Below are 72,089 nucleotides of genomic sequence, written 5' to 3'. Positions count from 1 at the left end.
TGAGGTTGACGGAATCACTAGAATATTTTGGTTGACTACATATTTGGATTTGAGAACATAGGTGTTAACTCAAAAAAAATATAATGCTACCTAAAAAATTACGGTGGTTTTATTTGTAGACAGCCAGCGTGGTATTTCATCCCGTGGTATTACTGAATAAGTGAGAGGATACTGTAATTGGAGGGGTTAAGTGAACAACCTCAGAATTCACATGAAGTTGGAATAACTCCCAGTCAGCTGCACAAAGGCCTCTCCACGATCTCCGTTCATTCTCCATTTCCTCTTCTTGATACTGTTCTTAAGGTCCTTGTTTGCTCCCGAGCCCAAAGTCAGAAGTGTGAGGGATGGCATCAGAAGACCAAGTGAGCAGCTTTGTGTCAATTTTCTATTCCAATGACAAGGGTATGTCTGACGTGAAGCTAAAGGGACCAGTCTGATATCTATGAACGGGCTGGGTAGTTTTATGCTAACTTGACATAAGCTAAACTCATCAGAGAGGAGGAAACTTCACTGAAGAAAATGCCCTCCATAAGATCTGGCTGTAGGCAAGCCTGCATTTTGGCTTAACTAGTGATTGCTGGGAGAGGGCTTTGTCCATTGTAGGTGGTGCTATTCCTAGGCTGGTGGTCCTGAGTTCTATAAGGAAGCAGGCTGAACAAGCTATGGCAGGCAAGCCGGTAAGCAGCACCCCTCCATGGCCTCTGCATCAGCTCTTGCCTCCAGGTTCCTGCCCTGTTTGAGTTCCTGTCCTGGCATCCTTTGATGATGATGTGGAATCCTAAGCTAAATAAAAGTTTATTTTTATTTATTTATTTATTTATTTATTTATTTACTTATTTATTTATTTATTTATTTTAAAAAAAGATTTATTTATTATTTATACAATGTTGTGTCTGCATGCCAGAAGAGGGCACCAGATCTCATTATAGATGGTTGTGAGCCACCTTGTGGTTGACTGGGAATTGAATTCCTGACCTCTGGAAGAGAGAACAGGTGTTCTTAACCTCTGAGCCATCATTCCAGCCTTTACTTTTATTTTTATTTCCTTTACTCCCCAAGTTGCTTTGGTCATGGTGTTTTACCATAGCAATAGTAACCTTAACTAAGACAATGACCTGCTACAAATGAGAGAGGAAGATGAAATGGGTACAGTTGCTTTTGCCAAGAGTTCAGAAACTGAGTGGGCTTGTTTTCTCTTTTGGAAGCTGACTTTACATGTGATGAAGTCTGGAAGGATCAGTTTAGACGCTAAAATACTGGCATATTTGTGACATGTACCTGATGGCCACTGCTTTATTCTTATGATTTGCTTTATTTGGGTGTGAACATGGGTGCTCACAGAGGCCAGAAGAGGGCGTCGGATGGAGCTGGAGTTACAGGCGATTGTGAGCTGCTGAGAAGGGTGCTAGGAACCTGTGGTGATTTAATGGCTCACAGGAGTGGCACTGTTAGGAGGTGTGGCCTTGTTGGAGGAAGGGCTTTGAGGTTTTTTTTTTTTTTTTTTAATCTTTTATTTATTTTTTATTAATTACACTTTATTCATTTTGTATCCCCCTATAAGCCCCTCCCTCCTCCCCTGCCAATCCCACCCTCCCTCCCCTTTCTGCATGCATGCCACTCCCCAAGTCCACTGATAGGGGAGGTCCTCCTCTCCTTCTTTCTGATCTTAGTCTATCAGTTCTCATCAGGCTCAAGCTGACCCAAGTGGCTCACTGTTCCTTCCTGCTTCTTGCCAGTGCAGATAGAGTGCTCTTGGTTCCTTTTCTAGCCCCATGTCTGCCTGTGCACTGCCATGCTTCCTGTCATGACAATGATGGACTAAAGCTCTGAACCTGTAAGCCAGCCCCAATGAAAGGTTTCCTTTATAAAGGTTGCTGTGGTCAAAGTGCCTCTTCACAGCACTAAAAATCCTAAGAAATGAACTCTGGTCCTTTGGAAGAGCAGCAAATGCTCTTGGCCACTGAACCATCTTTCTCCAGGCCCTGCTTGTAATAAGTTAGAGTCTCCCCCTTCTCCTTAGGGGCTGAGCCTCACTATGTGGACCGGGCTGACCTTGAACTACAGAGATCTCCCTGCCTCTGCCTTATGAGTTCTGTGATTAAAGACATTCATCGTTCAGCATACCTGGCTAGAATGTTTTGTTTTTTTTGTTTTTTTTTTTAAATAAGTATGATGAATTATATCTAAGATGTGAGAGGAATATCCAGGATTTTTTATTCTCTTTATTTTCCTGCCCCCCCCCCATCTCATAAAAACACAATGTTAAGGACAACAAAAAAAAAATTTAGAAGCTCTATCTTTTTTAAGTTATCAACTTTTACAGTTTTCTTTTTCCCTTCAATAAGATGGGAGTTGGTTAGGTAGGGAATCCTTACTGCTGGATTGTAGGCTACCACTATGATTTGGGAAACAAGCTACCAAGGCTGAGATATGACCCACACAGGAACTTTGAGACACCAGAGGAGGATCTCATAGAAAAGTTTAGCCTATGTTCCTCAGTAGCTGGCCTGGAACTTTATTTGAACCTCCCCCCTCCATTTCTGGTAAAGTAATCCTATTTAAATATTTTGAAGTGAAATTCTCCATTTTCTGTCTTGGTGTCTTCTGGGTTTTGCAGAGAGTTCTATGATCACTGTATGTGGCAGTAATCTCATGTGCTGCTCACCAGACAACACAGCACTCGTAATGTGGTTTTACTTTAACGTGACTGCTTTGAGGTATACACTGATGTTTGGAAATGTTTGCGATCGGATGTATTTTTTTCTAAATGGGTTCTGTCATTTTGCTGCAGTAAACAGTGAGCTATATGTCCTTGTGTTTTAGGATGCCTTCTTCAGGCCCCTGGGAGAGAACCTTCAAGAAGAGAGGGAGCCGGGGTGAGAGAAGACAGCTCAGTTCTGGTGGAGATGGTAGGAGAAAGGACTCAGGAGGTCTGCCCAGTGACATCAGTTTGAGGGTGACCACATCTGTGAGGTGTCCTGATGTTCTGTCCCATTTCAGGAAGATGCCTCTAACATTCTCATTATTTGTATTAAAATGAAAGTGATGATAAAGATTTTGGGCATCTTGGAAAGTATTGTTATCAGTTCTTTGTTGAACTTCTACCCATCAAATCAAACTCCCAATAACACCTTTGCTGTGGAGATAAAGTCTTCTGGAACCACCTGTGTTATGTCTTCCCCCTGCCCCAAATGCTTAGTTCAAGAACACACTATTTAAAAAGAATAGGTACATTCAGTTATAGGCTGTGCTCTAAATTTTCTCTGAAGTGAGTTGCAGCTTTGTGACTGTTAACCTATGAAGTGCTAGCAGAAATAGTCACACTAGATTATGTCACCAGTGGATAGAAAAAAAAAAAACACAACACCTTCCTTTGTCCTTAGGCTTGAAATGGTTCCAAGTGAGACCAGCTTAGAAGGTCTGCTTGGGGAGAAGTATTTTTCTAGCCAGGATTCTCAGAAAGTCTTGTGGCGCGGAGGCTATGAACTTACCTATCCCACCTCTATTTGGTCCTCTGTAAGCGATCTGTACTGACTGTCTCTTCTCATCACTTTTAAAATAATCTAACATATCACCCCAAACTGCTGAGCCAGAGGTTCAGAAAAAAGACTCAGCCACAAAATCATGTACTTTTTGCATTTGAAAATTGTGTGTTGTGTGTGTGTATGCACACACATGTTCTTGTGTGTAGAGGCAAGTATGCATGCCATATCACATGTGGGGGAATGACAACCTCAGGTGCCAGTCCTTTGTTAAAATTTATTTATTGTATAGTTACATATAGTTGTATATGTATAGGCATAGGATCCCCTGGAGCTGGAGTTACAGGTAGTCGGGAGCCATTTGGTAGGAGTTCTGGGAACTGAACTGCCATCCTTTCCAAGAGCAGCAAGTGCTGTTAATAGCTGGGTTGACTCCCAAATGCCCATGTTTTAAGACAGGGTGGTTTCCTGTTCACAGCTGCATATGCTAGGCTAGTTGGCCCATGAACTTCCAAGGATTTTCATGTCTCCACCTTCTTGTAGAAGGAATGCTGGGCTTATATACATGCTCTGTCGTGTCTGGACTTCGGTGGGGTCTAGGGATTCAAACTCAGACCCACACACTTCTGTGGCAAGTGCTCTACCCACTGAGCCATATCCTCAGTCCCACTTCTTACTTTTTAAGCAGTAGTCTTATTTGGTAGTTCTAGACATCAGGTCCCTTATCTCACCTGTATTAGGTTCTCTAGAGAAACAGAACTTATAGAATATATATGAGTTTGTTGGAATATTTACAGTCTGTGGTTCAGATAGTCCAACATTGGCTGTCTACCAACAGAAGGTCCAAGAATCCAGTAGTTGTTCAATCTATGAGGCTGGATGTCTCAGCTGGTCTTCAGTATGTGCCAGAATCCTGAAGAACTAGGTTCTAATGCTAGTAAAGGAATGGGCTTGCTAGCAAGATTGAGAATAAGCAGGCAAGGAGAACAAGCTTCTGTCTTCCGTGTTCTTTATATAACACATATATAGCAGCCTATATAAAGAACATGGAAGATAGAAGTTTGTTCTCCCCTTACTCAATGACCACTGGGTCAGGGAAGAAAAAAAGGAACGAAATTAAAGACTTTGTAGTATTCAATAAAAAGGCACAACATACCCAAACTTATGGGACACAATGAAAGCAGTGCTTAGAGGAAACTCCATAGTGCTAAGTGCCTTCATAAAGAAAGTGGAGGGAGCTCATCCTAGAAACTTAACAGCTCAACTGAAAGCTCTAGAAAAAAGGGAAGCAAACACACCCATGAGGAGTCAGCATCAGGAAATAAACTCAGGGCTGAAATTAATAATAACCTAGAAACAGAACAATACAGAGAATCAACAAAATCAAGAGCTGTTTTTTTTTTTTTTTAAATCAACAAGACAACCATTAACTAAACTAACTAAAAGACACAGGGAGAGTATCCAAATTTATAAAATCACAAATGAAGGGAGATGTAACAACAGACACTGAGGCAACCCAAAGAATAATTAGGTCATACTTTAAAAACCTGTACGCCACAAAATTGGATAACCTAAATGAAATGGATGATTGTCTTGATAGATACCACTTACGGAAGTTAAATCAAGATCAGGTTAACAATTTAAATAAATCTATACCCCTTAAGGAAATAGAAGCAGTCATTAAAAGCCCCCCCAACCAAAAAGACCCCTGGGCCAGAGGATTTTAGCACAGAAATGTACCACACTTCCAAAGAAGAGCTAACACCAATACTCCTCAAACTATTCCACAAAACAGAAATAGAAGGAACATTGTCAAACTCATTCTATAAGGCCACAGTCACCCTGATACCTAAATCACACAAAGACCCATCAAAGAAAGAGAATTTCAGACCAATTTCCCTTATGAACACTGATGCAAAAATACTCAATAAAATACCTGCAAACTGAATCCAGGAACACATCAAAAATATCATCCACCATCTTCAAGTAGGCTTCACTCCAGGAATGCAGGGGTGGTTCAATATATGAAAATCCATCAACGTAATTCACCATATAAACAGACCATTTTATTTGTGTAACAATAAAACACATTATTATCTCATTAGATGCGGAAAGGCCTTTGACACAACCCAACACCCCTTCATGTTTAAAGTCTTGGGGATATCAGAGATACAAGCCACATACCTAAACAGAAGAAAGGCAATATATAGCATGTCAATAGCCAACATCAAGTTAAATGGAGAGAAACTGAAAGCATTTTTGCTATCAGGGACAAGGCTGCCCACTCTCACCATATCTCTTCAATATAGTGCTTGAAGTTCTAGCTAGAGCAATAAGACAAGAAGATCAAAGAGATACAAATTGGAGAGAAGTCAAAGTATCACCATTCACAGATGATATGATAGTATACATAAGTGACCCCCAAGATTCTACCAGAGAACTCCTATGGCTGATAAACACCTTTAGCAAAGTGTCTGGATACAAAATTAGCTCAAAAGAGTCAGTAGTCCTCCTTTATACAAGCGACAAAAGGGCTGAGAAAGAAATTAGGGAAACAACACCCTTCATAATAGCCACAAATGTAAAATATCTTGGTATAACTCAAACCAATCAAGTGGAAGACCTGTATGACAAGAACTTCAAGTCTTTGAAGAGAGAAATTGAAGAAAATTTTAGAAGATGTAAAAATCTCACATGCTCATGGATCAGTAGGATTAACATAGTAAAAATGGCCATCCTGCCAAAAGCCATCTACAGATTCAATGCAATTCCCATAAAAATTCCAACACAATTCTTTACAGACCTGGAAAAAGCAACCATTAACTTCATATGAAAAAATAAAAGACCCAGAAACTTCTGGTGGGACAACACCCCTGATTTCAAGCTATACTACAGAGCAACAGTAATAAAAACTGCATAATATTGGCATAGAAACAGACAGGTTGATCAATGGAACCAAATTGAAGACCCAGAAATAAACCCACACTCCTACATGCACTTGGTTTTCAACAAAGAATCCAAAACCATACAATGGAAAAAAATAGCATCTTTAACAAATGGTGCTGGTCTAACTGGATGTCTGCATGTAGAAAAATGCAAATAGACCAGTATTTATCACCCAGCACAAAACTAGAAACTCTAAATCTATTAAAAGACAAAGTGGGGAAAAGTTGGAATTCATTGGCATAGGAGACAACCTTCTGAATAGAACACCAACAGCACAGGTTCTGAGACCAATTAATAAATGGGATCTCATGAAACTGAGAAGCTTCTAAGTCAAAGGACACTGTCAATAAAACAAAATGGCAGCTGACAGCAGAGCATTAATAACCAAAATATACAAAAGAACTTAAGAAATTAAACATCAGCAAACCAATTAAAATTGGGGTACAGAGCTAAATTGAGAATTCACAACTGAGGAATCTTGAATGGCTGAGAAGCACTTAAAGAAATGCTCAATGTCCTTAGCCACCAGAGAAATGCAAATCAAAATGACTCTAAGATTCCATCTTACACCAGCCAGAATTGCTAAGATCAAAAACTTAAGTGACAAGGATGTGCAGAAAGGGGAACCCTCCTCCATTGCTGGTGGGGATGTAAAATTATACAACCTCTCTGGAAATCAATTTGGTACTTTCTCAGAAAATTAGAAATAGTTCTACCTCAAGACTCAGCTATACCACTCCTGGGCATATACCCAAAAGATACTCCACCATACAACAAGGATATTTACGCAACTATATTTATAGTGGCTTTATTTGTAGTCCAGTCCAACCTAGATGTCCCTCAACCAAAGAAATTGTAGCACATTTACACAATGGAATACTACTCAGCTATTAAAAACCAGGACATCATGAAATTTTTGGGCAAATGGATGGAACTAGAAAAGATTATCCTGGGCGAGGTAACCCAGACCCAGAAAAACACACATGGTATGTGCTCACTTATAAATGGATATTAGACTATAGTACAGGATAACCATACTAAAATCCACAGAACCAAAGAAGCTAAGTAACAAGGAGGGCCCAAGAGAGGGTGCTGGGATGTGACTCAGAAGGGGAAATAGGATAGACAGCAGAAGTGGATGAAGAGAGGGAACTGGGCAGGGGATGGAATGGGGAGGGAAACAAGGGTGAGGTTCAGATGTAGGGAGAAGAGGGGTGGGAGGTGAGAGGGCTGGGAACAAGAAGGGAAACTGGTGAGTGGAGCTGGGAGCTGTTTCTAACATGGACTCTGTTGCCTGCTTTTAGATTACTTCCCCCTGGTAGGGCTGCCTGGCAAGGCCTCAGGGGATGAGGGTGTGCTCACTCCTGATGTGACCTGATGCGCTGCGGAGGGTTGATATGGGGAGAGGGAGCTTCCTTATTTTCTGGGGAGAAATGGAGAGGGAGAGGAGGAAAGAGGGGGGAGGGGGACAGGGAGGCGAGAAGGTTGGGCACCCTTGGGATGTAAAGTAAATAAACTGAAAAAAAAAAAAAAGATGGAATACTGATAAGATAACCTTATCAGTAAGGAAGGATATGTGTGTGAGCACTGGATTTCCTAGGCCACAGGTCTGCATTCCACCTCACCCACCAGCGGTCCTTCTTGGCTTACACTGTAATATGGCATTTTGCATGTTTCACTCGTCAAATTGTCTGCATTTCAGACTAGGTTCTTGCTGATAAACTTGGAGACCTTTCTGAACCTCGTATCTGTTTCAGTTCCTAAAAGTGAGAATTATAATCGTGCCTACATCATAGGGTTACTGACCTTTATGCAAAGCGGAGTAGACAAAAGATTTGGGAACGGGACTGTAGCAGTTTGAATGGGAGACAGATTTGGACACCTGCTCCTCAGCTGGTGGCGCCGTTTGGGGCTGGGGGTGTTAAGAGACGTGACCCCGGTGGACGCAGTTAAGGATGGCGAGGGGTGGTGGTGGGAGGCAGGGGGCCAGGCTTTGAGAACTGAAAGTCTTACACCAACTCCCAACTCTCTCTCTTCCTGCTTCCTGCTTGTGGCTGAGGATATGAGCTCCCAGCTTCCTGTTCGGGGGCGCCTTGCCTGCTCAAGCAAACCCTTCCTTCTGTGAGCTGCCTTGGTCGTGGTGCTGGTCACAGCCACAGAGACATAGCGAATACGAGGACTTTCCACATAATAGTTAGGAAGATTTGGCACTCAGGTTAGAAGAAAGCGTGGGTTTTCTCACGAAGTGATACGGTCTAGGTCCTTGTTACTGCTTTCTTGTTTTCAAACAAAATCGTATTTCCAGACTCAATATTGTGAGAGAAAGTGTTTAGATTTTGAAGTAATCGATAGTACCAAGCGTTCCCAGCACGTCTCACGCCACTACCTCTAGTTTTAACGTTTTACAGAACCATGCTACGTTTCTCAAAGGAAAGTAGCACAGGTATAATATCATCCCAAGCTCTGGATAGGTTCTTTTCACCTCTGCTTTCCTTGGAGTCTTTATCCATTCTCAGGTGTTCTCGGTTTAAATCACCTTTCCTAGGGCTATAGATTTGTGTCATGTATATTTTGATAAAAAAAAAAAAAGCCCGATATTTAGAAGTTGAACACCAGTTGCCTAATGAATTAATAAATTGTTCTGCTAGAAACAATCACGGCACATTTGCTCATACTTAGCACGTTACACCTTCGCATAAAAATGCCAGTAGGGGTCATGCTCTGTTCTATCAGCTGCACGCTGCAGGAGGAGCTCAGGCACCTCTGACACTCCTTTAAGTTAGAAAGCTTCCAAATACCTCCCTCAAATATGTATGTTTCTGTGTCCTCAATCTTAAGATATAAATGAGCAATGGAAAACCTTAGACAGTTGCTGAGACTTGAAAGTCTTACTGTGTAATAATTTGTACCTTTTCAATAAAACAATCACGTTTGAAAGATGAAGAGTTATTTTGGCAAGTTTATAAGGTTGGGTAAAAAAAAAAAAAAATTGAGAAATGTTCGTAATTGGATGTGGCTTGTAGGGTGAGCCTTAGAGGAAGCTGGAGAATGAAGACACAGAACTTCCACATTCTACAAATCTCGAGGTCACACTAAAGTGTGTGAGTCATACACACACACACACACACACAGAGAGAGAGAGAGAGAGAGAGAGAGAGCAAGAGAGAGAGCCGATGTGCTTATTTGTAAGTGTGTTCTTAGCAGCTGGCATAGGGCATCAGAGCTGCTTCATGGATCCTGGTTAAATAAATACTTCATAACAAACTGAAGTAATTAAACACACTTTTGAAACAGTTGAGTTTTTGCTGTATTTGTTCTTAGAAAACATCTCTTTGCAGGGGAAAGATAAAGACCCTGCTTCCCAGTCGGTCCCACACCAAGCTAAAGCCGTCATAGCTTGGGGATATAGCTCATCCATAACCTTGTCTGCCTTTGCTCTTTGAACTGTTTGCTGATCTTAAAACTGCAGATCCCGGGGAAGAAGGCCCTGTTTCCCTTCTCTCTGTACTCCAGAGGCCGAGTCCTAGTGTGTCTTAGTTTGCTTCTGTTACTGTGGTAAACCCAGTGATGAAAAGCTAACTGGGGAGGAAAGGGTTTACTCCATGTTAGAACTCCCAGGTCAGAAACTATCATTTAGGGAAACCACAAAATGAGCTGGAAGCAGGAACCTGCGTGCAAGAACTGAAGCAGAGGCCGTGGAGAAAAGCTGCCTACTGGCTTGTTCTCAATGGCTTTCTCAGCTTGCTTTCTTATGTTATTACAGATGCAGGCTAACAGGTGCCTCCCACTGTTGTCAGAGCTGTGGAACCTCTTTCTGGTAGACAGCTTCCACCTTTGGCCAACACCAGGATTCCAGTCTTTTCCTTCTCTCGCTATGAGATCCCTGTGGAAATTTTGATTTCTTTAGATCCGTTGTTTAAATATTCTGAGAGCTAAGAGGAGACACACACACACACACACACACACACACACACACACACACACAGAGAGAGAGAGAGAGAGAGAGAGAGAGAGAAATACGGTGTATGTTTTTTGTCTTAATCCCAGCTGTGTAGTTAGAGGCTGCTTCACCAAACCTGACTATGATTTGCCTTGTGTTCTCACAAAGGCATGGTTTTGCCAACTGCAGATAGTTTCTGCGACTGTGTGACAACTTGGAATTCTGGGAACTTTTCAGAGGATTGTATAAATGCTGCAGCCCAAATGGATTGTTGCAGGTTGGTGTTTGGATGCTATTGGTTGCGGTTTGTCAGGTAGTTGTGTGCAAAGGAAAAACAGTAATAAGAAGAAATTAGATATCATGATGGTAAAGATCAAACTTGCCCAAACAAACAAATGCCTAAGATGGAAGCAGGCTGGTTCATCAATACATGCTGGTGAAATGTCCATATATATGGAAAATTTAAAATACACAGTGTTTGCATCAAAGATTAAACTGAAACCATGGAAAGCATTGTCTGCCACCCAAACACTCAGGAACAGTCACTGAGTTTCTCATCCAGATCTTCTTGTTTTCCTGACTTTGTGTCCTCCCAGACACCTTATCTTCACATCTTCATCCTTTCTCTGTTGGCTACTAGCCATTTTCTCTTCTTTCGGAATTCAACCTGCTTCTGCAAGCTCCAGGAATTTTTCAGTTTCTAAAACATTTCTTTGTATTTCCATTATTACTGAATAATATTTATCCTGATCTGCCATTACATGTATTTTGACCATACTACCCATCTCTCTCAAGTGGTACAGCGAAGTCAGGCCAAATCCCTTCTCATGTATATGCCAAGAGTTTTGAGGTATTATCAACTCAGAAGCCAAAACAGATCTAGTCACTAGAGGTGAGAAGACAATGACATGGAGTTAGCTGTGGCAAGAAGGGGAAGTCACCCCAAAGCTGAGGCTGTTTTTGCCTTTTTTTCTTCTTAATGGTGTTAGAATATGAATATCAGAGGATGTTAAAGAATCTTTCAGAAAAAAAAGAAAGAAATCTTACAGACCAAAGAGAAGGATGGACTGTCTTGAACTTTCAATTTATCTCCCCCAGTTTACAGTTTTGAATTTTTGTTCCATAATTTTCATCTTTTAGTAAAAGTAATTTTGTAAGACACACATTGGACCACTAGACTTTTTTTCAGTAGCAAACATGTGATAATCAGCCTCTGTTAAAGTGATCAAGGGAATAGCCCAGAAGCTTGATTTTTCTATGAAAAGTTTTGAAAATATCAAGATGGGAAAGTGCCAGCAGTGGAGAAGGGTTCCCCTTTCTCCATACCCTCTCCAGCATGTGTTGTCACTTGAGTTTTTGATCTTAGCTATTCTGATGGGTGTAAGGTGAAATCTCAGGGTTGTTTTGACTTACATTTCCCTGATGATTAAGGACATTGAGTAAGTGGAAGTGAATCTGGTGCTATCTCTGACAATTAGGAATAGTGCTACCTCAAAATCCAGCTATACCACTCCAAGGCATATATCCAAAATATGCTCAAGTATACAAGAACATTTGCTCAACCATGCTCGTAGCAGCTTTATTCGTAATAGCCAAAATCTGGAAACAACCGAGATGTTTTTCAATTGTGGAATGGATACAAAAATTGTGGTATATTTACACAATGAATACTACTCAGCAATTTAAAACAAGGAAATCATGAAATTTGCAGGCAAATGGTGGGAACTAAGAAAAGATCATCCTGAGTGAGGTATCCAAGAAGCAGAAAGACACACGGTATATACTCACTTATAAGTGAATATTAGAATATAATATAGGATAATCATACTAAAATCTGTACACCTAAAGAAGTTAAACAAGAAGGAAGACCCTGGGTAAGATGCTCAATCCTTCTCCAGAAAGGCAAACAGGATAGATATCGGAAGAGGGAGAAAACAGGAAACAGGACAGGAGCCTACCACAGAGAGACTCTGAAAGACTCTGCCCAGCAGGGCATCAAAGCAGATACTGAGACTCACAGCCAAACTTTGGGCAGAGTGCAGGGAATCTTATGAAAGAAGGGGGAGAGAGAAAGACCTGGAGGGGACAGGAGCTCTACAAGAAGAGCAACAGAACCAAAATCAAAAAGCCCAGGGGTCTTTTCTGAGACTGATACTCCAAACAAGGACCATGCATGGAGATTACCTAGAACCCCTGAACAGATGTAGCCCATAGCAGCTCAGTATCCAAGTGGGTTCCCTAGTAAGGGAAACAGGGACTGTCTCTGACATGAACTCAGTGATTGGCTATTTGACCACTCCCTCTGAGGGAGGAGCAGCCTTTCCAGGCCACAGAGGAGGACATTGCACCCAGTCCCATAAGACCTGATAGGCTAGGGTCAGATGGAAGGGGAGGAGGACCTCCTCTATCAGTGGACTAGGGAAGGGGCATAGGAGAAGAAGAGGGAAGGAGGGTGGGATTGGGAGGGGATGAAGGAGGGGATGAGGGAGAGGGCAAGGGAGGGGACTACAGCTGGGATACAAAATGAATAAATTGCAATAAATTTAAAAACAAAATGTAAAAAAATCACAAAAAAAAGTTACCCATGAGAGGGCTGAAAAGCTACAGAAATAGAAAAAAAAAAAAAAAAAAAAAAAAAAAAAAAAAAAAAAAAAAAAAAAAGAAAAGAAAAGAAAAAGAAGAAAAAGAAATAGGGTCCAGATAAGCATGTTCCATGTTTATGGCTTCCATAAGAGTCTTTGTAAATGAATGTTTAAAAATGACTTATTGTTATTTATGTGTGTGTGTGTGTGTGCAGTTTCTCATGGAAGCAAGAAGATTCCTTAGAATTGGAGTTATAGGCATATGTGGGCCATCGCATGGAGGGCTGGGAAGAACTGGCATTGTTTAAATATCCACACTGTTCCAAAGGGACTTCAGATAGCAAAAGCAGCTGGAAATGTAGCGTGGCGGTGGAAGGCTCGCTAAGCATACACAAAGCAACACACACACGAACAAGAAGAAAGTTGGCAGTCATAATCAAAGCATTACGGTGCTGTTGTGAGTCTAGAAACATTGGCCAATAGAATGGGGAATAGAACCCGAGAAAGAAAATATTTATGGCCAATCGATTTTTGACAAAGGCACCAAGAATAGACACGTGGTGGAGAGAAAAAAAATTAATTAATATTGGAAAAACTAGGCATTCGTAAACTGAAGGGTCAGGATCAAAATTTGACTCAAATGGAGAAAGAATTTAGATGTAAAATTTCAGGTCACAAAACTAAGAGAAGAAAGCAAAGCAGGAATGCCTCATGATATTGACAGAGGCAATGATTTCTTTTAAAGACTTTACTTTTAATCATATGTTTATGTGTGTGTCTATGTGTGGATACGCACATGTCTCTCTATGTGTACACACACATGTGTGTGTCCGTGTCCAGGAAGGCCAGAAGAGGCATTGGATCTACAGGATCCCCTGGAGTTTTAGTTCCAGGTACTTGTGTGATGCTCAAAGTGGGTGTTTGGAAACTGACCCTGGTCCTCTGCAAGAACAGTACTTGCTCCCAACTGCTGAGCTATCTCTCCCACCCATAGACAAAGGATGTGACTTCAAAATCATGGTCCACAAAACCAGAATAAATGAAGGGAGAATGCCAACCTACAAAGATTCTACGCAGAAAGAAAAATAACAGAACAAATATATTTGTGACAAAATAAAACTGGGAAAGTTATTTGTGAAATGCATATCTGATAATACTCGAAATACATAAGATCCTAAAAACCCCTCAATACAAGAAAATAAAAACTAATAAAAAATAAAGGTAACTTCATATAGAGTGAGCAGGTTGCATTTATGTATTTAGAAACACACATGTAACAACAAAGAAATACAGCTCATGAATTTGAGAGAGAGCAAGGAGGGCTACATGGGAAGGTTTAGAGGGAGGGTGGGGAAGAGGGAAATGATATAATTATATTTTAATTTTAAAAATAAACATATTAAAAAAAAAGCAAACAAACCAAAGGAAAACAGGTGTTGGTAAAGGTCGGGAATGACCTGTTCCGGAGAATGTAAATCAGCGCAGCTCTTATGAAGCTTCCTCAGAGCCTCCAAATGGCTCTTCTACCTCCCAATTCCCCTTCTGATTTAGTATGACAAAGGGATAGCTACACACCCATTGTCCTGGCAGCATTACAACAACCGAGATACAGAAGAAATGTAAACATTTATTGTCACCTGATTGGGTTTAAAAATAAAAGTAGTATTTATTCACAGTGCAACACAGTTCATCAGTCTTCAAAAGGAGTGGGGTCTTTTCACTTGTAACATGGATGGTTCTGAGAAAATGGCATAGTAAATGAAATAAACCTGGCAAGGAAAAACAGCACCTCAAACGCAGTCCCATGCAAATGTAGAATGCGAAAATATTGAATTCTGAATGAAGAAGAATGATGGTTACGAGGGTCTTTAAGATGTGTTAGGACATGTCCTACTTAGGGTTACTATTGCTGTGTTGAAACACCATGACTGAAAGCAAGTTGGAGAGGAAAGGGTTTGTTTGGGCTTACACTTCCACATCACTGTTCATCACTGAAATTAAGTCAGGACAGGAACTCGAACACAGCAGGAACCCGGAGGCAGGAGCTGATGCAGAGACCATGGAGGGGTGCTGCTTATTGGCTGCTTACATGGCTTGCTCAGCCTGCTTCCTTATAGGATCCAGGACCACCAGCCTAGAGACAGACCCATCTCTAATTGGTGGGGGCCTTCCTCCATCAAGCACTAATTAGGAAAATGCCCTGCAGCTGGATCTTATGGAGGCATTTTCTCAACTGAGGTTCTCTCAGATAAACTCTAGCTTGTATCAAGTTGATATAAACCTAGCCAGAACAGGCTGTTAGCAAAAAGTTACAGCATTTCAGTCAGGTAAGAGGAATAAATTCAACAAATACATTGTTTAACATGTGGCTGTGATTTGTAACAATTTATCCAGGTCTTGAAAATAGCTGAGAAGTAGGTTTTAACAGGTTCTTGCAAAGTAATGTCTACTAATTAGCCTGCTAGAGCCATCTCATTACATATGACTATTTAAAAACATATTTTCATGATAAATATATGTTTCTAATTTTAAATGTAAGTAATTTGAAAATAAGTTGCAGAAAAGACTGGAGTATTGAACAAGTTTATAGACGCTAAGCTTAATATTGAATTGAGTGACATAATGTTGTCTTTATGTTAAAATTTATCATTATATTTATGTTAATATAGTTTTCATAACATGAGTTTATTTGATTAGGTATATTTTATAGAAACCTCATTGTTTAGCATGGTTTTAGCTTCCATGATACTTTCCTGAGGACCAAATAACTAAACTACTGAATCTTTTTCTTTACCAAGCACTTTTATGCATTTCATTTCAGTGAGCAGAATTATACCAACAAAAAGGATTGGCAGTAGTTGAGCTTGCTTTACACTCTTTTTTATAGGTTACATTTTGGGACATCTCGTATTTGGAGAAGATGCATTGTGATCACATGAGTCCTCTACTGTCCTCTTGTCCCCCTCCCACTTCCTCTTCTCAACTAGTCCCCACTCCTACACTCATGTCCCTCTCCTTTCCTCCATTTTCATTCCTTTCAAATTTCTTTTTTTTTTTAATTTTATTTTTTTCTTATCAGTTACATTTTATTAACTCTGTATCCCAGCCGTGTCCCGATCCCTCATTCCCTCCCAGTCCCTCCCTCCCTCATCTCCACCGTGCCCCTTGCCAAGTCCACTGATAGGGGGGACCTCCTCCCCATTCATCTGATCCTGTTTTATCAGGTATCTTCAGGACTGGCTGCAAAGCTCTCCTCTGTGGCCTAACAGGACTGCTCCTCCCTTGGGGGGTGGGGAGGCCAAAGAGCCAGTCATTGAGTTCCTGTTAGAAATAGTCCTTGTTCCCCTCACTATGGGAAACCAATTGGTTACTGAGCTACCACAGGCTACATCTGAGCAGAGGTTCTAGGTTATATCCATACATGGTCCTTGGTTGAATGTCAGTCTCAGAAAAGACCCTGTACCCAGATATATTTTTGAAGGCCCATACATGCAGTCACAGCTGCTGTGTGATCACAATGACCATACTCCTTTATTAAAAAAATCCAAAGTGAAAATGAACTCATTTAATTTGGTTACAAGGGAATTATTACTTAAACTCAACTAAAAGAAAGTGTATACTATTTGAAAATTAGCATGCCAAATGAAAAGACATCATAGTATATTCATGAAACCCTAAAAAAAAAAGTCAGAAAAACTCAAACAGAAATTTGTAAAACCAAGACAAAAAAGGTTAAACCAGGTTCTGGTGGTACAAGTCTTTAATCCCAGCACTTGGGAAGAGTGACAAGGAGATGTCTGTGAATTCTAGGCTTGCCTGGCTTATATAACCAGCTTCAGGACAGCCAGGGCTACATAGTGAGACCCTGTCTCAAACAAGCAAACAAAAACAAACAAGTAAAGTTAAATCAGTAACAATATTGTTTATTTAATCCCCTCAAAAATCTCTCATCTTTATTAGGTGGTCACATTCACAAATACGGTTTCTGCAGGTTCAGTAGAGTACCAGGAAACAAAGGACGGTGTGAAGATGCGGTTGTGGTCATCTGTGCATGGGCTGGGCTCTTGTTCCATTTATCTGTCTGCCATGCCAAGGTTGCTTAATTGCCAACCTAACCCATAAGCAGAAAAAGGTCATTTCTATCTTTACATAGAGGAACGCATCATTATCATTCCATATATGTCCAAACACATTTGTATGAGAAAACACACTCTCCTTGCTGAGCAGAGAATTAAATGCAAATAGTTTTCAACACTGTTGTGTGTGTGAAAACTGCTTTTGTCCCATGGGGTGACAGTAAGATCAAGAAATTACATTCAAAAAGTCAGGCGCGGCGGCGCTCACCTCTCACAAGGCTGAGACCAGAGGGTTGCTCTGAATTTGAAACCAGCCTGGTCTACATAGCGAGTGTGATGCTCGCCTAGGCTACAAGCAAGACCTCCTCGCCTCAAACAAAATGAAACAAAGCAAAAACAAACCCAGCAAAGAAAAAAATGCCATTTCCACAGCGGCTGTCACACAGTGGATGCTGTCTCAGGAGGTGAGCTGTCACCTCAGGACATTAACATGTCCCCAGTGTAGTTCAAACTGTAACAATTTCTACCTATACAGAGATGCATTCAGTCCATGATGCAAACATTTTATTTAATGTTACAGATAACATGATCCATATGAGCAGAATCATGTTAACATTTGTGAGTTAAACCAGAGGCCTTCCAGCCATTGTACTGCCTGTTGACATTGACTTTATTATTTGTTTATTTATTGTCCCTTAGTGACAAACAACAATGTGAAGTAGCCTCTGACAAAGGTCTTTGCATGAGTGACTTCATCTGTGTGGACAGAACCCTCACAGGTTCATAGGGTGAGTCAAAGGACTTATGAAGCTCTTTGTTATCTTACTGTTCTCTAGAGGCCATGGTGCCTGTCCAAGCAGCAGTCATTTAGACTGTCCCTTTCTCTTAATCCTTGTCAGTACGTCTTGATGCTGTTTTAAACGTTTGTTAGTCTGATTTCTATGAAGACCTCGCTGCAAACCATAATTTGAATTCTCTAGACATACTGTTGAATTTGAACATTAAAAATTTTCTACTGATTGTGTTTATCTGTTTACTTTTTTGTCGGTCGTGGGGGCCCTTGCTAGCGTGGGTCTGTGCAGGTGGGCGGAAAGCCAAGATGGATGTCAAGTATCTCTTCTGTGTCGCTCTCCGTCCTAAAGTGTTTTGAGGCATGGTCTCTCACGGCACCTAAAGCTCAGTGATTTGGCTAGTCTGGTTAGCCAGTGAGCCTCAGGGGAATGCCTGTCTCCTCCAGCGCTGGGGTTACTTTGTTACAGGCACTTTACCTACTGAGCCATCTCTCCAGGGTCTTCAGATTTTTATTTCAATTCATTTTTGTGAAAAGTGGCTTTACGCAACTTTGCTCAGCTGTTCCTTAGATACGTGTATATGTGTGTATGTATATGTATAATGTATATAGATATACATTAACACTAGCTACTATTCATGTAATGTGGAAATTTTAAGAACTTTAAGCGTATATAATTCCTCATATTGTGTGGACATTAACGTTTCACAGCGTAGGTCCTTGTCTTTCTTCTCACTGTAGTGTTGTCGGTTAAGCTCGGAACCTGATACACCCAGACAAGCACTCTACCCCTCAGCCACACCCCAGCCCAACACTTTCCGGTTTGTAAACTTTCCATGAGTTCTATCTTCTAGTCTTTGCCTCCGCTTAAATTTCTCACAGATCATATTTTGGTTGAACTTTCTTCATGGATGATAATTGCAAAATGTGAATGCCAACAATAAATAATAAATGTGAACGATGTATGCATCCCTGTGCGAGCCTGTTTCCTCAGGGTGTGGCTAGCATCTACGCCTCTAGACTCTGTCTGTAGTATTCCTTTCCCCTGGCATGGTTCATATTTCAACCATGATTAAGATTTAATGTAAATATCACATCTTCTTATAACCTCCCCAAACCTTCTAGATGAATTTTCTGCCATTTGTAGTGTCTTGTACAATCTTTATCATAGCATGAATTATACAAGAGCTATAAATGCCTGACAGGATCCCTGTAATGTTTCAAAATATTTACTTACCCTGTTTCTCCTTAGCCTTATGGATGTATTATTATTCTTGATAAGCAAACACACACATCTTAGCAAAGGTTGAGTCATATTTACAAAGGGTTGATCTATATCTGAACATAGATACATATTTATAAGCATATACACATATTCGTATTCACCTGGAAACATGTATGTGCATGCATTCTTTTCTTTCTAATAATAGGGAGGTTGTCTGTCTCAAAAGGAGTGTGCCTGTTTTATAACAATGAACAAATTCTCACTCACCTCAGTGGGTTATAAATTATCATTTTCCTTTTCAGTGTGCCTCTGAATGGCTCCCTTTTTTTATTTCAGGAATTGAAAGATGTTTAGACAGAGATGTTAGTCCATCAGCTTTAAAGTCATTGGAATTTTCTGGAAGGAATAAGGAAATAACTGGGAATATAGGCCAGCCCTGGCCTCAAGTGTCTGAGAAGCTCTTTTTTTCTTTGTCATTAATTCATTTATTTACTTTACATCCTGATCAGGAATTCTCCTTCCTCTCCTAGTAGTCTCTCCCCCTCCCCTCCCCCCTCCCACCCACCCCCTCCCCTCCCCTTCCCTCCCCTCCCCTTCCCTCCAAGCTTTAGACTTTTATTACAGTCCACTGACCCGAGGACTTTATCAGGTCCAGATCATCCACCTTTGAATCCATCTCCTGGTATTGAACTTGATGTATCAAAATCTCTCCTCTTGAGGAAACTGACAATAAAGTCCTGGGTTAGGGATCAGTGGACACCCATCAAACCTCCCGTCCTTCATCTGAGCCTTTCATCAGGAATTTTAAAACTCAGTCTTTACCTATGCCGTTGTTTTCAACCAGCCTACTTGTATGAGACAGACAGACAGCCGCCTCTACTGCCATGACGTAACAACCCATTCTCCTACCAAGGAAGCCAACATCCTCTGTGATTAACTGAAAGTGCATCCTCTCCCCTCCATTCTCAATAGAAGGCCCTTCCTATTTTTCATCTCAGCTTTTCCACAGTGCAGTTCCTGTCAATGGTGTGGCCCTACTCCAACCTTTCAGGAATGTTGTTGCTGAAAATTGTCTCTAAAGTACAGCTTGACCCTTTCACCTCCCTCACACGCTGTTCTAATGACCAGGCGCTCTTGTGCCCTCAGATACAAGGCTTTCATAACACGCTCCTTTCCTCTACGCTAGCCTGGAAAGCAGCTTCATTCTTTGATTCTCACTTCGTTCGGCGAGTACAACTGTGTCATTCTTTCTGCTTCCCTGCACTTGGTCAAGCCCTCTTTATCTGGAATGTCTCCTGCCCAGTTATCTGAACTATCTTTAAAATCCTTTTCAAGAGTCTTCTTAGAAGCCTTCTACCCCCTTTTATTTCAGATAATCTGTCTTCTCTGTGTCACTCTGTTTCTTATTCATGTTACTAGAATGCTACATTGCCAAATATTTATAGTCTACTAACCCCAAAGTTTCACTCAACAAAAACATTTTATAGATGTTTTCTTTACCTTCAGACCATAGCACATTGTTTGATAGAATTACACAATTTTACATTAAGGTTATTACGGTTAGAGAAAATTAAACATGGACAAATCTTCATCTGAAATCATAAATTGTCTATTCAGTCTGAACTACTAGTTCTATTAATTAACTATACCAATTAAACAGATAGAATGAAGAGTACATTATGGGAGTCAGAGATTCCCTCCACCAGGAAATTTTGCCCTTTATACTCTGAGAAACTATTTAAACCTCTTATAGTCCCCTGCTTTCTGCTCACTTCTTCTTGAGTGATTTGTCAATTTAGTTATAATTATTCCAAGAACCCCTTTATCCTGTGGATATGCTAGAGGGATTGTAATTTGACTCAGACCTCTAAGCCGCTGAATCTGTCTTCGCTTCAGAGTCCACAAGAGGAATGTGATGAGAAGGACCAATATAATGATACCACAGGTCAAGAGTGCAGCGAGGGTTGCATGACCTAAGCAGAGGTAAATATACAGAAAGATGATAAATTCTTAGCTGCTCTTTCTTTGAGCAAAGCAAAGAAGGCAAAGCTCCAGTTCTCAGAGCTTTTTTTTTTTTTTTTTGACCCAGTCTTCTAAACAAGAGGGATTCTAAATATTAAAGTCCCATGCTTATAAATTAGTCCTGTGTTTATAAATTACATGACATACCTGTGCCATGCTGTGATTCTGAAGGCACTCCTGCAGGGGAAAAGAGAAAAAGACTCAGTTCTGGGGGCCATGAATAAAGCAAGTATCAATCTTTCCTTGTCTGAGCTTTCACTGCTGTTTAAGCAAGTGAACTCCATTTTCTCTCCTAAAGCTTGGGTCTACAAGTCCCTCTTCCCCCGCATGCAGCTATGTAGGTTATGTGTGACAGCAAATGTTTCATCATTTCTGTACATCAGTGTGGTTCTCAACCTGTGGGTCACAACCCCTTTCGGGGGGACCACATATCCAGTCGTAATGTAGATATCTGAGATTATTGTTGATCCAGACTTAGGGTTAGGTTTAGGGTTGTGCTAGGGTTAGGGTAGTGCTAGGGTTTGAGTTAGGGTTAGGGTTAGTCTTAGGATTGTGCTAAGGTTAGGGTTAGTGTTAGGGTTAGGGTTATGCTAGGGTTAGCAGAAGGGTTAAGTTATTTTTGTGCTAGGGTAAGGGTTATGGTTAGGCTAGGGTTAGTGTTGAGTTTGTGCTAGTGTTCGGGTTAGGTTTAAGTATAGGATTAGGTTTAGGGTTAGGATTGTGCTTTGGTTATGGCTAATGTTAGTTTTAGGGTTGTGCTAGGGTTAGGGTTAGGTTTAGGTTTAGGGTTAGTGGTAGGGTTAGGGTTGTGATAGGGTTAGAGTTAGAGTTAAGTTTAGGGTATGTGCTAGGGTTCAGGGTAGAGTTAGGTTTGTACTAGGGTTAAGGTTCAGGTTAGGGTTGTGCTAGGGTTAGGGTTGGGGTTGTGCTAGGGTTAGAGTTATGGTAAGGGTTAGGGTTAGGTTTGTGCTACGGTTATGGTTAAGGATAGTGTTAGTTTTAGGGTTGTGCTAGGGTTAGGGTTAGGGTTAGGGTTGAGCTGAGGTTAGGGTCAGGGTTAGTTTTAGGGTTGTGCTAGGGTTAGGTATAGGGTTTGGTTTAGTGTTAGGGTTGTGCTAGGGTTTGGGGTAGGGTTAGAGGTTAGGGTTAGGGTTGATCCAGAGTTACAATTAGGGTTAAGTTTAGGGTTGTGCTAAGGTTAGGGTTGTGCTAGGGTTAGGGTTAGGGTTAGGGTTAGGGTTAGGGTTTGTGTTAGGGTTGTGCTAAGGTTAGGGTTAGATATCTGATATCTACATTATGATTTGTAACAGTGGCAAAAATACAGTTACGAAGTAGCAGTGAAATAATTTTATGGTTGGGAGTGACCACAACATGAAGGCTGCAGCATTAGGAAGATTGAGGACCACTGCTTTAGATGGAAACATCCCAATGGTCTTCCCATCGGACCCCTTTGTTCACACGTCACCCTTGAGAGCCTGGCCCATCTCTGCTGCCAAAGAGTCCAGCTCAATCCGGGTTGTTGACACTCACTTGGAAGGCAGTGCACGGAAGCATCCTCTTTGTGCCCACAGTCGCTGTGAGTCCATGGCCTGGCAGGACAATCCCACAGGGAAGACTCATTCCCTCTGCACTTCATTTCATTGAGCCATATGGGCCCAGTGCCTGGACCAAACGCTGCTTCCTTTAGTGCCTTCACAGCTTGACCACAGCCCACCTGCTCACATGCAACCTGAGCATCATCGAGATCCCAGGAGTCATCACAGACTGTCCCCCAGGAACCTCTGTGCCAGACCTCCACACGCCCAGCACAGTCTGTGTGTCCTCCTTGCAGTCTTACTTTGTCTGAAAGGAAATCGGAGACATATGGGTTATTCCCGAGAAGCTGAGAGCTTCTGAAAGAGACGTTTGATTGCTTAAAACAAACTAAGTAATGTGCACACTGGTCAGAGTGCAGACAGTAACAGCCATCCAATGAGACATCTATATTACATTCCTCTCTTGCAAGGCTCAGGGACCATCTTAGGAGGAGAGGTGGAAAGACTGAAAGGGCCAGAGGTTGAGAAAAACGAGTAAAAAAAAAATCTTTTCTGGAAGTGGCAGGACCACTGCATTTACAGCAGCTGTGGTTATCTGCAGGAAGTCAAGCCATACAATACCAGCATGGAATAGGGAGGGGGTTGACGTGTGTGCTCTGACTGAAGACTATGGACAGCTGATGGCTCTGGGAGGCTGGTGGGTCCATTTTCTTTAGGGATGTGACCCTTGGTGGGTTGGGTATGCCTCAAGAGATGAACCTAAACCCATAAGTATATTCATGGGCAGCAGATTGGACTCAGCAAGTTGTGAAGAAATAGAGAGAGAGAGAGAGAGAGAGAGAGAGAGAGAGAAAACATGAAGTTGGGAGGAGAGTTAGGGAGCTGGATCTGAGGGGAGTTGGGGGAAGAGTGAAGGGGTGAAATGATCCAAATGTATTGTATGTGTGCATGAAACTCTCCAAGAATTAATAAAACGGATATGGATTTTAAAATTACATTGTTGACAAATTTGTTCTTTTATCATAAAAAAGTGTGTGTCCTCTCATCAAACTGGATATATTCTATCAGAAGCTTGACAAATGGGACCACATGAAACAGAAAACTTCCATAGAATAAAGGACACGATTATTATGGTAAAAACACAGCCTACAGCATAGGAAACATCCTTACCAACTATAAACCTGACAGGGGCTAGTATCTCGAGTACACAAAGAATGTCAAGAAAACAAACAACATCATTAAAAGACAGGACAAAAGACCAGACAGAGAGTTCTCAAAAGATGAAATTTAAATAGCTGAGAAATATTTTGAAAACATTTTAACATCCTAAGCCATTAGGGAAATGCAAATAGAAGCTACATTAAGAGTTGATCTTACTGTATAGGATTGTTTTAGCAATTCTGTTTTTTTTTTTTTTTTGGTTTTTGTTTTTCTGTATGAAGTTTAGAATTGTTCTTTTCAAAGTCTGTAAAGAATTCTGTTGGTATTTTGATCAGAATTGCACTGAATCTGTAGATAGCTTTTGGTAAGATGGCTACTTTTCTATGTTAATCTTATCGATCCATGAGCATGGGGCATCTTTCCATCTTCTGATATCTTCTTCAGTTTCTTTCTCCAGAGACTTGAAGTTTTTATCATACAGTTCTTTGACTTCCTTGGTTAGAGTTACATCAAGGTACTTCATATTATTGGGAATAGCTCTACCTCAAGACCCAAGTATACCACTCCTGGGTATATACCCAAAAGATGCTTTACCATACAACAAGGACGCTTACGCAACTATGTTCATAGTAGCTTTATTTGTAATATCCAGAATCTGGAAACAACTTAGATGTTCCTCAACTGAAGAATAGATAAAGAAAATGTGGTATATTTACACAATGGAGTACTACTCAGCTATTAAAAACAAGGACATCATGAAATTTGCAGGCAAATGGATGGAACTAGAAAAGATCATCCTTGAGATAACCCAGACCCAGAAGGACACACATGGTATGTACTCACTTATAAGTGGAGATTTGCCATACAGTACAGGATAACCATACTACAATCCACAGACCCAAAGAAGCTAAGTAACAAGGAGGGGCCAAGAAATCTTACTCAGAAAGGGAAATAGAATAGACAGCAGAGGTGGTTGAAGAGAGGGAACATGATAGGAGAGGGAGAGCAGAGAGAAATGAGGGTGGAGGCCAGACCTGGGGAAAGCAGGGACAAGAGGACAGAGGCCCTATAGTGAGAAAAGAAACCATGGGCAGGGGCATCTCTGTGACAAGCTGGAGACCTAAGACAGGGTTGGCTTCTGGGGGGACATGGGGGTGATTCTAGCTGAGACTCCTAGTATCAGGAGTCATGGAGACTGAAGAGGCCACCCTCTAACTAGACAGGACTCCTATTGGAGGGAGGGGAGCACCAACCTACCTACAAACACTTCAACCCAAAACTTACCCTGTCTACAAGATGTACAGGGATAAAGATAGAGCAGAAATTGAAGGGGTGTTCAGCAAGCACCTGGCCAAACCTGAGACCTACTCCATTGTAAAGAGCCAATCCCTGACATTATTAATGATATTATGCTATGTTCACAGAGAGAATCCTAGCATAGCTGTTCTCTGAGAGGCTCCACCCAGCAGCAGAGTGAAACAGATGTTGAGACTCACAGCCAAACATTGGGCGAAGCATAGGGAGTCTTGTGGAAAAGTGGAGGGAAGGACAGAAGGACATGGAGGCGATAGGAGCTTCACAAGAAGACCAACAGAGCCAAGTAACCGGACCCCAGAGGGGCTTGAGGAGACTGAAGCACCAACCAAGGACTATGCCTGGACCATAGACTAGACCCAGGCCCCCTACACAGATGTAGCTGATGGGCAGCTCAGGCTTCATGTGGGTCCCTTAGTAAAGGGAGTCAGGGCTGTCTCTGTTGTGGACTCTGTTACCTGCTTTTTGATCACCCCCTTCTCCAATGGGGCTGCCTTGCCAAGCCACAGGGGAAGAGAACACAATCAGTCCTCATGTGACTTGATGAACTGGAGTTCTCCCCGAGGGGATGAGGAAAGAGGGAGGGAAGGTGAGACCTTGAGGAGGGGAGGGAGGAGGCTACAATCGAGATGTAAAGTGAGTAAATAAATAAATTAATTAAAAAGACTTTGCCTTACTCCAGTCAGAACAGCTAAAAAAAAAAAAAGACAGCAAATGCTATTGTGGATTTGAGGAAAGGGAAAACTTAGTCACGGTTGGTTGGGAGAACAAACTGGTGCAGACACTATGAAAATCAGTGTGGATGTTCCTCACAAAGCTGTAAATAGATCTACCAGATGATACAGTTACACCACATTTGGGCATGTATTCCAAGGCCCCTACATCTTATTACAAAGATACTTGGTCATCCGTGTTCATTGCTACTCTACCCACAATAGCCAGGAGATGGAAATAGTCTATTTGTTCACCACTTGATAAACAGAAAATGAAAACATGGTTAATTTACCCAATGGAATATTCTTCAGCTGTTAAGAAAAACGACATTATGAACATTTCAGATAAACTGATGAAACTGGAAAGAATCATCCTGTGTGAGGTACTCCAGACAGACAAATGCCGTGTATTTTGTCTCTATGTGGATGCTGTCTTTGAAGCTTTAGACATGTGTACTTTATTTGGGATACCTAATCAGGAAACTGGAATGGGACTATGGGGAGGTTGAGACATTTCATGGGAGGAGAGCTAGAATACAGTGATATAGAAAGAGAAATGGGAAAAGTAGGAAAGGAAGGGTTAAATGGGGTGGCAGATGGGAGGACAAGGTAGAGAAAAGAGTGGGGGGGGATAACTGAGACCTACAATACGCTGAGAATAAGAGATGAGCTGCGTTTAAGATTTAAATAGAATGTCTGTATGATACCCCTCCCTCAAGGCTTAGGGAGTTTTGCCAAAGAGGGAGTGGAAAGACTGTAAGATCCAGAGACGGTGGGTGGCTACCAGGAAACAGTATTTTTTTTTTTTTTTTTTTTTTTTTTTTTTTTTTTTTTTGGACACAACAGAACACTTGCACATGAGAAACCGCAGCGTTTGTGACAGTATGCACGAGACCTGTGCAAGGCTCAAGCCAGACAAAAATTCCAGCATGGAGAAGAGAGGTGGATGTGAAGTCCCTCACCTGAGCAGCTATTGGCAACTGATAGTTTCTGGGAGAGAGAAGAGAGGTGCCTTTAAGGGTAAGACCAACCACCAAAGTAGGACCCACACCCAGAAGATTTTAGGCCAGCACAAAGTCGACTCAGGGGGTCAGAAAAATAAAAGGGGAGGTGAAGTTGGATAAGTCGAGGGGTCGGGATGGATCTGGTAGGAGCTGAGGAAGAAGGGTGAATATGATCAAGGTACACTGTATGAAACTCCCAAAGAATTATTAAAGATACTATTTAAAAAAATATAGCATGACTCAAGAAGCTGCAAGTGAATGAAGTCAACATTAATCATGTAGGAAGCTAAATTTTCTCACACGGATAAAAGCGATGTGGACAGAAATATGATTCACCCGGCTTGAGAGGATGTGTGATGAAAAGAGTTCAGGACTGACTCTTCTGAGTTATTCTTATATTAATACAACAATATAATATTCAGAAGAAATGTAGAGAAAGGAAAGAAAGGCTTTCAATGATCCATTTGTTAACCATGTATTCTCTGTTTCTTGTTTTTAGAGAAATCAATCAAATAGAAATTTTGAGAACATAAATATGAAAGTCTGGAATAATGATTCCCGATCTTGTATGTGTGTATATATGTGTACAATATAACAATTACATAAGATCAGCCATTCCAGTCCTAAGTTTTACCTGAAAGCTTTCCATCCCTGATTAATGAGACTTAACAAGTCAAGCCAGAGTGTGAACAGAAAAAAAAAAATCTCTTGTTTTCTCAGATGATGTAAGAAAGAAACAAACTGAAGCTATTTTGAATAAACTTCCATTTTGATTAGGGGTCAAATAAAGTTTAAGTTCCCAAGACCTCTCTGGGTAAGTGACATCTTGTTTGGCAGAGATAGACATGTTATGTGGGTAACTGACATCCGGGTTGGCAAGCTGAGACATGAACGCTAGGCAACTCGCCCGCCACAGTTGATAACCCAACCAATGGGAACTGGATAAGTGTACCACAAAGACATGTTCCAAAGGAAGTCTCCTAGGCCCAAATTCTGATTGGTGGGAAAACTTGGCAGAGATGTTTGTGGGTTTGGAGCTTAAAAGCACTGTAACATCCCGGCTCAGCATCTCCAGTTTGTTCTAGGACCTTGAATAGTGGCGTTTTGGTCATCTGCTTCAATACTAAGATGAACGTTCTTAGTCAGCTCCAGAGTCTGTGCTGTTGTCCCTGACTGGTCAGTTTTTGCTGCCTAATTCAAACAAAGACCTTGCTCTGCTGGACTCTTGCGCCTGCTTGGATTGTTTTGGATTTTCGGACCCTAACATTTGGTGTGTTCCGGGAACCAAACGCTGACTCCCTTTAGCTCCAAAGTTGAATTAGCAACACTTGGGACTGTTTTTTAGTCATCTGGACCCCAGAGGTAAGTTTGTGTTCTGATTTCTGGCTAGGGCCTATCTGGTACCCAAGAAAGGAGAAACAGGACATATTATTGATTCCAGGGTCGGAGGTCCTGCCCTCTCACTAGTTCCCGTTTGGGGGAACACCTGGTTCTGGTTCTGGGCATGCCGGTCTGTCCATGTCTGTCAGTTTGTGTCTGTAGTTTGGTTTAATTTGATTGTTGCTCTGTGTTTCCTATTTGGAAAAATGGGCCAAGCTTTATCTGACCGTTCCCCATTCACCCTTGACTTAGTCTCAATCCATCTCAAGGATTAAAAAAAAAAAAAAAAAAAAAAAAAAGAGGGAGCTGAATCGGGACAACAAAAACCGGAAAAACTGCTCTTCGGGTCCTGCACCCACAGCTAGACCCAAGCTCCACCGGCGTAGCCCCACCTTCTTCCTCGGATCAAGCTGACAGCAAAGCTGGGGAAATCTGTACAAGCTGCTCTTAAAGGGGCACCAGCAGCTCCTCAGCTTTCTCGGGTAAGGAAGCTGGCAGCTATTCCTGCTCCAGAACCGCTGTGCCCCTGGGAGTGGGACTCAGCAGGTAGCAAGGTGCTCCTCTCTTGAAATGACAGCCGGGAGAAGTAAGGAAAGTTTTGTCGGTCTGTTTTGAATATATGAATGTGTGTGGCCACGGCATGGCTGTTTCTGACTGGTCTTAAATGTATGAGTTTACTATGTTCTAGATGTCTTGGCTATAGATCATTGACTTATAAGTTACTGGGTATGGTTAAAAAAATCTGTAACATCTGTAACAAAAAGTTGACTTAAAACTAATAACTCAGCACTGGAGCCATTCTGGGCCTCAACGCATGTCATGAGCCAGCCGAGGAAAATAAAGATACTTTTAAATTGGGATATGATTTTTATATAAGTTTTACTCTGTCTTAAAAACCAGTGGTTGTTTTTTTTTTTTTTTTTTTTTTTTTAAAGGAAGTATTATAGCTGCATAGGTTCATATACAAGAAACTTTCTTGCTGGCAACCAAACTTTGTAACATAAAAGTAACCCACTTGGAATTGATTTGGAAACACTAAATTGTTCACACTGTTAAAACTCAGTTTTGCCTTCTAAAAATTATGGTTGTGCTCTGTGTCCCCATTCTTAAAAACGGTACTTTATTTTGACATTGCAAACACACACAATTGGGAGATTTAGAACTTCTTTAAAGAAAGTTTTAAAGTTTTACCAAATTAAAAAAAAAAAACCTGGATATTTTAAAAACAGCTTTTAAAATATTTTACTTTATAAAGCTATGGGACATTTTGAAGTTTATCAACTATGTTATTGTAATCTTTTTATCAATATGTGTGATCTTGATGAATAGGTAAAGAAAAGACTAAAAATGAGTGCCACAGCGAAAACACCGGAGCCTGGTAGAGAGGCAGAATGGAAATTTCCTATTGAAAATGGACACTCACTGTCACAGACAATCCAAGACTCCTCGGAGGGGCTGGTCTGTCTCTGCTTCCACGGGGACGAGGGGCACTGCCACAAGGCATCAACTCCTTTTGGACACTGCACATTGTCTGTCCACATGAGCCCGGCTTCTGTCTTGTCTGAGGGTGTAGGTCTCACCTTCCCGTTGTCCGCACAGCCCAGCTGACGGCACACCACCCCCACGGTGGTTGGGGACATATCCCTGCTGCCGACACCGCCCCATGTCCCGTTGTAAAACACTTCCAGGCGACCTGTGCAGGACTCTCTGTGGGCTTCATTGGTCAGCCTCAGAGCCATGAACTCTGGGGGTGGGGGGGGGAGAGAAGAATTGGTGGTTTCACAACTTCTCTGAGAAAAACACTTTCTTTTTTTTTTCTCTAATGTAGAAATGACTGCAACAGATAGACTGTGTCACCTCCCAGTAACTCGTTAGTAACTTCTGAACAAACCAGTAGATCTTAGTAGGGTTAGGTTCTACACACCGTCTGGCTTTCTAATCTGGACTTTCCTTCTAGAGGATCTCATTTGAAGACTTTCAGTGCTCCAAGACACTTTCGAGATTCAGTCAAAGCCTCCGAGCTTTTTTTGGTGACACAAGTTTCCCTAAATCATTGTAATTTTAGCCCAACAAGTCTTATTCTAGTCTTATTTGTGTTTAATTGACATGTAAACTATGTATTTCAGGAACAGGATGTGAGGTCTTAGTGCAAGTACACCCTGTTTCATGATCGAGTCAATTCTTCGGTGCATGTGTTGGTATGGGGTTTCGGGCAATGCCTTTGGTTCTTAACATTTAATGAGACACAGGCCCTAAATCCAACGTTTTGTGTGCATTAAAGTGAAATACTTTCTTTTTTTGACACGCCACTTAGCCACAGATGCCCTCTAGTGGGTCATTAAATAGGGAAAGGTCCCTTCTGATAGAGACTTGTTTCATTTCACTACTGAGTCATACTACTGTTTTCCTTAGCACACTGCAACCAGGGGCGGTTTTTTTTTTTTTTTTTCTTCTGGTTCATGGACGTCTCTGAAGCTTGTTATGAGTACAAAGCAAGAGCAATGGCCTCTTTATGGTAAAATTTGCCCCACTGGCAAATAAAACTCGTCTATCTGTTTTTAAGATGTATTTAAATATTTATTTAAATATCTCTTTTCTTTGTAAACGTTACACAGGATTTATTTTTGTTCTTTTTAGTCTTTCTTACCCGTGTTAGAACTATCAAGTGAGCCATCGGATCCGGTATGCAGCTCTACAGATACGCTGACATTTTTGGGATAGCCAGGCCTGTTTCTTTGTTTTTCTCTTAACAGTATCCTAGCCAACACACGAGATTGTACCGACACGTTGAGCAAATGTTTTGAGGCGCCTGACTCTGGAAATAACTGGACCGGTTACTGGGTGGAGTGTTTCAGGTTGATGTTCCCTGCCATGTGCACCTCGGTCCCTTCCAGCACAGCTGTGACCAGCACGTACCTGAGCAGACGACCCCGGCATCCTCCTTGTGCCTGCAGTTGTGACGGCCCCAGCCGTGGGACCGGCACTGCCAAAGGCGAGACTCGTCCCCGCGGCAGCTGACCTCGTCCAGCCAGATTCTCCCCGTCCCTTCCCCGAAGTGAGCAGAGCCGGTGGCGTTAACAGCCACGCCGCAGTCCAGCTGCCCGCACACCACGTCGGCGTCCGCCAGATCCCAGCTGTCGTCACAGACGCTGCCCCAGGATCCCTCGTGATAGACCTCCACTCTCCCGGCGCAGCGACCGCCTCCACCTACCAAACGAAGCTGACCGCTCGCTGGGGAGAGAACCGGAGGAGGCGACGGTGAGGCGCGGCGCGCTTTCCCAGGTTCGCGGCCGTTCCCACAGGTCCATCCCACAGATCCTCACCTATGCACGGGACGCCGCTCTCTTTCGGGACGGTGGAGCTCTCTGCTTGGACCGAGGAGGACGACGAGTTACACGGCAACAGTGTCTGGGACCGATTTCCTGGAAACGCCAAAATGTTCAGGCGTGTTAGACGGGAAGGGTGAAGGACGAGGGTCGTCAGACAGAGAGTTCTGCACATGAGTTGAGGACGCGGCTCTAGCAAGAGGAAGGCGGTACCCTCCCCCGGGAGCTGCACAGCCACTGAGGAGGGGGCCTCCATCCCAGAGCCCTGATCTCAGGATGCCCTTTCTGTACGAGCAGGGAGGACGACAGATGGGCCTCTTGGAAACGAAGCAGGTGCTCTGAGAAAACTTAGGTTACAGCGAGCCAGGGGTGGTCAACCTGTGAGTCGTGACCCCCCCCCCCCAGGGGAGGCGAGAGCCCATCAACCCTTTCACAGGGGGTGGAACAGCCTATGGTGTATTTGCGCCACGATTTTTAACAGCAGCAAAACTCCAGCCATGTGCGGAGGGCTCGCCGCAACGTAAGGGACTGTAGATGTTAAAGGGTCGAGGCACTGGGAAGGTTGAGAACCAGCGCAGAAAGCACAGTCAGCAATAAGACTGATGGAAGTTAAGCCCGCTTGCTCGCTCATAAGGCAGACGAAGTTACTGTCCCGACTCAACTGTCTCGCGAACCCCCAAGACAGACCGGTTCCTTCTCTTTGGCTTCATCCTGGGACGCAGGCCCACCTGATTCCAAAGCACAGCACCGCGGAGGGGCGCATGGACGGCTGGCTCTGCCCTTCCCCCTCTCACCTGAGCATATCACAGAAGCCACTTGCCCTTCGGCACACACTGGCGCGCCCAGAGCCGTCACGAGGCAATCCCCGATGTGCTGCTCCGTGCCGGTACAGTGGAACATGTGCCTCCACGCCTGACCCGATCCCTTCCCAAAACGCGCTCCCCGTGGGGCAGAAAGGGCGACTCCACATCCGAGCTGGTGACACAGGACGTGAGCATCTTCGATGTCCCAGTGAGAGTCGCAGAGGGGTCCCCACTCTCCAAGCACCTTGAGCTCCACTCTCCCCTCACAGGAGGACTTGCCCTCTGCCAGGCGGATTTCTGTGTATCCTGAAAAAGAGACCGGGGCGGGGGTGGGGTGGGGGAAGGCTTTAGAGAAGACATCCTGGACTCCCCACCCCTGTCTCCTTCACAGCCCAGGAGTAAACTGAAGACGTTTTTCTGCGTCTTACGTGAGCAGACTAGGCTGACATCTCTGCTGTGGCTACAAGAGCCTTCTAGAGGGGGCGACACTGGACACAGCGAAAGATGGGACTCGTCCCCAGTACACTGGAATTCTTCAGTCCAGATCGGTCCACTGCCTTCTCCAAAATGTGCTCCCCCGAGGATGGAGACCACTGTTCCGCATTGGAGTTCCCTGCACACCACGCCGGCAGCTTCCAGAGACAAGTCAAAATCACAGACGGAGCCCCACACGTCACCATGCTTTACTTCCACACGTCCAGAGCACGGAATTTCCCCTCCAACCAGCCTGGGTTCCCTGTGACCTGAAAAGTAATTGTGTTTTATGTGAGAAGTACAGTGTCCACGTTTTCACTCATGACAGGACTAGGAGCCAGGGCTCTCCTGGATTAGCCACACCGCACCACCTGGATTTTCTGTCTGTTCTGAGCATAGTAAATCATGGATCTCATAATTCTCGTTGGACCTGTCCTTCTAAGAAAATTCTAATGCTTTGCTTTTTGGAGAAAACCATGATTAGCATTGCTTTTTTTTTTTTTCTTCTTCTTCTAATGTTTCACTTCCGTTAGTTCATAAAACCCAGTTTGTTTGGGCTCCTTTAGTCAGCCCAGTCTGAAGTCTGACCAGCCCCATCAACAACCTCGTGTAGGTTTTCAGTGTATTTCCGTGTGGAACACCGCACCGACACCAGACATTTAAGAATGGGACACTTGGTATCTGTGACTTTCCTGTCCTCTTCCCATTTCTTTCTGACAGGGCTTTATCCCAGGGCTTCACAGGCAAACAGACCTGTGTGTGTTCTGCCACGCTGTACTGCGTCAGGCTCCCGGATCTGGTGCCTCCAGGACCAAGAGAGAAAACAAACCCGTGTGTCGGGCAGTGTAGCTGGGCTTTAGAAGGTAAACAAAGGAGATGCCGAGCAACAAGAAACGGGAGTCAGGTTGGGATGTGCCCCTTTTCAGGCCAAGAGATTTAGCCACCAAGACAAGTGAGGGCTTCCTTTAACACCGGGAACATGAGCTTCGTGAAAACAGGAACTGTTTCAAATTCACTTCTTAAAACAACAGCAACAACAAAAACCAAACAGAAGGGCATCTGAGGTTGGATCTTTTAAAGAGCATTCGTCCTCCACAGATGCCTATGGAAACCTTTGAAGCTGCCCTTGGCATAGTACAAATGGACAAACAGCCCTTAAGCCCTTGAAGTGTTCATACTCTCACTGTTTTCTTAAGATCATGTCTTTTCCCTCATACTAAAACATCTCTGAAAATGTTCTAGACGTGACTCTTTTCTGCACTAGAAACACAAATAGAAGGTCTCTGCATCCCAGAATTTCACCATTGAAGTGAATTCCTATCCAAATATGAGAGGAAGAACCCACTGATTTCTAAATGCAGATCAAATTTAAAGCAAACAGTGCTATACACAAATAATCAATGATGTTTGAACTGCAAAGTCCTCAGCTTCTCGTTGAGTTGGGGGAGCATCGCCCCATCTAAGATGTCACTGGCATCTTGGACAGCCCTTAATTTTCTGAGATCAAGGCCAAACTAGGTTTCTTGTGGCTTCTGGCTTATTCACATGTAGCCATTTCAGATGAAATAAAACACAACTAGAGGAAAGCAAAACCAAACCAACCGTGCTTTCTTTCTTGGTGAAAATGTATTGCATGCTTGAAAACAAACCCTTTCTGTATACATTCTCTTTGTCCCCCAATCCTAAAACATTTGACTCTAAGTCCGAATGGAAAATCTTTCACCCAAACTTGGGGACTCCATTTTTTTTCAGCTGATTTTGTGAATCTGTTAGCTTACGTTCGCAGGTTGCTTTTGCTTTCTTTAGATCATTTGTTTGGGTCAGAATACTGGAGTCTTAGCTTTTGAAGGGACTTTTCTGCCCAACAGTCAAACGACTTCATTAATTTTTATATAAGAGCCAGTAAATACAATTTTGTGAATGGATTTGGTTTTGATTAGCAGGTTAAGTTTTCATCTGCCAAGGTAGCTAAATCAGCATTTATTCTCTCTCTAAAAAGCCCGAACGAAGAACAAGTGTAAGAACAGCGAGTTAGGACCTTCTCCTTTTGTTCTGTAACAAAGCATATAATAAGCACAAACAAGGATGAGTAATCATTATTTGAAACACCTCCAGCGTCTTGTCTCTCAGCTGGGTTGGTCATAAAATGCACCCAAAGCAGAAGACGAAATTAGTCCTCCATAAGAAAAGCAGGAAGCCTAGCAGCAAAGCAGCCTTCTGGTCTTCTGCTCTCATTCAGGCATAAGGTTTCAAATGGCTTTAAGTCTCAGACCAACCATGGCAGGCAGAGGCTGGCATCAGCACCGACCAAGGCGCGGTTTGACATCAGCTTTGGATAGTAATCTCTCGCTAACTTTGAGAATAGCTGTGCTTAGCCTCACGTGTGCACTGCAGCTCCCAGCTCTTCACGTGTGCGGTTGATCCGCACTCAGGTCCTTATGAGTGTGTGGTAAGTGCTTTACCTACTGAGCCGCCTCCCCAGACCCCCAATGCATTGTTAGTTGAAGGATAATTCAGTCTGCCAATATATCACTTACACATAATACAGACACACAACGATATGTGTCAAGTACATTACTGCTTTCGGAAAAATAGTACCACCAGATTTATTTTAAAAATAAGCGCCAGGGGGTTTTTGGCTCAGAGGTTAAGAGCACTGGCTGCTTTTCCAGAGGTCCTGAGTTCAATTCCCAGCAACCACATGGTGGCTCACAACCATCTATAATGCGATCTGGTGCCCTCTTCTGGTGTGCAGGCACGTGTGTAGGCAGAACACTGTATAAACAGCAAATAAATCTTTAAAAAATTTTTTGAAAGGAAGAGGTTTAAAGAAAATCCCAATTCTATGATTAGTTTAGGCAAAGCACCTACATATCCCGATTCACAAGGCTGAAGAAAGAGCATAAAAAGTAAACCACAACCATGGCATCTACAGTATCTTTGGCATTAAGTTGCTTCTTAACAAATGAATTGAAGGTCTCACCTGAGCAGGTAACTTGGGCTGCTTCGAAGTGATCGCAGGAAAGGCCGCCCCACTGCCAGTTTCTGCATTGCCAAAGAGAAGTTTCATTCCCAGTACAAGAGCCAGGAAAGAGCCATGTATTTGCCTCCTTGATTTTGGAGTAGATGTTAGAATGCGTTTGAAGTGCGGTGCCACATCCAAGCTGTCTGCAAAGGATGTCAGCCTCTATCAGGGTCCAGCCTCGGCTGCACACCTTCCCTGTCAGCTTCTGAATCTCCACCTCCACCGTCCCGGCACAGCGGCTGCCTCCACCTACAAGCCTCAGTTCCAGATCTGATCCGTCTGCAGAAGAAGCAGAAGCAGAGGCTGAGGGAGGCCGGGGCAGGCAGCTCTGGAAACACTGTATTCCCTCCTTCGTAGACACCGAGACTCTGGACTCTGGACTGGCACCTCTTGCTTACTTGTTTCTTGACATTAGTGAGGATCAAACCTAGGCCCTTTCAAAAACTAGAGAAGGATTGTGTGCCTGGTGCCTTTCTATATTTTTGTTCCCAGTTTTGAGCTGGCATCTCAGTAAGTTGCCCAGAACCTATTTGAATTTGCCATCCTCTGTCCTCGTCTCTCTCCCAAGTGGCTTGGATTACAGGCCTGTACCACCATACCCAATTTTGGCTTACGTTTTTACTGAGGTTTTAATAATCAAATGCAGACTGTGAATTCTACTATAAATGGAATATAGTTCTTAAGGACTAAAAATGTTAGTTACACACACAGACACACAGACACATACCATTCATCCTAGTCTTTTAAATACGAAGTCTCTGGACTACACATAGACTTAGAATTGAAGGTGTCGTTCCAAACAATACTCCTAACAACACAGAGAATGGAGCCAAATATCCCTTCTATGAAGAATGTGTCAGATCTTTCACAGCTATGAAGGAATTCCCAACATGAATTAATTGTTTCCACCACTCGCGACTCACACCTATCTCTGTTTCTAATGAACACAGGTTTTTCCATCTTTGACTGCCTTTTTTGTTCTAACTTACCAGAACAGGTCACGCCAGCATCTTCTCGGTGATGACAGTAATGCTTTCCCCACTCCTGGTGTTTGCATTCCCAAATTGCTGCTTCATGTCCTTTACAGGAAACGCTGTCAAGCCAAATTGGTCCAGACCCCTCGCTGGCATTAACTCGACCAATGACAGCGATGGCAGTTGGACATCCCAGTTGTTTACACACCACAGAAGCATCAAGACTGTCCCAGCCATCATCACACACGGTCCCCCATTCAGATTGGAATCTCACTTCCAATCTCCCCGAACATCGGGACACTCCATCGGCCAGTCTCAGGCTCAGATCAGCCCCCTCTGCAACGGCAGCAAGTAACAAACAGTGAAAGGGAAACAAGAATAAGGTGAGGAAGAACTAGCTCTAGCTGAGTTGGAGGCGGGGTGGAGGGATGGAGAGAGGCAGCTGCTCCATAGCTCCACGGCGAGTCACTACAGACATAAATGGAGAACATCGGGCAATGGGAAGCATCTCAGAGATTTGTCAAGAGTCAGTTTTGTGCCTGTTCGGTCACCACAAATGGGGTTAGAACTTACTCTGTCTTGTTAAAGTACATCTGCCTGTGTTTAGGTTTTTCACCTCTTACTCCAGTTTAGGTAAATATCTGGCATCCGCTTTCACTGTTAACTACATGATCTGTCTCCACCGCCCAGCCTGTGCCGTGCACCTGGCCCTTTCGTGAGTGCCTGTGGGGGTTGGAGTGAGGCTGCTTCTCCACAGCTCAGGTGTGTGGACACTGTCTGGCCTTTGCCCCAGTTAGTGGCACTGTTTGGGGAGGTTAACGAGTTGTGGTCTATCTGGAGGAAGTATGTCCCTTGGTGGGTGGGTGGGGGTTAAGGTTTTAAGAGCATTGTACGAATACTAATTGCCACTTGGCTTTGTTCTGGCAGTTTATGATGTGGGTGCTCGGCTTGTTGCTCCGCTCACCAAATCTGCCTGTTGTTGTGCTTCCTTCCTCATTGTGACCACGAGGAAAACCAAATAAACCATGCATTCCTTCTATAAGTTGCCTTGATCTCAGTGTTTTACCACAGCAATGGAGAAATAATTACTAGAATACCCTCCTAGCTTACAGGCAGAGCAGAGGGGAAGGACTGAGCGGTTCATTCCTCAGTTAACACCTCTTAAAGAACACCCCTTAAAGAACCCTCCTTGCTTCCGAATAAAATCCCGTGATAAGCACAAGCCTACAGCCTGGGTCCCGGTGTGAATGTTAGAGTCACCAGGCCAAAGCAGTACTTGCTCATGGATAGCCCGCGCCTTTGAGAGGTGCTGATGTATTGGCACTGTTGTTTTTATCACTTAATTCTACGGATTTGGCGTAATGGTTTGGGAATGTGGTTAAGGTTAGGTCAATGTGTCTAAAAAAGGAGGAGGAGGATGATGGTGGCTTGTTTTTAAACCAATCTCAGAAAGACAAATAGTAAATGTTGTTTCTGTTCTGGTTCATCGATTTTTAGATAGATATATACAATTATATGTTTGTGGTATTTCTATATTTGTATCCCAATCTGTCTGTCTATCATCTATCTATCTATCTACCTACCTACCTATCTATCTACCTACCTACCTATTTATCTTCTATATCATCTATCTACTTATGTTGAAATGACTTGAAAGTAGAAGTAAAATGGTCTAAAAGGACAGCAAGTACTAACAGGAGGGAGAAAGACAAGGAAAGGGTAAGAGGGTTCTGAGGGGTGAATGTGCTCACCTGTACAAAAGCTTTAAAAGATTCACTACTGACCCCTTTCCCCACTCTGCCCCTCCTCTGGTTACCCCTTTCTTTCTCAATCCTCCTCTCTTCACTCCTCCACCTCAGCCCCCCCCACCCCTCTTTACCCCATCTTCCATCCCCATCAAGCTTTCCCAAAACACTCTTCTTATGATGGAACTGAATTTCATTATTTATAATTTTCTCTGTAACTGTTAGTTGTTTGTTTATCTTCAAATTTTTTACATGTCTTTGTGTGTGCCTGAGCATGTGTATATGCAGCATGTGTGTGCACTGTTCTTGGCGATGGGAGGAAGGGACCAGATTTTGTGGGACTGGAGTTAACAGTCGTGAGTCACCATATGGATGCTGAGAATTGAACCACAGTCTTCTGCAAGAGTGGTGAGGACTCTCTTAGTTACTGAGCCATCTCTCCAGCACCAACCTGGCCCCCTAGACCAATTTTCATTTTCTGATTTCAGTTAGCAAACCCACAAATATTAAAGTTGGGACCCCAAGTGAGACAATAACAAGGAGACAGAGGCTGACTCCATTATGCTTTCAAGGACTTGGGCTTACAATTCTTGGGCTTACCGTTTTCTTTACAATTCGGGTACCATTTTCTTTAGTCAGTCACAGAGATCAGAAAGCCTGGAGCCATCCTTACCTAAGCAAATTACTCCTACATCCTCCCCATGATCACAGTTATGCTTTCCCCATCCTCGGTGATTGCAGTCCCAGAGAGCTGACTCATTTCCATTGCATGCCACATCGTCAAGCCAGATTGGTCCAGAACCAGCTCCAGATTTAGCTGATCCAGAGAAACTGATGGCACTTCCACATCTGAGCTGTTTACAAATCACAGAAGCGTGATCTTTGCTGAAGTTGTCATCACACACCGTCCCCCACTTTCCCTGGAATTTTATCTCCACTCTTCCTATACACCGGTTGGCCCCGTTCACCAGCTTCATCTCCAAATTGGATCCATCTACAGAAAAGACCAAGGTTAGGAAGTGAAATCCATCCACAAGCAAGGAATTATTCCGGGTTTCCTGGATACTTGGAATTTGATGCTACTCTTAAAAATTAGCATTTGGCTTTTAGATACTGCCTATCTCCACATACCAAAGAATTTTGACATGTTAAAATCCAATGAACAATAACTATTTTCTTCTACATCTCCTCTCCAGGGAAATTGTGTTATGGATCAGAACACTCTTTGGTATAGAAAAGATCAATATTGCTCATTATTCACTTAAAAAAAAAAGAGAAAGAAAGCAGAAAAAAAGAAAATTGGCCTTCTAATAAAGTTGTTGAGAATGAGAAAATGGTCATTTACCAAATGCTTAGATTCCTTACTTTAACCTCTTCATAGTAAAAGAGTTCTAAGAATGAATAATTGATGTTGAATTTGAAATTAGAAATTAAGAAAAAGATTAAAATGCCTAAATAAACACAACAATTTTCAAAACACCGTGTGCTATCAAGTTCTTAAAAATTATGGAAAAAAATTGATTTCAAATTTATGAATCAAAGCTTGTTTTCTCCCCAAGGCATTTACTATCATTTTTAGCAAAATTCCTTCCTTCCTTCCTTCTTTCTTTCTTTCTTTCTTTCTTTCTTTCTTTCTTTCTTTCTTTCTTTCTTTCTTTCTTTCTTTCTTTTGCAGCATAATTTGTTCCTCATGACATGAGTTTCTGTAAGGAGTAAAATACACAAAGAAGGGAGACTGAAATTGGGGACACTGGAGAAGTGCAGTTGGACAAAATGTTTAGAAGCACTTTCTTGAACAAGAAATCAAATTTTATGAGCTCTAAACTCCAACCAAGGACCCCAACTTAGCAAGGCTTGTTTTCATTGTGGAAAATTAATAATAATTGATAACAATAAGAGGTCACAATCAAAGTACGCATAGACACATCACAGGCCACATTATTGAGTCCTTACAAGTTTAAACACTGTGCTATCATCCTTAGTCCACTTCATGGATCAACAGCATGAGGTTCAGTAGCTGGATATGAGCACCTAGAAAGACGGCAAAGCCAAGACAGTGGTGCAGAGGCTGGGGGAGTGGCCTGGCATAAGATTTCTGTTGATTAGTGTACAAAGAAGTGGACTTCCTGAAGACCTAGTAGGAATTAGGGTGAAGAATCTCGAAAATACAGAGAGCAGATCCCTATGAAACTAGCCAGTTCTTGAGTGTCTATCGGCTCTTTTTCTCTTATTCAGTTCTGGTTGGATCTTTAAGTTTATAAACTTCAGAGAGGAAGTTCCAACATCACTCCTCGTTATGTAGGAAAATGAGAGCAGAAGGTGTCAGCCTCAAGCTGTAGCTGAATATCAATCCTATATACAGGTAAGGTTTCCTACCGCTTTGAAACTCATTGTAAATGCTATGCTTGTTATCCTCTCATAGAGATTAATAATAAAATAAGTGAGGAGGAGGAGATGAATATGGCTGACTGTACATGGTAACGAAAAATGGGGGTCCACGAGGAAGCTAACATTTTCAGCACTTGTTATATGACAGACAGTATGCAGAGAGCTTTGCGCATGTCTTATTATCGAGTTACCAGAAGCTTAGAGGAGTATTTGATTTGCATGGAATCATAGCATCAGGGAACGACTGTGCTAGACTTCAATCCGGCATTACCTCCAAGAGGCAAACACTGTGAACTGAATCAGAAACACGTGCCTGGGGTTGCTCTGACGTAGCCGAGCCTTACCTGAGCAGGTCACTCCGACATCTTGTTCGTGGGTACAGTTATGTTTCCCCCACCCGTCATGTTTGCAGTCCCAAAGGAAAGACTCATTTCCTGTGCAGGAAACCTTATCCATCCAGATGTCCCCAGAGCCTGCACTGGAGTTAGCCCACCCAAGGGCTTTAACAGAAGTTGGGCATCCCAGTTGCCGGCAAACCACAGAAACCTCGTCCGTGCTCCAGCCGTTACGGCACACTGTTCCCCACTTCTCATGGATCTTAAGTTCTACTCTCCCGCTACAGTTGTTTTCACCGCCGGTCAGTCTCAGTTCCTTTTTCATTCCTCCTGCAATATCAAGTTCATACGGCAAACGACGGTCAAATAGAGTCCAGAGAGCATGATACATCTTTAGGTATCTTAGATATGATTTAGAGTCAGAGTTGAGACCCGTCCTGAGCCCACTGTGGTACAATGGGAGAACGCTATTTCACAGAATCCAGATAGAATTATTAGTACCACAGGCTTCCAGTGGAACAAAGACCAAACCGGGAGAGCTAACAGCACAGTACTATGTGGGATTTTCATTGTTAGGCTTGGTGTCTTAATAGCGGCAATTGATAGCATCTAAAATAAGACACAGAGTGTTACAGGATGAACTATGTATGTTTCTCACTACCATAAGTGCAATAGAAATAAAATTGATAGTGACTGTGGGGATGGAAAAATCAGTTGAAGGGCATTAAATACCATTTAGCTCATTTATGTAAAATTGCATGGATTTATACACATTGTACTTGAAGTCTGCTAAAACTGGTCTTTAAAAATGGAAACAAGAGAGTTGTTTTCCTATTATCTTCCATCACAAGATAAACATTTCCCTCCCTCCTTTCTTTAGACTATCTCAGCTGCTTTTTTGCTGTTAGGTTGGCTTCACCCAGGAACCCAGTGGGCCTACCAGCCAGACCCCCTGCAATACACTTTTAAAAATGTGAAGTATAGGCTTTGGATTCACTATCATGTTCTTGGAACTCCCTTCTGTCCCAATAGCTCTGAGCTTTCATCTCTCTCTCTCTCTTTTTCTCAGTCTACCATACACTGCTTTCAGCCTTTATATAACATGAGATTGCTTTGTACGAGGGCAGACAATGCTAGTAATTTTGCGTCTCCTGGTTAGAATATTATTGTGTGCTTTTACTATCTGGTTCTTCAGCTCCTCAGAGGACGGAGTTTTAGTTGCTACTTAACATACAGGGGAATTGTGGTTTTGTTTGACAATTTATGTCACAGTACTCACCAGGAGAATCAGAGACAGCAGAGACACCAAGAAGAGAGACCACAGCCATGATGAAGAAACCTATATGGACAAATCTTTTATAACCTGTGAAACAAAGGGCAGAAGTGAAGCTTACTAACAAAAGACAAAAGGTTCAGGCTTTGGAGTCTGACAAAGACTAAGCCAATAAAAAGGAAGACCCTTCCTTCAAAATGGAAAGCAGATGGAAAAGGTACAGATCCAGAATCAGAGCATCAGTAAGAACACCTGCCTAAAGGCGGCCAGGCGTGGGGATTGTGAAGCAAACTGTAGAGGCAGGTCTTAAACCTGCAAGGCTGAGAGAGACATCCATAAAACTAGGAGTGGTGCGCTTTCTCTGCATACTACATGGCAAGTTTCTGAGCTTTCTGACCCTCTACCTTCTCAGTGTCAATTAGGCTTGCCCCCAAACCCCTGTCTACCTGGTCCACACAGTTAGACAATAAGTCTCATGAGAGAACGGCTGGTGTTTCTCGTGTTCTCGACTGTTGCACCAACAGTACCTGCTAAATAGCACTCTCAACAGTGTGACAGTCTACCTGGCATCCCAAATCCCCAAATGCTAATCTTACCATCTCCACACACAGCATAAAGCACATTTAGTGCTGTTATGGCTCTTAGCTCCATAGTGACCCCAACTCAACCCTCACGGAAAACTGCAGAATGATTTTAGCCAGTCCATGAACATGATGAAGTAAAGTTTTGCACCGAGTTGGTTTTCAAAATTTCCTGCTGGAAATCAACTTTTAATCAGTATTGATTCCTACTCAGGACAGTTCTGCTTTCTTCAGGTCCTGACTTGATTTCACCTCAACGATTTTATAAAATTAGTGCAAACACTGCACCCTTCTTCACCATTTCAGTTCAGGATGTGTGGCTGAGGAAAAGCACTTCCATAGGACTGGAATGCCCCTTTCTATTCCTTGCTCCCCTGTGCCAATCATAGCCACTTGCTGTCAGAGCATCTCTTAACTCCACTAAAGGATAAATATAAACGAGACCCGTTTACCAGGAGGTCCAGCGTCTAGAAGAAGAACCATTCTGTGCCTGCCCATTCCAAAGTTTGATGATTTTGATGGCTCTCGTGTCTTCACGGAAGTGTTCCCTGTAGAAAGTGGACGGCCACCGAGGGAAATAATCATCTCACTCTTAAGAGTGCAAAGGCTCCAGAATGAGGGAGGAGTCAACCTTAAAGGGAGAGTCGTCCCCTTCCCCCTCCCACTTTGGGACATAAAACAACCAAAGGAAATTGTTTTTTTTCTGGATTTCCTTTCATGACCAAAGGAAAATTTAACACTTTCCATATATTTACAAAACAAACAAACAAACAAACCAACCAACCAACCAACCATGTTGCTTTTGGTTGAATATTTTAATTAATTGATTGATTAATCTGCCCCCAGAGGCATGGCAGATGTGGTTGTTGTGTGTGGCAGAGAGGAGAGGCTGTGTCTAGGCTCAGTGTTCTTGACCTTGAGTATCTGAATGATTAGTAGCTTAACACTCCCATAAAGCAAGCCTGAGAGGACCACCAGCTTGCTGTGCAGGCCTGGACAGGCCTCCAGGGTTGGGAGTGAGCCAGAGATTAGAAGAACCCTGACCAGGACTGGGTTCTGGGTGAGAGTGAGACAGATAACCCTCACATGGGCCCACGGAGCCTGGACAGGGAGCTAGCCTGAAATGACCACCAGTCCATGGCAGTGCAGGCGTGAGAGCAGATGACACCTGAGATGACCCCTGCCCTGTGCCATAACGCATGAGCAGGTCATAGCACTCCCGAGACCACTCCTGAGACAACCCCAGAGACTCAGAGATCCTGGGCATCTCGAAGAGGACCAAATAAATGGTGGAGAAATGGAAGAGAAAGAGAAGCAGAAGGATGTGGGCACAATGAATAGAGGCAGGACTGGAGACTTGCAGGTAATGAGGAACAGCCTGATGTGTGTAGACAGTGATGCCACCTGAGACCATGCTGGGGTCCTGGCTTGTACTGCTCCCGGGAGCCATGTCTGTGTCAGCCATGTCTGTGTCCTCCAAATAATGGCCCATGTTACATGTCCACAAGCAACTTATATAGCTTTCCTTATTTTCTCCTCTGCCCGTTCTCTCTGATAAAATCATACCCCAGTTCACACTGTTCCTATTAGGATCTCTCATAATTGGTAACCTACCAGAAACTTGTTAATTTATGTCAATCCAAGAACTCTGGGCAAATGAATAACATTTAGTCTTATCATTAGGGCTGTTCACAGACATAGAAGTCAGCAATGTTGACATGAGCATAGGAGCTTTTGTCCCACTGAAAGCACAACTGTCAACTAGCACCTGGTAGCCTTTTCAAGTCATGTTCAAAGGCTGAATAATGTATTATTTTTAATACAACAAGCACACTACTAGTCTAAATGGCCAAAGATAATAGAGCGATGCTTGCTTGTCTGCTAGCCATGGGAAGGTGGGTTTGTGCTATTCTGGGTACCTTATACTGTGTGTATATTAATCTGAACAAATACAGGAACAGCCATGAGATATAAGTCAAACAACAAAGATTCTTGTCAATCACAGTCTTCCAACAGAGTTTCTTAAATCCAGAGGTAGCTCATTTATCCTGTGTCCACTGCTGACATAGGGTACTTGGTTGAAGAATGGGTTCTGAATACTCAACATATGCCTAATAAGACTTTTCTTTAGCCGGGAGTGGTGGGGCAAGCCTTAATTCCTCCCAAAGGAGACAGAGGCAGGTGGATATCTTTAAGTTTGAGGCCAGCCAGTTCTACAAAGCAAGTCCAGGACAGCACAGCCAGGACTCCATTACACAGAGAAACCTTGTCTCAACAAACAAACAAGACATCTCATTATCACCACTCTCAAAATTGGCGTCAAATGGCCAAACCAAGATGTCTTATTTGCCTTGAGCATTGGCAAACCATATAGCAAACTTTATTCATCTCAGTTAGTACTGTTGAAGTTGAGGCATCACGGGGTGAATTTCACTGAGTGTTTAGTGTTTTTTCTTTTTTTCTTTTTTTTTTGACACATTTAGTGCCCTGCCTATAATCACAGCACAGTAGTCAGACACAACAGAGCCCATGGGTAAGCTGGTACCCTGACTAGTCAGAGCAGTGAGTCCATGAGACTGCCTCAAGGTGAAGAGCTCGAGGAAGACACCCAGCACCACTCTCAGAGGTCCACATGCAATGAACACACATACATGTACACCTACACACGCATGCACTTGTGAACATGCACACATGCCACAAGCTCATATCTGAAAAAAAATTAAAAAATTAAATTCAATGAAAAGACAGAAAGAAACATCAAGACAAGAGTGTCTTCAGCAGAATGGCAGAGCAGGAGTTCTTTGGTGTCTCCTGGAGTCACAGAAATCTATCCTGAATCTACCAAGAGGCGAGATCCTCATCCCAAACATCCCGTAAGTTTGGATGCAAGCTTTGGCACTCCTTCTGCCAGCAGGATGAATGATGCTGCTTGAATCATTCCACGAAGCCTGTGGAGCTTTCTCCAGGTCTTCCCTGGATCCATCATTTCCATAGTGGCTCCCCCATCATTGTGAAGGTACTTCTCACAGTTGACTTGTTCTGATGGTGTCAGAAAACATTACAAATATGGGTAGTCTCACGAGGGTTCAGTTACAAATGAAGAATGCAGGTGAGGCTCACAGCAGCTATAACGTCCTGAGGTAAGCGCTTGCTATGGTGCGGCAGTTGTCTGCTTAGCATTCAAGACAGGCTTTCTGTGGGAGGGTAGTTCTAGAAAAAGCCGGGCTGTGCAGTATGGAATGAATATTTACACATTTCATGTTCAAATGTTTTTATATGGCAGCAAAGATCAAGAACATTAAAAAAAAAACAAAAAAAAAAAACAAAAAACAAAAAACCAAGATGTCCCCAAGAAAGCAGATTAAGGTGACAGTGACCAACACAAAAGCTTTGAGGATAAATGGTCAGCCTGACAATTAAAAAAATAAAGCTGCTTATGCGAAGCTCAGTGAGCTTCAAGAAATCACAAACAATTTAGAAAAATTTCAGAGAAATTTAATAGTGGCTGATATAATTTTAAAAAGTCAAGCAGATCCTAACTCATGATGTTCATCCCTCAGCTTCTTTTTTTTTTTTTTTGCATTTTTTTTAATTTAATTTTTCTTTTTAGTTACATTTTGTTAACTCTGTGTCCCAGCTGTATCCCGCTCCCTCATTCCCTCCCCAACCCCACACTCCCTCCCTGGTCTCCTCCCTGCCCCTTTCCAAGTCCACTGATAGGGGAGGACCTCCTCCCCTTTCATTTGACCCTGTTTTATCAGGTATCTTCAGGGCTGGCTGCAAAGTCCTCCTCTGTGGCCTAACAGACTGCTCCTCCCCTGGGGGGGGGGGGGTCAAACAGCCTGCCCTTGAGATCCTGTTAGAAATAGTCCGTGTTCCCCTTACTTTGGAAAACTACTTGGTTACTGAGCTACCACGGGCCACATCCGAGCAGAAGTTCTAGGTTATATCCATAGATGGTCCTTGGTTGAGTGTCAGTCTCAGAAAAGACCCTGTGCCCGGATATATTTGGTCCTTGTAGAGCTCCGATCCTTTCCATATCATACTAACTTCCCTTCTTTCATATGATTCCCTGCACTCTGCCGAGGGTTTGGTTATGAGTCTTAGTGTCTGCTTTGAAACACTGCTAGGTAGAGTCTTTCAGATGCCTTTTGTGGTAGACTCCTGTCATACGTTCAATGCACATCCCATTTGTCTTTCTAAATGAGGATTAATCACCTTCGCCTGTGTCCACTTTCTTGATTATCTTCTTTAGGTGTGTAGATTTCATTATGTTTATCAAATCTTGTAGGTCTATATAAGCGAGTATATACCAAGTTTGTCTTTCTCCTTCTGGGATACTTCACTCAGAATGATCTTTTCTAGATCCCACCACTTGCCTGCAAATTTCATGATTTCCTCCTTTTTGATTGCTGAGTAGTATTCCATTGTGTAAAAATACCACAATTTCTGTATCCATTCCTCCGTTGATGGACATCTGGGTTGTTTCCAAGTTCTGGCTATTACAAATAAAGCTGCTACGAACATGGTTGAACAAATGTCCTTGTTGTGTACTTGAGCAAATTTTGGGTATATACCTAGGAGTGGTATAGCTGGGTCTTGAGGTAGCACTACTCCTAGTTGTCTGAGAAAGTGCCAGATTGACTTCCAAAGTGGTTGAACCAGTTTACATTCCCACCAGCAATGGAGGAGGGTTCCCTTTTCTCCACAACCTCTCCAGCATGTGCTATCACTTGAGTTTTTCATCTTGGCCATTCTGATGGTGAAATCTCAGGGTCGTTTTGATTTGCATTTCCCTAATGGCTAATGAGGTTGAGCATTTCTTTAAGTGTTTCTCTGCCATTCGATGTTCCTCTTTCGAGAATTCTCTGTTTAGCTCTGTTCCCCATTTTTTAATTGGATTACTAGGTTTGTTGCTTTTCTGCTTCTTTAGTTCTTTATATATACTGGATATTAGCCCTCTGTCAGATAAAGGGTTGGTGAAGATTCTTTCCCAATCTGTAGGCTGTCTATTTGTTTTGATGACAGTGTCTTTTGCTTTACAGAAGCTTTTCAGTTTCATGAGGTCCCATTTATTGATTGTTGCTCTTAGAGCCTGTGCTGTTGGTGTTCTGTTCAGGAAGTTGTCTCCTGTACCAATGAGCTCTAGGCTGTTCCCCACTTTTTTTTTTCCAACTGATTTAGAGTATCTGGTTTTATGTTGAGGTCCTTGATCCACTTGGACTTTAGTTTTGTGCAGGGTGATAAATATGGATCTATTTTCATTTTTCTGCATGTAGACATCTAGTTGGTCCAGCACCATTTGTTGAAGATGCTGTCTTTTTTCCATTGAATGGATTTGGCTTCTTTGTCAAATATTGAGTATTCATAGGTGTGTGGGTTTATTTCTGGGTCTTCTATGCAGTTCCATTGATCCTCCTTTCTGTTTCTATGCCAATACCATGCAGTTTTTATTACTGTTGCCCTGTAGTACAGCTTGAGATCGGGAATGGAGATACCTCCAGATGATCTGTTGTTGTACAGGATCGTTTTGGAGATTCTGGGTTTTTTGTTTCTCCATATGAAGCTGAGAATCTTTTTTTCAAGGTCTGTAAAGAATTGAGTTGGTATTTTGATGGGAATTGCATTGAATCTGTAGATTGCTTTTGGCAGGATGGCCATTTTCACAATGTTAATCCTACCAATCCATGAGCACGGGAGATCTTTCCATCTTTTGAGATCTTCTTCAATTTCTTTCTTCAAAGACTTGAAGTTTTTCTCAAACAGGTCTTTCACTTGCTTGGTTAGAGTGACACCAAGGTACTTTATGTTATTAGTGGCTATTGTGAAGGGTGTTGTTTCCCTAATTTCTTTCTCAGCCTTTTTGTCTTTGGTATACAAGAGGGCTTCTGATTTTTTTGAGTTGATTTTGTATCCTGCCACTTTGCTGAAGGTGTTTATCAGCTGAAGAAGTTCTCTGGTTGAATCTTTGGGGTCGCTCATGTATACTATCATATCATCTGCAAATAGTGACACTTTGACCTGTTCCTTTCCGATTTGTATCCCCTTGATCTCCTTTAGTTGTCTTATTGCTCTGGCTAGGACTTCAAGTACAATGTTGAAGAGATATGGAGAGAGTGGGCAGCCTTGTCTTGTTCCTGATTTCAGTGGGATTGATTTAAGTTTCTCTCCATTGAGTTTGATGTTGGCTATAGGCTTGCTATATATTGCCTTTACTATCTTTAGGTATGTGCCTTGTATCCCTGATCTCTCCAAGACTTTAAACATAAATGGGTGTTGGACTTTGTCAAATGCTTTTTCAGCATCTAAGGAGATGATCATGTAGTTTTTCTCCTTCATTTTGTTTATGTGGTGGATTACATTGATGGATTTCCATATGTTGAACTACCCTTGCATTCCTGGGATGAAGCCTACTTGGTCATGGTGGATGATATCTTTGATGTGTTCTTGGATTCGGTTTGCAAGTATTTTATTGAATATTTTTACATCAATGTTCATAAGAGAGATAGGTCTGAAGTTCTCTTTTTTTGTTGGATCTTTGTGTGGTTTAGGTATCATGGTGACTATGGCTTCATAGAATGAGTTTGGTAGTGTTCCTTCTATTTCTATTTTGTGGAATAGTTTGAGGAGAATTGGTGTTAGTACTTCTTTGAAGGTCTTGTAGAATTCTGCGCTGAAGCCATCTGGTCCAGGGCTTTTTTTGGAGGGGAGACTGTTAATGACTGCTTCAATTTCCTTGGGAGATATAGGGCTATTCAGTCTTTCTACCTGATCTTGACTTAATTTTGGTAGATGGGATCTGTCAAGAAAGTTATCCATTTCATTTAGATTTTCAAATTTTGTGCCATATAGGCTTTTGTAGTATGACCTAATAATCGTTTGGATTTCCTCAGTGTCTGTAGTTATGTCCCCATTTTCCTTTCTGATTTTGTTGATTTGGATAGTTTCTCTCTGCTTTTTAGTTAGTTTGGCGAAGGGTTTGTCTATCTTGTTGATTTTCTCAAAGAACCAGCTTTTTGTTTCATTGATTCTTTGGATAATTTTATTTGTTTCTAATTGATTGATTTCTGCCCTTAGTTTGATTATTTCCAGCCGTCTGCTCCTCTTGGGTGTATCTGCTTCTTTTTTTTCTAGGTTTTTCAGGTGGGCCATTAAGTTGTTTGTATGTGATGTTACGAATTTCTTCTTGTAGGCACTTAGTGCTATAAATTTTCCTCTGAGCACTGCTTTCAATGTGTCCCATAAATTTGGGTATGTTGTGCCTTCATTTTCATTGAATTCTAGAAAGTCTTTAATTTCTTTCTTTATTTCTTCTTTGACCCAGCTGTCATTGAGTAGTAAGTTGTTCAGTTTCCATGTGCATGTCGGCTTTTTGTTGTTTCTGTTGTTGTTGATGTCCAGCTTTAGTCCATGGTGGTCAGATAGTATACAAGGGATTATTTCAATCCTTTTGTATCTGTTGAGGCTTGCTTTGTGACCAACTATATGGTCTATTTTGGAGAAGGTTCCATGTGGTGCTGAAAAGAAGGTGTACTCTTTTGAGTTTGGGTGAAAAGATCTGTAGACGTCTATTAGGTCCATTTGATTTAAGGATTCTGTGAGTGCTTTTATTTCCCTATTTGGTGTCTGTCTGGTTGATCTGTCCCCTGATGAGAGTGGGGTGTTGAAGTCTCCCACTATTAAGGTATTAGGATCAATGTATGATTTAAGCTTTAATATTGTTTCATTTACGAATGTAGGTGCTCTTGTATTTGGGGCATAGATATTCAAAATTGTGATGTCCTCTTGTTGGATTTTTCCTTTGATGAGAATATAGTGGCCGTCCTTATCTTTTTTGATTAACTTCGGATGAAAGTCTATTTTATTAGATATTATGATGGCTACTCCAGCTTGTTTTCTGGAACCATTTGCTTGAAAAACATTTTTCCAGCCCTTTACTCTGAGGTAGTGTTTATCTTTGTTGCATAGGTGTGTTTCTTGGATGCAACAGAATGTTGGGTCCTGTTTCCGTAACCATTCTGTTAGCCTGTGTCTTTTTATTGGTGAGTTGAGTCCATTAATATTGATAGATAATATTGACCAATGCATGTTAGTTCCTTTTGTAGTGGAGTCAATGATCTTACCCTGTTTCATTGCTTGTTTTCTTTTCATTTTTGTTGGGATATTATCTGTATGCCCTGTTTTCTTGGGTGAATTCGTTTTCGTTGGATTGGAGTTTTCCTTCTATTATCTTCTGTAGGGTTGGTTTGCTGTATAGATATTGCGTAAATTTAGTTTTGTCATGGAATATTTTGTTTTCTCCATCTATGTTGATTGAAAGCTTTGCAGGGTACAGTAGTCTGGGTTGACATTTGTGATCTCTTAGAGTCTCAATGATGCTTGCCCAGGCCCTTCTGGCTTTCATAGTTTCTGATGAGAAGTCTGGTGTGATTCTGATAGGTCTACCTTCATATGTTACTTGGCCTTTTTCCCTTGCTGCTTTTAATATCTTTTCTTTGTTCTGTAGATTTAGTGTTTTGACTATGATGTGACATGATGTGTTTCTTTTCTGGTCTAGTCTATTTGGTGTTCTGTAGGCCTCTTGTATATTTATGGACATCTCTTTCTTTAAGTTGGGAAAATTTTCTTCTATGATTTTCTTGAAAATATTTTCTGGACCTTGGAGCCTGGAGTCTTCTTTTTCATCAATTCCTATTATTCTTAGATTTTGTCTTTTCATAGCATCCTTGATTTCTTGGATATTTTGTGATTGGAACTTTTCTGATTTTACTTTTTCTTTGAGAGAAGTATCAATTTCTGCAAGTGTATCTTCAGCTCCAGAGATTCTCTCTTCCATCTCTTGTATTCTGTTGGTGATGCTTACTTTTGTGGTTCCTGATCTTTTCTCCAAGTTCTCCAGCTCAAGAGTTTTCTCATTTTGTGTTTTCTTTATTGATTCTAATTCTGTTTTCATGCCTTGCACCATTTCTTTCATGTGTTTGAATTTGGATTCCTGTCTCTCTACGATGGACTCTATTTCTTTGTTCATTTCCTTTTTATATGCCACTAATTTTTTCTCTACTTGTGCCTCTATTTGTTTGGCTATGTTTGCCTGTGTTTCTTTAAGGGTTTTGTCTATTTCTTCTTTCTTTACCTCCAATTGACTGGCCAACTCTTTGAAAGATTTGTTCATTTCCTCCTTATGAGCCTCAAATGAGCAAGCATGACTTTAAGGTCATTTTCCTGTGCTTCTGATGAATTGGAGTATCCATCGATTTTGGGGTTTGCTGGTGAAGTCATGATGTCCTGATTTATGTTGGAAGTGTTCTTTCGCCTACCCCTGGCCATTGGCTTATCTGAGACCTTCCCTGTTTGTTTTTGGATTCTGCCGATCAGACTGGTCCTGTCTCTCTCTCGAGTCTGGAGAATTCTTCAGGAAGTTGAGAGAGGTCCCGTGTCCTTAGCGTGTGCTGAGGACTAGCTGTACCTGTGGGAGGAAAGTACGCAGGCGCAATCAGAGGCAAATGCAAGTGTGTGTGTGTGTGTGTGTGTGTGTGTGTGTGTGTAAGTGGGCGTGGGCGTGTGTCTCGAGGGACAGAGTGATGGCTAATGTTGAACCCTTGAGTGTGTGGGAGGGGCTCTGCAATGTATATGTCACAGGCGCTAGTGATGATCGCAGCGCAATTTCTGGCATTAACTGCCTTAACTCCTCAATTAGACCCACAGAGCAGGAACTTCAATGTTCCAAGTGCCCCTCTGTTTCCCAAAGTGGGTATATGGGTGGGAGGGGGTTCGATGCCTGGCTTCTGTTTTAGAAGGACCCAGGATCAGGGGAGCTGCAGATTCTCAAGGGTGCACTCACTTACAGGCAGGTCACTTGGCAGAGATCGGGGTATCTGGGCTCTCTGCTCTCTGGTTTGGCCCTGCTTCTTTGATGTGCTCCGCCAGTTCCGTGCTGCTGTCACTGCCAGGTTATGAGGTCTTGCTGCAGCTGGAGATTTCAGGGTGTTCACGTCAGTAGGAATCGGGGTAAGCAGGCTTTCTGTTCTCTGGTTTGGCCCTGGTTAGTCTTAAACTGGAGGGCTGATGTGCCCCGCCAGCTCAGTGCTGCTCCGCCGCCAGGTTAGAAAGTCCCGTTGTAAGTGGAGACTGGGTTGCTAGTCCAGATGCTTTCTGGGAAGTCCTGGGGTCTCTTCACTGTGCTCTCCAAGCTTCGGAGGCCCAGCGCCTGGTGTGTCTAGCTTGTATGGCGTTTCTGTCTGTTTTTGGTGAGTATATAGCGTATTCTCTGTCACTGTGGGATTGGGCGGGCCGTACCATCAGTGATGGCCCTCCTGCGGAGCTAGTATGGCGTCTAGCAGACTCACGCCCTGGGAGGATGGTGCAGCTGCCGCGCGAATCTGGGGCTCCGAGACACAGTACTGCTGGCCTTTGCTGATAAAGGGCTTGGGGCTCTGCCTCAGTGGCTGCAGGCCCCAGGCAGTTAGGTCTGCGCTGAGAAAGGTGAGTCTGCTGTGCCGAGGAGGAGGGAGGTCTGGGGGAGGGGAGTGCCGAGAGATCAAAGGATCGCTTCTCACCTTCCCCAAACAAGTCCCTGGGTGACCCAAGACCAAGGTTTTCACCTCCTGCGATGTTCCCTGTTGTTTAGAAAGTCTCTCCGTTGTTTCCCTGGCTTCAGAAGTCCTTCCACTCATCAACTCAGAACTTTATCTCTTCCACAGCTCGGAAACTGTGTGCGCTAGTCGCCATCTTGGCCATCTCTCAGCTTCTTGAGTGATGGGATCATCCCCAGCCCAGTGTTTCCTTTCTGTTTTTAAAAGGCTCTACCAATTATGGAATAAACTGTCCCTGTAGCTCTCTAGTTTTCTGCTCTGTTGTGGGCCAGGAAGAATGGCCAGAAGATCTGGTTATCCTATGTGGTGGAAGATCAGAACTCTTCACCTCCCAGTCTTACCCCCCCTTCCCGCTTCTCTACCCGGTCTCCTCTCCTCAGCAAAGGGGAGTCCCCTTTCCCATACAACTCAGCTCAACAAGTCCTATCAGAGCTGAGTTTGTCCTCTTTTCCTGTGACCTGGCAAGATAGTCCCCCAAGATGAAGTAACTGAAAAGCTGGCAAGACAGTCCATGTGAGAGAGAGCCCCCACTCCCCTTATTAGAGACCTACATGAGACCTGAGCCACCCATCAGCTCCATCATTGTAGAGGGCCTAGGTCCAGTCCATGCAAGGTCCTTGGTTGGTGTTTCAGTCTCAGCAGGACTCTCTTGACTCTGGTTAGTTTGCTCTGATGGTCTTCTTGTGAAGCTGCTATCACCTCCAGCTCCTTTCTCCCCCACCCCACTTTTCCACAAGGCTCCCTATGTCTTGCCCAATGATGGGATTGTGAGTCTCAGCATCTGTTTTGAGGTGCTTTTGGGTGGAGCCTCTCAGAGGACAACTCTGCTTGACTTCTGTCTAAAGAGAAACTGGTTGAGGGCATCTCTCTGATGAGCTTGAGACCTAAGCCAGAGTAGGCTTCTGTGGGGATATGAGAAGGACTTTAGCAGAGATCCCTAGTAGCAGTGGCCACAGAGACAAGAGAGGACACCCTCTAACTAGACACGTCTCCTAGTAGAGGGAAGGGAACACCAGCCCAGCCACTAAAGCTTCGACTCAAAATTCATCCTGCCTACAAGCTGTGCATGGATAAAGACAGAACAGATGGAGACGAGACTGAGGGAATGTCCAACCAAGGCCTGGCCCAAACCAGCACCCACTGCATGGGAGAGAACCAACCCTTGACACTATTAATGATCAGAGCCCTTTTATTTCAACACTATCAACTCTCATTTCTTCATTTTTGAAATTTCTTCATCTCTGTATCCAATTTCCCCACAGCAAACACCCCAGAGCAATGTCTTCAGCCTCAGTTAGTTCAGTGTTGACCTTTATCTCAGCCTGTTTCCCTTTAATATTCCAGCATGTTGAATTTAAGTTTAGGCTGCGTATTTGCAAATTCAGCTATTTATACAGAATCTATAAAGTATGGGTGTTGACATATATAGCATATGCTTTATTACATAGAAATTTTTGGTTATTGTCTGCTTCCTGACAGAAAGTTGACTTTGATTCCAGAACGTGATGATGGTTTTTTTTTTTTTTTTTTCCTGATTCTAGTAATTGGAGTTCTGCTTTGTTCATGTGCCTATGACAAAGTCTTGGTGAAGTACCAGTTCCAGGAATTGGTCTCCCATATGATCTGCTTGGATTTCACTTGCTGACTTGATTGTCTTTCTGTATCAATGCCTGCTTCCGGATTGGAGACCCTCCCTTTCAACAATTATTTGCAGATTAAAGGACATAAAGTGACAAGGAAGATACTGAAAATAAACCTGACATGATATGCTCAAAATACTTTCAACATTGACTATATTATGTGAAAGTGCAAATGTTCAAAAGTAGATATAATAGCACCAATTAAACAATAAACTTGTCAATAAACAAAAGAATTGTCAACAAACTCACATAGAGTCTAGTGACAAATCAACTGTGGTAGAGATGAGGAGATATACTTGACAGCCTTACCAATGTTTGTTATAGAAAATGTATTATTAAATAAATAAAATATATGCAAGTGTCAATCATGACCAATATATTGCACCACTAAATTATAACTGATTCAATTCTATGTACTTGAAATATAAGAACAAGATGTGTGGATAATCCAAAATGTGTCTTGATAGTATAAATGAACCAATTAACGGTCATTGGTCATCATTGATGAAGTCACGGAGAGAATTCAGGAATTTAGAGTGAACAACTGAGTTTTCATTAACTATAGTAAGGGACCTTTACCTTTCCACAATTTAGTGTGTGTGTGTGTGTGTGTGTGTGTGTGTGTTTTAAAATCTGCTTAGTTGTGCCCTTTTCCCCAGTACTGATCATTACCCAAGAAAGTGGGGAGCAGAGTGAAGGGCAACGGTGGTGTGTCTACATTCTCACTCAGACAACTTCCTCATCGTTGAACGACACTTCATCATTTTTACTAATTCCAGTTATGCTGCAATCTTGATGAGAAGTGACTACTTCCCAGTCTCTAACCCGCCAATATTTTTCTTTTCTGATGTGACTCCTGGTCTGCAGGCTTCAGAGTACATTCAGAAATATTCTAGCAGGAGTGTGGAAGATGGCAAGTTGTTGTCCTGACCACTGGAATTCCCAGGAACAGAGACGGTAAGAGTCCGAGTAAAGAGTGAAGTCTGAGCAAAGGGAAAGCCGGTGTTTCCAGGAGGAAAGGATGTGTCTCACAGCAATGTAAACCGTCAGCTTGCTCCAAACTAGAAATGCAAGGCAGAAAAAAAGAATTGCTTCTTAGAACATCTTTTTATTTATTCTTTGCCAAATGTAAACATGAATGTGATCATATCCCCTCCTAACTCATCCTCCCAGGGTGTTGCCCAGACCCTCAACATAGCCACTCCCCCTTTACCACCTCCTCCTTTCCTCTCTCTCTCTCTCTCTCTCTCTCTCTCTCTCTCTCTCTCACCCACTGAGTCCAGTTAGTACTGCCTGTTGGAATGTTGATCAGTCTTGTTGACTTCATCTTCTGCAGGTTACCATACTGCAGTGAATTCTTGGGTGCACTTTGTGGTGCTGAGGACTTGAACTCAGGTCCCCATGCTTGCGCAGTAAACACTCTTATCTGCTGAGCCATCATCAGAGCCTTGCTTTTGTGTTTCCATTGACAGGAGGCATATAATCCAGGCTGGCCTTGAACTGTCTGTAGAGCGAAGAATGACCTGGAATTCCTGATCTTCCTGCCTGCAATCTGGAATCCTGGGGTTATAGGCATGAACCTCATGTTATTTCTATGAAAACGTAATTTTGATCATTTTGAGTGGAATTACTTTCAAGTATTGAAATTCTGACCTAAACCTGAGTTTATTTAAAATATTTTAAATATAGTTCAAATGCTACCTTTATGTATATGAATAAACTGTATGTTGAAATGGCAACTTGATATGAATAAATAATTTGATGACAATTTGATATAATAATAATTTGAGACAAACAATTTGATATAAATAAATAAAGACTATTTGAATTATGAAACATTATAGGAAAAACTAATACACCAATTCTGAAGTCAAAATATAAATACTTCACATATATAACATGAAAGCTCAATATATATTAATAACTTGACAGATATTTATTATGTAAGTATTTAAAATTCATGAAACTCTCAGAAGTTAAGCAAAAAGGCACATATCTTTTTTTTAAAGATATAGGTATAAATTATAGAGGAAGGTAGGACTCTGCCATGAAAATTCCTAAGGAGAACCACAAAGAATGCAAACATAAATAAATATCTAGATATAAATATAAGCCCCAGAAGTTTTATAAAATCATCAAAACAAAATTATACAAACCCAACACTCATTCAATATACCAATCATTTTTTAAAGCTGATAAGTAATATTGAGTTTCTGAATTTTAACTAACAAAAGAATATATGTTAATTTCCAAATCTTTATTTTAAGGTTTATTTTATATCTATCCCTTCATTTGAATCTTGCTCAAAGATAATGTCCAAATGTGTACAAAAGGAAGAAAATTTTCTTTAGGGATCTATTCATCTATTCATTCTTCAGATTAGTTAGTATGATTTAGTTAATTCATGGTAGCAACTGTGAGAAATATAAAATGTAGGACCCTGTCCCCAAAGGGTTGAATGTCTTATTTGGAACTTGGATAATCATAAATAATATAAGGTTATTTTCAGAATTCAAAACAAATTCTAGTTCAGTAATTGTAGAATCCCATTTTAAACAATTCTAGGAACAAATAAATTATATAGTTTATTAAAACCTCAAAAATATTTAAACTAAAGATATTATAAATTACCCTGATATTTCTCTGAAGTGGTGGACTTCCAACACATTCCTCAAGAGTGTTTTGATCTACATTCTGGCTTTAGCAATGAGATTATTCCGTGGTGCAATCTCCACACAGCAAACACTCAGTTTTTCAATCTGTTTATTTGTGGCAAGATCTTCTATGTAACCTAGGCTAGTCTCAAACTCACCACCCTTTTACCCCAGTAGGTATATGTCAGATCTACTTAATTAATTTATTTATTTTAACTTAGGAACTGAAGATTTAAGTTGAAAGAAGAAAAAAGATAAATATAAATACAGGCTACTGAAAAAATAGATCTAGTAAATAGGGAAAGAATTACAAAAATGGTAGAAGCAGATGGATAGAGTGAGCTGACCAGATAAGAGATTCCATTTAGAGCCTAAGGTAGAGGATAGCTTTGAGTTTTAAAATCAGAAATGAGATGTGAACAGAAGAGGCCAGCTGCAGTAATAGATGGCCTACATCTTGGTTTAGTAAAGCAAGATGGCGCTGTAATTGCGTAACAAGGCAGATTATGGGCGTGAACAGAGAATGCAGGAGAAACAGAGACATTCCAGAGATCATCTTATGCCTTGAAAGCTACTAAGTCTGGAAAACTGTTGACAAAATTGCAAAGTATTAGAACTTTCCCTTAAAAATTAAAAGAAACTCAACTTCTGCAAGGGGTAGTGATTTCAGGTAGGAGCAAGGTGACCTGTGTTGCCCAAGGAGGCTGTGAGGGAGCCGTCACAGTCAAGTGGATGCCCAGCCCCTGCCCCTGCAGATCACACAGGAGGAGCAATAGTGTCCTTAGCTTCCTCGTCTGCAGGCTTCAGCAGCTTGACAAGGGAGAAGGTAGGAAGAAGCCCAGGGCAGAGAGGGAGGCCTTGGGGGGACAGGGAGGTGGGCCCTCAGATGGCCCTGTGTGTGTGTGTGTGTCACCCACCAGCCCGTGGGGCTGTCTGTGAAATAAAAGCTTCAGGAACCTCACTGCCCCTCATCCACCACAAAACAACAACGAATCCTGAGTTTGACTGTGTAAAGGAAACATAGCCCAGGAACAAAGATTACATCCCACATGCAAAAAACATGAGCGAAGGGAAGGAGGCTAAGGCTTTGATGGGACTCAGTGGAACTCAGGTCAACCTGTGGACTGGCCCTTGCAGAGGACCCCTTCTTCACTCAGGGGTGTGCGGCACATGTTTTTGAAACCCCCTTCAATCTTGCCAGTCACCCTGTTGGACTGCAGATCGGGACATTGAGACTAAAGGGTTAAATGTCGTCCTGAGCTGTATGCTGTGTAGAAGAATGGGCACGGAAAGCATGCCATTTTGATTCCATCACCGCTTTCGTTTCCATCTGAACATGCCACATCAGCATTAGAAAAACTGTGTACAAAGATCCTTGTAAGTTCATCCAGGAGGAGGCTGGTTGCACAATGAGTTTCTGGCATGAAGAACATGAGTCCGGACAAAGGCTAGAAACTTTTGATTAGCCTGAGGAAGTCAGGGAACTCTCCAAGCAGTACTGAGATCTCTGAAGCACCATTATAAACGGGCGAAAAGATACCTTGCCATGGTTCAGAGGTCACTCACTACTCCTTTCGTTGCTGCCTTCGGAGTAAGGACGCAGCTGCTGAAACACAAGTGTGAGTGTGTCCTTAGCTTCCTTGGCTTCAGGCCACAGAAGCCCTGCGTATGGAAACAATATTTTCTACAGTGAAAAGAACAACACAATGGGTCACAAGTATGCTTAACCTTACACTGAAATTCCCAGAGCAGCCTTAAATTTTTTTTCCTTATATTTTGTCGGCATAGAGATGACTGTTTTCGCGAAGAGATTGTTTTTTAAAAGGATATTTTAAGGATAATGTTCTTCCCCTTTTAAAAAGCAGTTGAGGTTTGCAAAACCCATGAACAACACATCCAGTTACTTGATGAAAAGCTCAGCTTTTTTCTTCACTCATAAGAGAAATGAGTACAAAATGTTCACAGCACAGATTATGCCCCACGTGTTTACAATTAAGTATGTCAGCCAAAAATATTTAAGAATTAATTCATAGGTACTGATTCTAAGGAAACAAGTGGTCATATGCTAAAATATAAATAGATAGTTTTTTTTTTTTTTTTTAGAACAGTGAAACAAGTATTAAAGAGAATATTTTTCGTATAAAATTTAGGATGGTCATTTAATGGAATACTATAATATATATGGGAAGAATTAAGGGAAGGGGATAGGAGGGAGAAAGGTGTATTCATATAGGAGGGAGAAAGGTGTATTCATATTTTAATTAAAAATAAAGAACGTATTTTAAAATGGAGCTGTTTATAGATTAAATTTTGAGAATGAGGTGGAAATGATCTGGAAATTGCCTGAAATTTATGTTGAGACCCTCCGAACAGTCTTCAGTAAGGCTGAGATCCGGGATGTTGCTCAGGGAACAGACCTGCCAGGGGCTGGCCACCCGGAGGGTCAGGGTCTTAGATAATCATCAGAGAGGAAGGAAGACACGGGTGGGAACATTGAGAGTGGAGCAGGCTCGTGAGGCCTCCTTGCTTGGGAAGCCTAGCTCTCATCCCTCATCACGGAAGCTTGTTAGTGCAGCGGGCATGGGACAGGGACCGTCATAGAAAACCACAACTGGTCAGAACGCAGAGAACAACTTGACCGCCGGGTGCTCCGCTTGCGGATGGGAAAGGAGGCAGAAGAGTGCAGGAGCCACAGGAAGTGAGGGCGAGGCCTCCGGAAATGGCGGGGAGAGCCATCCTCACGATGCTGGAACAGTCCGGCTGCCTGAACAAGACGGCACAGGAGGGGGTGGAGGGAAGAAAGGGAAATGATGTAGTTAGATTTTAATTAAAATAGAAAAAAAATACCAAAGGAAAAGAAGAGTGAGCGATGCATGTAAGGGCTCACGCCATCACAGCCCACCGCTTCAGCCTGACTGACACAGGATCAACACGAGAACCGCACGGCCGGCGGTTACTCCCTTTGTTAGGATGAGGGTTTTCATCGTAGATACTCAACTCCAGGGCTTGGTGCGTGGCATTGCTCTTTATGAACTTCAAAACAAAGATTTATTTCAAGCCAAGGAAAGGACAGTGCGGAGTGTGAGGTTCAGTGACTGAGCTCTTACCCAGCATGTGGAAGGTCTTGAGTTTGAGCTCAGCTACAGAAAAAAAATGAAGTAGCGTCTCCATGTATTGAATGTAAAATCCGTGTTATTTCGTAAGTAAGGCAGGTTACAAAAAAATTATAATCCTATCTTATAAGTAGCTACAATATTGTGCATATACTATTAAAATACTAGTACAAATGAGGGACAATTTTGCATATTTAAAAAAACTTGATTTAAAAGGAACTGAATTTTATTTTATGAGTGACCTTTACTACACATTCAATTAATGGATTAATTAATTATTTAAATATTAATTATTAATATTTATTTTTTGGGACAGGATTTCTCTTTGTAGCTCTGGCTACCCTCGGAATTGCTCTGTAGACCAGGCTGGCCTTGAACTCACAGAGATCTAATTGTCTCTACTCATTTTACTTTTATGTTAAATGTAAAGAAATATCTTCTTATTTATTTATTTATTTATTTTAATTTTTTTAAAATTACACTTTATTCATTTTGTATCCCCCCATAAGCCCTTCCCTTTTCCCCTCCCAATCCTACCTTCTCTCTCCCTTCTCCACACATGCCTCTCCCCAAGTCCACTGATAGGGGAGGTCTTCCTCTCCTTCCTTCTGATCCTAGTCTATCAGATCTCATCAGGAGTGGCTGCATTGTCATCTTCTGTGGCCTGGTAAGGCTGTGCCCCCCGCAGGGGGAGGTGATCAAAAAGCAGGCCAATTAGTTCATGTCAGAAGCAGTCTCTGTTCCCATTACTATGGAACCCACTAGGACACTGAACTGTCATGGGCTACATCTGTGCAGGGGTTCTAGGTTATCTCCATGCATGGTATTTGGTTGGAGTATGAGTCTCTGGAAAGACTCCTGGGCCCAGATTTTTTGGTTCTGTTGCTCTCCTTGTGGAGCTCCTGTCCTCTCCAGATCTTACTATTTCCCACTTCTTTCATAAGATTCCATGCACTCTGCCCAACAGTTGACCATAAGTCTCAGCATCTGCTTTGATAGTCTGCTTGGCAGAGCTTTTCAGAGGCCCTCTGTGGGAGGCTCCTAACTTGTTTCCTGTAAGAAATATCTTCTTCAAGTAGCCTGTGACCCCCTTCACTACTGGGTTCGTTTGCTCAGTCATTATCAGGTAAATGGCATGCAGTAAATGCATGTCCTGGAATTGACATCATACATGTTATGCATGAGCAAAACCCATAACCCAAATCAGAAACTGCACCCAACCATGGCACGGGCTTATTTTCTCTTTTTAAATGAAAATTGAAATTATAGTATAATAGTATCATTTCTCCCTTCCCTTTCCTCCCTCCAAGGCCTCACACATACTCCTCTCTGGCTCTCTTCATACTGTCTCTCTCTCTCTCATACACATATATAACACACACACACATAGTCTGTATGATACTGTTTGTCTATACGTTTTCAGGGCTGACCATTTGGTACTGGATAACCAACTGGTTGTGCTCTTCCCAGGAGAAGACTGTTTCTCCCACTCTCAGCATCCCTTTGTGGCCTGTAGTTCCTTGTTTATGGCAGAGGCCTTGTGAATTTTCTCCCTACCCATGTGATGGCATCTGTCGGTGTCATCGTCCGTTAGGGGCATGTGTAGGCTGCCAGGGGAGTCTTCATAGGTGTATCTTCGTACTAGACACAATCTCATGGCAGATTTGCTGTATCTCTGACTCTTTAAATCATTTTTGCCTTCTTTTCCGCACTGATGCCCGATTCTTAGGTGCGGGTGTCATAGGTGTTGTGCTGTAGATGTATCTCTTGGGAATGGGCTCCACAAGTTCTGCACTCTGATTGGTTGTGGTTTTCTGTTATTGTCTCTATTTGTTTCAGAGACTTTTTTTTTTTAACACGAGGGGTGAGGACTCCACGTATCTCTAGGTGTAAGGACAAATATTTAGACTGTAATTAGGTATTATTAAATAAATTGGCAGTTAATAAATTATTAAATAAAGTGGCAGTTGTCTAACAGATCCCTAACTTCACTAGCCCTGGGTAGCTGGCTAGGTTTCCAGTACCACGCATAATTTTACCACACACTCACTCTTGTTGAGTGAGTTCTAAATCCAATTAGAGAGCTGTTGGTTACTGCCAAGATATGTATGCCACTACTTCATCCTTAAGGTTACTCTGCCAGGCTGGTCAGTGTTGTGGTTCATAGGTGTTATAGCTAAGTAAGATGGTTGGTTGCTTCCCTCTTTTGGAATCTTGCATGGCCCTTCTGGTACCGTGAAAGCTAGTCTCCAGGGAGGAGGAGGCTTTCAGGTCAGATTCAGCGCAGTGGGCCTCTGGGCCCTGTATCTGAAGTGCATGGTGTCTTCGCAATAGGGACTTAACTTCCACCTCAGGAAAGTCGGGGTGAGGGAAACCAAGGGTCATGCAATAGCCTATAATGGTTGCTAATTCTCTTGAACAGCCCTAACCAATTGCTTAAAGGATAGTTTCTTCTGTGGCATGAGTTTGGTTTTTGATGGCATTGTGTGTGGATAGTTCAAGACATAGATTATTAACTCCACACTGAGCTAAATCTAATATTGGGTAAACAAGGGTTATTGAAATAGGGAGGAAATAGTTCAGTCATTGTACTGGTTGGAGGTTTTAAAAAGATTTATTTATTTATTTTATGTGAGTGCTCTGACTGTATGTACACCTGCATGTCAGAAGAGGGCATCAGACTCCAGTATAGATGGTGTGAGCTGCCATGTGGTTGCTGGAAATTGAGCTCAGGACCTCTAGAAGAGCAGACAATGCTCTTAATCACTGAGACATCTCTCCAGGCCCCTACTGGTTAGGTTTTTAACTTGACACAAACCTAAGCATATCTGAGAAGAAGAAATCTCAATTGAGAAATTTTCTCCATCAGCTTGGCCTGTGGAAAATTTTGTGGGGGCATTTTCTGATTAATTATTGATGCAGAAAGGTCCACCTTTCTGTGGGTTGTGCCATTTTTGGGCAAGTTTAAAAAAGCAGGCTGAGAAGCCACAGAGAGCAAGTCAGCAAGCAACATTCCTTTATGGCTTGTGCTTCAGTTTCTGCTCTGGGTTCCTGCCAAGAGCTCCTGTCCTGACTTCCCTTTGTGATGGACTATATACTATAATCGGAAACAAACCCTTTCCTCTATAAGTTGGTTTGGGTCATGGTATTTAATCACAGCAGTAGAAAGCAAACCAAGATAGTCATGGATAAGATAGGATTATAGTCTTGAAAAAGAGCTCAGGAGAAGCTAAGGTTGAAGATGCAGCCCAGTTGCAGTGAAAACCTAAGCACATTGGAGAAGTCATTACCAAGGGATGGTCACCAAGGGCGGCAGCTTTTGTGGAGTGGAGCTGGCCTGAACCGTTGTGAAGCAGAACATCATGGTGACATCACATGAAGTGCAAATCATTTCTAGTGGCAGAGAGATGGAAAGGTGATTGCCAGAAAAATGTATCTTTATAGAACCTAGCTCTAGCGATCTACTTCCTTCAACTATAATCCATGTCCTAAAGTTCCCAGAACCGCTCTTGGGTGAGATCCAAGCATCCTCCCCTGGGTATGCCTTGGCTTTTTTGGGGTCTGGGATTTGTAATATGGTTATCCTGTACATTATGTCCACTTGTAAGTGAGTACTTAACCGTGCATGTCTTTCTGGGTTTGGGTTACTTCAACTCAGGATAATTTTTTCTAGTTCCATCTATTTGCCTGTAAATTGCATGATGTGTTTGTTTTTAATAGGGGAGTAGTATTCCATTGCATAAATCTACCACAGTCTATGAAGGTGACCCTAGCTGGGATCCCTAACAGTGAGGGACATGGAGTTTGAATTTGCCACCTCCTGTAGTCAGGTGGGACTTCTAATGGAGGGAGACCCCAAATTCGTCTTGCTTACAAGAAATGTAGGGATAAAGATGGAGCAGAGATTGAGGAAATGGCCAACCAATGACTGGCCCAACTTGAGATCCACTCCGAGAGAGAGAGAGAGAGAGAGAGAGAGAGAGAGAGAGAGAGCCAACCAACCCTGTCACTATTAATGATACTTTGCTATGCTTGCAGACAGGAGCCTAGCATAACTGCCTTCTGAGAGGCTTCATCCAGCAGCTGATGGAAACAAATGCAGAGACCCACAGCCAAACAACAGGCTGAGCTCAAGGAGTTTTGTGGAAGAGGAGGAAGAAGGATTGAGGGAGCTGGAGGAATCAATGCACCACCAGCAAACCTACAGAGTCAACTAACCTGGGCCCATGGGAGCTCACAGAGACCGAACCACCAACCAAAGAGCATGCATGGACCAGGCCTAGATCCCCTACACGTATGTAGTAGACATGCAGCTTGTTCTTCATGTGGAATAGGGGCTGTCTCTGACTCTGTTGCTGGCCTTTGGATCCCTTTCCCCCAGCCAGACTGCCTTGTCTGGCCTCAGTGGGAGAGGATGCGCTTAGGCCTGGTATGATTTGAGGAGCTAGTGTGGGGTGGCACCCCTGGCACCCCTGAGGTGTCTCCCTGGGAAGAGAGGGGGCAGTTGGAAGAGGGGCACGTGAGGGCGGGACTGGAAGGAGAGGAGGGAGGGGCTGGGATCAGGCTGTAAAGTGATTTAATAAATAAAATTAAAAAAAAAAACTTTGGACTTTCCAGATCAACTCAGTGCTTTTAAGGACACCGCTGCTCTTGAGTCGTCAAGACACCCGCCCTGAGGTGGAGATTAATATACAGAAAAGCAAATGTTGTAGAAGGAAGGGCAGCCTTCCCTTCTACATCACATATCATGTCTGTTATTAATTCTTGTGATGGGATACAAAATGAACTGGGAGTTGGGAGATTAAGCAAAATTTAGATATTGAACAAATGTTCACTTACATAAACTTTTGTCTATACTTGCTGCTCATATTTGATTCAAATAACTTTAGTGATCATTCTGAGGATAGGGAAATCACCTAAAATGGAGGCACAGTCCTTTAATCCCAGCACTCAGGCTGATTGCTGTGAGTTCAAGGCTAGCCCTCTCTACAAAGTGAGTCCAGGACAACCAATGCTACACAGAGAAACCCTGTTTTGAAAAGACCAAAAATAAAAAAAGTACTGTCAATTATCTCAAAAAGAAAGAAAGAAAGAAAGTAAGGAAGGAAGAAAAGAAAAAACCACCTAAAATGTGTGGGTTGTCTGCACATACTTATCTGGTTGACCATAAAGTGCAGATTGTGTCTACTCTGCATTACTGAAGTTGTTTCATAACGTCATATCTTTCAGGTGTCCCTAAGTGTCATTATGGTATTTAAGAGCACTCTCTACTCCAGAAATAAGTGTCTGTACCTACACTTCACCCAGTATGCCAGGAAAATCCCCATTTTATTGTCTCTTGTTTAGAAGCAACCACTATGACAGCTCTCTGAGGATGGCATCTATAAGTGATCAGGGACATGGAATGGACTGAATGTGACCACATCTTCTGTGGAGAATACAGCTGAGTTTAAATAGCCAAGAATTCCATAAGTTGTAAACAAACAAACAAACAAACAAACATGGATGGAACTCAACTATAACTGTATCACAGTAAAGGGGTTTCTTCCGAAAACTAGAGTTTCAGAATTAGTGTTCATCAGAATGTCCTTCATTTGTAAATATGGTGAAGTAAGTACACACACACACATACACATGAATGCACACACACGTATGTATGCACACACACAGTGACTGGGTGAACAATAAGAATCAACATTATATGTGTGAGCTATTCTGTCAGAAAAGGATTGCCAACATAAAGCAACCCCAGAGAATGGGGGGAGGGACAGAACAGTTTATTTAGACATTTTGTCATCCTAAATAGGGTTCCAGCTGTAAGGAGATATAAACAAATATAGAAAATAAGCTGACAAGTAACAGGAGCTAGGATGAGAGCTCTGTGAAGTTAGGAAGCTCTGAGCGTTAGAGCCATTACAGCAAAAGTATTCCTTCCCCTATCATTGGACTGGGGGAGGGGCATAGGAGAAGAAGAGGGAGGGAAGGTGGGATTCGGAGGGGGTGGGAGAGGGGGCTACAGCTGGAATACAAAGTGAACAAACTGTAACTAATAAAAAAAATGAAAAAATATTTATTACAGAAAACACAAAAGGTAATTGACAGTGCAGGAAAGTTTATAAACAGGGGCAAACCAGAGTGCTTCAGCTACACTATTGACAAGAACAGAAAGGTCTGGGGGAGGGGGGCACAGATTAATAATATAACCTAAAAAGTAAGCCCCGTTTAAAGCATAAGTTACAATGGGTGGGATAAAATAAGAATTTGAATATGTACTGAAATAGTAGAAGTTTTCTAAGTGTGAAAAATATGTGAAATGAAAAGAAACTTTCTTTACTTTAGGAAGTAAATAATGAATACGTACACATAAAACTTGAATATCTTTTAAGTGTAAGGGGAAAAGTCTGGGGGAAAACACTCGTGAATTTAAAGAATAGATAAGCTGCTATCTAAAACATCGAAACTAGGCCGGCCTCAGTCTTACTTTATACAGTAGATAACCAGTGAATATAGACTCCTGGGTTGCTCAATGAAAATGCTTCTGACCTGAACCTCTATCCAACCTGCTTGTCTGTCATGTAGGAAAATGTTACAACAGCCAAATATGTGAACTTTCAGGGAGTACACACCCGTGTGGTGGCCAGCATTGGTCCATAGCGAAGTCAGGGAACGGGGAAGACAGCTCTCAGTGGATAAGAGAAGGAAACGTGTGTCAGCAAGACCCAGACCAGTCCTGTTGGAGTCAGCAAGATCGAACACGAGAGGAAACGCTGAGACACTGTTCAGGAGAGCCTGCGGTTGATTTTTGCACTGTCCCCTTCCTTCCCCAGCCTTCCTCTGGCCTTTATCTCTCCCTTAGCAAGGGAAGGAGAAAGTAGGCATGAAAGGGAAGTATGCTTTGAAGGAATGGGGAAATGAACGCTGTGACCTCTTCCTAAACAAGGCCAGGAAATGAACATGGAACTGTGATTTAGGCAATGGGGGATTCCAGGATTTGGGGAAGGTTTGTGTGACCCGATAGCTATCACTTTGGGATAAGGGGGCTCATATTCTGGCTCTGACCATACTGTGGAATGATATTCATTTGATTTTGATTGTTGCTGATCCTTTCAGGGGCATGGGACACAGAAAAGCAAGGGTAGATACAGTTCAGTGGGATGTAGGGTCAGATGCAACCCTTCACTGTTCCAAATTCTTTCCTCTACAATATGGAAAAGTGTATGTTAAGCATTCAAATGTATGTGTGGAAGCTAAAATTTGCTCCGTATTATTTCTAAACAGTTAACTGCGTTGGCACTTGTTTTTATTTAAAACGTGGTCCATTCACCCCCAGCTGTGTCTGCACACCATAGCTTGTAGTTCTCCCTATAAGGCAGGCTGTCGGTGAGGTTCCTGGGGTCTTTTTAGTCTCAGTATGTCCATCTGCATGAGTGAGTGTGTGAGTGTGTGAGTGTGGGGGGGGGGGGGGGAGGGAAGGAGGGAGAGGAGGGAGCATGTGCAATAAGGCAGAGACGACTCCTTTAACAAGCACAGATTTTTAACTGTCTTCTCTCCAGGATTCAGCTCCATTCCCATGTGCCCTCTGTGATACTATCTTACACGTTTCTCGTGTGAGACACTCTTCTTCTATGTCACTCCCAGCTTCTCCAGAATAAGCCATGCTCTCATCCTTTCATGACACGTTTGCACGTACTCTGTGTAATAGTTCACTCTCTCAGACCCACATAGAAGCGTCACAACGCTCTTAGCAGGGAAGCCAGTGCATTCCTCCTCTTTCCCTCTGTGTCTCAGCACGAGACAGAGAACCAGGCTGGCCTCACCTGATACCGGCACTCCTCCTCGCTGTTCCTGTCTTGCAGAAACTGGTAACGTTATGCGCGGAAATCACTATAAGATCCTTAGCGGACACAAATAGCTGTGCCAAGCAAAAAGAGGTTTCTTCCGGAAGCTTGTGTCAGGAGACACAGCTGCAGCTAAAAATAAGTGATGTAAGTAAAGAAGGAAAGTGCAGTTAGGGCTGTTGTCTTGGAACGACCCGGTAGATGGTGAGGTGGAAATGAATGCCAGCCGCCATGTCAGGACACACCCATATTCTGGACACACCCAGCACACAGACTTTAAAACGTGATAAGGCTGACTATCCAGCGGAAGGGTTCAAAACCAACATCTGTAGCAATAATAGTGAAAAATGTAGATGCTGAACATGTAGAAACCTTTATCTATTTTACCCGCTTTATTGTTTTCCCACTTTGGTGCAGTTTTGGCATGAATTCATTATTTTTCCTGTTAAAATGACTTTATAATTTTTTTTAACTTTCTTTTTCTAGTAATGGTATTACAGCCACGGTCACTTACACTTGGCTTATAAGAGCGACAGCATGATGTACCTTTAGCATTTTTCTTTTTATTAACTGATATTAATTGTGCGTAATAATGCATATGACAGTGACTTTTTTTTCCCCTCACACTCATTTAATCCTCTTTGATCATGTGCATTCACTCTTGCCATCTCCAATTCCCTCTCCCTACTTCTCAGATCCCCTTTCATTTCCTGAATGGTCCCCCTTTCTGCTTTCACATCTTTTTTCTTCCCCTCCTAGGTTCTACACATGAGAAAACACACGCAGCACCTGCCTTTCTGAGTCTGGCATATTCTGCTTGCTATGATGATCTCCACTTTCCCCTATTTCCCTGAGAACGATCTGATTATGATCTCCCTGAGAATGACATGATTTTGTCATTTATTTATCTACCTAATAGATGGATGCTCATCCATATAATCGACTATATAGTAGTCCATTGTATATGCACCCCACTCTCCTTCCACATTGATCAGGCACCTGGGCTGACTTTATATCATGGCTGTCATAAATAATGCTGTAAAATGGTGATACGTGTGCGTTTCTATCCTACGCCAGCGCTGGTTACTTCTAACGCTTATGGAGGAGTGGCCCTGTGAGATCACGTAGTAGTTCCAATTCTTTATTTTTCAGGGTAGGGACATGTCTGTCCCCTCTAACCTCCCCACGTGTCCTCAGTCCTGCCACTTGTGATTTCAAAGCGGTGTGGCCACACCGAGTATCACGCCCTCAGTATTTCCCATCTCAAAACCAGGAAGCAAGAGTGACAGGCAGAGTTCAAGTACGGCTGAGATTTGTATTTACACCATCCTGCCAGCCCAGATCACCTGATTCTGTGAGACGAGCTTCACTCATGTCTAGCAGAGGGGCTCAGTTGCACAGGCACTTCCTCACATTAGGATGTTCATGAAGCTTCACTTATTTTTAGCTGCAAAATATATACGTTGTTCACAGGAAGCCAGAAGATGTATCCTTTCTTCTCTTGGATATTACGAAGTGGCCCGGAGAAAATTATTCCACTAATTTAAAGTGTATGCTTCCATGTGCCTGTTTTTATTAAGAATATATTCACGAGTATATTCCTTTTTGTCCACATGTATGTATGATATATTTTTATTTAATAACTTTACAGTCTGATACCAGCCCCTTCCCTCTGATGAATAGATTCTTATTGGGGTATCAGATTTCAGTCATACTCTGTATAATCTACAGTCTTGGAATTTTAGACATTTGAGTTGGATGGTTGGCTTATTTAGGCCTGTACCAGGTAGATACATAATTATCAATTATTTGGTCATAACAGCCCTTCTTGAATCCTAGGAATGGGACCTGCCATGGTATGCTGTTGAAGGCTAGCTTTGACATTTCAGGGCAAACTGAGGCAGGACATAGAGTTGGAGACCTAGCAGACTTTTCTCTGAGGGTAAGAAGCTTGATTCTCCAGGCTGGAACTGATTGTTACTGACAGGGTCTTCCATTGATAGTGGAAAGAGTAGGCCAGAGCTTACTGTAACTGGCGGAGGAACAGAGCTGATGGCTCCTGATGGGCTTTGCTGCTGATAGTAGCCAGTGACTAGAGAAAAGAAAAAAAAAAAGACACACACACACACACACACACACACACACACACACACACACAATGGATGAAGCAATACAAGCTCCTACAAGCAAGTTCCAACAAGCTTTAACAACTTCACACATACACATGCATACATACATGAAGCAAAGCTCCAAGGAACAAGCTTCAACCATTTTTACATATATACATACATTCACATACACATTTTGTGGATGGAGCAAAACTCCAATGAGCAGGCTCCAACAATTATATTTTTTCTCCCACAGGTTATTTATCCCAGCAAAATCTTTCAAGGAGTACAAAAATCACAATGTGGTTATATTTTATTTTTTTTAAGTGAATGATTACAATGAGTATACATAGAAAAAAAAAACCATGTTCCCAAATACATGATCAAATGTTTTATGTATCATGGCAAAAAACAAATTATTCCCAAGAACCCACATACATTTGTAACTAAGCAACTTTTTATAGATTGACAAAGTGTAAGCAAGGAATGTAATTTTTTTTTTCAGCTAGTCTTTCTTTACTGACAGGCTGTAATTTGCAGTTACCAAGAAAGAATCAATTATCTTAAAAAGTACTTTATAAAAATTTTAAAAGAATCACAAATCTCTGCCCCTGTCTTTATGTGGCTGTCATTTCTGCTTTGCGCTCTCTCTCTCTCTCTCTCTCTCTCTCTCTGTATACAACACATGGGTGAAAGCTAGAATATAACTTTGGGTATTAGTCCTCACCTTTCTCCTTGTGTGAGATAATGTATTTTCCTTCTTTCCTTCCTTCCTTCTTTCTTTCTTTCTTTCTTTCTTTCTTTCTTTCTTTCTTTCTTTCTTTCTTTCTTTCCTTCCTTTTTTCTTTCTTTTAAGAATATGTCATTGGACCAAGTAGGCTTCATCCCAGGCATGCAGGGGTGGTTCAATATATGGAAATCCATCAATGTGATCCACCACATAAACAAACTGAAGGAAAAAAACCACATGACCATCTCCTTAGATGCTGAAAAGGCATTTGACAAAATCCAACATACATTCATGTTTAAACTATTGGAGAGATCAGGGAT

At 42.3% G+C, this 72,089-nt stretch overlaps 1 protein-coding gene and 1 pseudogene across 1 annotated transcript; one reads left to right on the top strand and one right to left on the bottom strand.

Moving 5' to 3' along the window:
• Positions 1 to 16,852: 16,852 nt before the first annotated feature.
• Cd163 (CD163 molecule) lies at positions 16,853 to 43,647 on the bottom strand. Its single transcript, XM_055609459.1, has 17 exons — positions 43,547 to 43,647; positions 42,520 to 42,603; positions 41,250 to 41,570; positions 39,191 to 39,511; positions 36,788 to 37,108; positions 35,757 to 36,077; positions 32,728 to 33,042; positions 32,291 to 32,605; positions 31,494 to 31,592; positions 31,087 to 31,401; positions 29,594 to 29,914; positions 22,594 to 22,905; positions 21,211 to 21,240; positions 20,907 to 21,014; positions 19,675 to 19,764; positions 19,309 to 19,437; positions 16,853 to 17,061 (listed from the first exon to the last, which is right to left on the bottom strand). The coding sequence occupies exons 1-16, from the start codon at positions 43,590 to 43,592 to the stop codon at positions 19,340 to 19,342; spliced, it is 3,417 nt and encodes a 1,138-aa protein (XP_055465434.1). The 5' UTR covers positions 43,593 to 43,647; the 3' UTR covers positions 16,853 to 17,061; positions 19,309 to 19,339.
• A 282-nt stretch (positions 43,648 to 43,929) lies between these two features.
• LOC129678601 (small nucleolar RNA SNORA17) lies at positions 43,930 to 44,042 on the top strand (annotated as a pseudogene).
• The last annotated feature ends 28,047 nt before the right edge of the window (positions 44,043 to 72,089 follow it).

Source organism: Psammomys obesus, unplaced genomic scaffold (genome assembly GCF_907164565.1).
Source record: "Psammomys obesus unplaced genomic scaffold, mPsaObe1.curated_primary_1811, whole genome shotgun sequence".
In the NCBI taxonomy this organism is placed as follows: Eukaryota; Metazoa; Chordata; class Mammalia; order Rodentia; family Muridae; genus Psammomys; species Psammomys obesus.
The sequence above is the reverse complement of the archived record's forward strand: the minus strand, read 5'-3'. Positions and strand labels throughout refer to the sequence as shown.

Bases quoted from the DNA above. Each gene is read 5' to 3' on its own strand.
- Cd163 (XM_055609459.1), bottom strand. From the start codon at position 43,592: ATGGGCAGGCACAGAATGGTTCTTCTTCTAGACGCTGGACCTCCTG. The intron at 42,604-43,546 runs GTAAACGGGTCT...TTTGTTTCACAG, and splicing joins TCTAGACGCTGGACCTCCTG to GTTATAAAAGATTTGTCCAT. The intron at 19,765-20,906 runs GTCTGAGTCAAA...CTTTATTGTCAG, and splicing joins ACAGATTCAGCGGCTTAGAG to TTTCCTCAAGAGGAGAGATT.